Raw genomic sequence first — 66,496 nt, forward strand, 5'->3', positions numbered from 1 at the left:
CCCTATGACAGCCGAGTTGCTTGAAGTCATCGCAACTATAAACTACAGGCTGCAGCGACCAACGTTTGTAGATAAACGTTGGTAGCGACTGTACTCTCGCATTCCCACCCATCACTCCGAACAGCAAGGCGCCAGTTTCGGTTTGAGGTCGGTATTCTTTCTACAACATAGATGGCGGCAGCATCAGTCTTCCGCACTTGGTGCATTTGGCGAATTCGTTTGAGTCCAGTTCTCAGTGCAACACTCTGCGAGTGCGATGCATTCTGGGAGAGAACTCGAACGGTGCCAGTGCGTGTGAAGCGAACTCGCTATAAAATACCGCTACCAGACGCATCGTCTGCTAACATGAGGGAATAATAATGAGTTTGTTTGCTACTAGGTAGGTATCATTCTCTGACAGAAACAAAACGACGAACAGACTGGCAAGTCTGTTCGTCGTTTGACGAACAGACTTGTTCGTCGATTGTCCCTTTTTGGCTCTGCGAACAGAGCCAAAAAGGGACAATCGTCTGCTATGAATTGTGTGCTGAGCAGAGTGAGATCAAAAACTAATTGAAATATGGAACATCGGCTATTTTACGGATGCAATTGTCCTGTGCTTCGTTTGGCTATGCTGATTTGTTTTCTGGCTGTGTGTAACTTGACACCCACTGGTGCTAAAACAAGAGCTTGGGACAAGCACCCACCTTATCACGATATCAATCTCACTATCCGAAAGAGTATTGGATTTAATTACTGAGTGCCTTTTCCATTGACAAGAAGGCCCCAACATTTTCTAAGAACTCCAGTAGGGTTTTGTTGTTGCATCTTTATACTCGCAACTCATTCACTTTGCCAATTTCGTTTTTCTAGCCTGGCTCAGCTGGCAAGCTGAGTGGCGAGTCTGAAACTGTACCAATATTGTTTCCGGTCAGACTGTCCATTATTATTTATTGTTCTTCCCTGCTATTGTGATATGTCTGCACTGTAGTCATGACAGGGGCTTGAATGGTGGCTCCTACTTTCTACACATGGGTCCTAGGAAACATTTTGTAAGTGATGAGGTGCCCACAATCATGGGCGTCAGCAAAGTGGCGGAAAAGGGGGGGGGGGGGGGGGCGGGATTATTCTGAAGGGGTGTAGCTTTCAAACCTATAGACCGACACGCTGTTTACAAACAAGCCCGCGTCTGCCCACACCAGGTGTGGGCACTGCGCACGCGCAGAAACCGAATTCGAGTGAAATGAGGCGTCTGCGCATGCGCAGTGCCGTCAACAGCGCCACCGCAGCTGCGTGACGTCAGGGCCGCGTGTTGGTCTATAACTTTGAAAGAAAACAAGGTTTGCCCCCCTCCCCCTCCTTTTCCTGCAAAACGTACTGCAGATGCCCATGCCCGCAATCTAGGCCAACAGTTCTGGAAAGAGGGTTTGTGGAACCTCTCCGTAAAGGCATTTTAGGAGTCCGCAAAACTCTGCCGGCAATAATTTTTTTTTAAAAATATGATTTGGGGCATTGAGTTGAGCCCAGTCCGGCCATGGCACATTCACAGCTCCGGGAGAAAGAGGAATCTACAGAAGAATACCTCCTTTCACTCTTCCCCCTTTTTATTACTGGTAAACACGTTTGCAGTCCACCCCCTTCCCCTTTTTTTACACTGCCTGGCGTCTCCCATCACCTCTGCCAGTCCAAAAAGGGTTTGCTTGCCACGATTGGCAGTTTCCTTCTTTTCTCTATAGCATCCTTTCTGCTAAAGTGGAAAGAGTGTAGACGGAGCTTCTTCCCCTCACCGTACCGTCTTAACCTGCAACATACTATACTCTCGGGAACAAGATAATAGCCTTGTAACTTTTCTGCCGCCACAAATGCTGTGCTTAGCATGTTTTTGGCAGAGCCTTTTGCTGCCACCACATGCCACGCTATGAAGTGGAGTGCCACGGTGTGTGCGTGCCACCTGTCGCATAAAGCAGTGCACTTTCAAACTGCGTGGATGCAATGACGGCAGAAAAAACACCAGCAGAGCGGACAATACAGACCATGTTATTAACAGCACTGGTTAATTCCCAATAAATCACAATCTGGATCATTACTGTAAAACCATTTATTTTTGCAAATCGGTCACAGAGGACATAATCGCGGCCACTAAATTTTGCGAATTCCAGACGCCTGCATTCAAACTCTTAAAGAGATTATAAAAGCAATTTCGAAATTTTATTTGATGTCTGAAATGGGCGTCGGGCTCATCTCAGACACTGTTGACCAAGTTCCAGCCCGAACAGAAGTTTGTGTGCCGCACCAATCAATAAAACAGTTGTGGTAATATTTGCGCGGGGACAATGCCTGAGACCCCCCCCCCAAGACGGCGGCAGAAACGTGAACTAAAGTGCGCTGTCAAAGCTTGACGACAACGGGCTCCTCGTCAGGCGATTGCTTCAAACGGTTTAAACGAATGATGCGCTCTTGGTTTAGAATTCGGTAGTGAGATGTCATACAAAAAAGTAATTTGAATGTTGGATAATTTTTTTAAAGCTGTAGTTTGGAATTAATAGGTTTCATAGTGTGTATAGGAATAGGTTCCATAGCATGTGTAGCGTGTGGGATGACAAGGAAGATGACTTGTGGAAATAAATGACAGCTGTATGCTGTGCTGGTTTTGAGACGGTGGTGTGTATGTTCCTTTTTGTTTTCCTTGTCTCAAGGAAACAAAATTTTGACAGCAAATTTTGAACCCTGCTAGTGTACACGTTTCTGATCCAAAACTGACTTCGAGACCCAGTAGGTTTCAAAGCCGGTTTCAAATAAGAAAACCAACGCAAAAGTAAACTTCGAAACCTGGGATGTTTTGAAGTGATTTTTGGCATTAGTTCCCGAAAAGATATGTCATCAGTTTGGTGGCCGGGAGCTAAAAGCATTTCATGCTTAAAATCATACTCATCAGTGCGGCCTTTATTATTCTCTGACTGAATCAATTCTGCTTTAATATGCAGGAGGGAACCATTTGGCTTTTCGAAGGCTTTACTGTGGTCATGGCGGCCTACTGGCTTTTCGGCTTCGCCCATGGCCAGAAGACGTACAATACGAGCTGCCTTCTTGAGAGGCTTTGTCTTATTCTAATCTACTCACAGCTACGGCCAGTTGCAATCAAGGTGATTAATACAATCAAGAAAACACCTGTAGCCTGATTGCTGATCACATAGTGCAATCGCCAAAGTCTGTGAAACTCCTGCCAGGATTGTTCCGATTTTCGAAATCATTAAAGGCTTTGTTTGTTTTTCTTGAGATGGCAGCTGCAAGTTGTGTGGCTCACATACCTAAGTATGCTTCAATTCATGACCAGCTTTATTCATTTATATTAATCACATTTCTCTAGTCCTCCGTGTTGCTTCCTAGTCATCAAACTATTAGGCACCTGTATGGAGTAGTTACATTTTGTTTTTACGTTTTTAACAAAACGGTTTGTGTCACCCTGTCTGGAATTCATCACCCTTGCTACGAAATGTCAAATTAATCTCACGTTGAGATACTTTTTAAAAGTGGAGATGACCGGCATTAAATGTTGTGTTTCTTTATCACTCCTGTTCATACTTTGTATATTACTTCAGTCAAAAGACACCACCAGTGTTCAATACGCCCCGTCCGAGCACAAGCTTTTCAGCCTGGATAAGGTGAGCGTGAGTGAGCACGTACTAAGCAGTACCGAAGGTAATGAGCGTGCACTGCTGCATTTTCAAAGTTTCATAAATGCTCTTTTTTAGAAAAAAATAAAAGCCAGGCATTGTTGTGGTATATTCATAACATTGTGGCTTTCTTGAAGAATGCGGGCATTCTGAAGGTGTTGCCGAAGGCTTGCCAGGGTGACAGCGCGGTCGAAGGCGACAAGTGCGAGCTAGTACACGCTCTATCGCAAGCTCTTGTTCTGCGAAAGCACTTCTCAAAGTCGCTCTTGCATGCCTGTAGCCTTTGCTGCCCTACAGTGGTAATGGTAAGCAACTCCGGCTGACACAAGAAATCATCCAATCGCTGCCACACTCCGTTTCCCTTTAAAGGGCTGGTGAACCGAAATTTGGATTTCAGAAAACGATGCAGAAGCCGTAGGCGGGACGCTACAATCCCTAAAACACTACTCGTAATCACAAGGCGATATCTCGAATGGACGGCCGTATTTTTGGAGAAAGAGGTTGAGATTGAACGAGGCCGATGAGGCGCGTGACGTCAAGATATCTCATTTTCTCCTCTCTGCTTCGCCCCCTCAAGGCGGCGAGGCGGAGAAGACGCGAGGTCGTTCCCTTTCCTTCTCGGAGAAACAAGACAAACAAATCTGTCAAATGCGCCTCCTATTTTTAAAAGTAAGGTCATCCATTCGAAATATCGCTGTATGAGTGATGTTTTGGTGTTTGTAGCATCTTGTTACACGCTTTTGCCGCCGTGTTTTATGGAATCCAGATTTCGGTTCAACATCCCTTTAAGTGCAAGTGAAACTGAAATGCCAAGAATGAGCACGTTGTCCTGAACGACAGTTGCACTGCACAAGCGCGCATGCTTAGCAACATTCAAAGCATGGAGCTTGCTCTTAAAGCCTCTGCATCAGGCTTCCTGTTGCAGCTCGTGGTACCGAAGCAAGCTTTTGGGCAGACACTTTTTTATAAGCAGAAACTTCACCTGGCACCGCAGAGCTCCAACCGGTACTCGGAGTACTTAGTTGCGGTACTTTAGATAAAACAGAAGGGCAACAGGTGAAGTAGAAACTTCACCTGCACCGCAGTGCTCCGACCAGTACTCGGAGTACTTAGTTGCGGTATTTTAGATAAAACAGAAGGGCATCGAGCAGTGCAAACTACGATTATTGTCAGGTAAGAAGTATTCAGTTGCAGTAATTGTTTTGCTTTACATACAAAAAGGCTGGAGTATGCTTAAATGCTGGGCTAGCAACCGATTGCTACCAGGGGCCCTATGCTACACGACGGGACCAAGCGGAATCAAGGGACCGGGAGCCATCCAGCGACCTGGATGCAAAGATGGGTTCAGCTTTCACGGGATTGGTGCCACCTGGATCTTGTCCCAAAGGGCCAGCAGCAGCTGGATAGCCTCGCATTGCGATGCGGGGATGGGGATGCCGAGCGAGCTCGGGGCATGCCGCCCACTCAGTGTGAGGGCCAGGTGCTCCCACTGACTGGCTAGGTGCATGTTGATGAGTTCCTGGAAGGTGTTGTTTACACTTAGCAGCCGGAGCTTGGCGTTCGACGCGTACGGCGGCACCCCCAGTGCCAGCTAGTACCCCTTGCGAATAATCACGTCCATCTTGCCCTTACCTCTCGACAGCAGGTCAGGTTGAGATACGGATTTGCGCAGGCGATGTGGCTCACGACGAGTGGTTGGGTCAGCCGGATCAGGTCCGACTCCTAGAGCCCGTGTCTGTGACTCGTTATCCTTCTCACCATGCGCATGACTTGCGTGGTTGTCTTGACGAGTCGGTCGACCGTGTACTTGGCTCCGCCATCCCGCTGGAGGTGAAGGCCCCAGTATCCGAACCCGCTTCACCACCGGCACGGGGGTACCATCCTTTAACGTGAGGCGGATGTCCGCCTTCTTCTTCTTCGGGAATTGGCTTGCCCGCGCGGAGGAGCAACAGCTAAGACTTATCGGGGGCGCGCTGGAGGTTGCCGGCCTCGAGGTAGTTCTGCACCGTCTCAATGACTTCTTCGAGGAAGTCTTGCCTCCCGCTGTCCGATCCCGACGTAGCCCAAATCGTCAGGTCGTCCACATAGAGTGGCATAGAGTGTATGCTTCATCCGGGGAATCCGTTCCAGTAGAGGAGGCGGCTTGCACATCGCCAGGTAACAAGGTGGGTGACAGGACCGAGCCTTGCTGGTTGCCCTTGCTCGATATCGGGATGGTGCTTGTGCGGATGGACTCGATTCCGATGGTGGCCATCCAGTTGCTCAGGAAGTCCCGCACATAATCATACATCCGGGGCCCGCACCCAGTTGAGGCCAAGTTCTCGAACACCAGCGTGTGACTGACGTTGTCAAAGGCGCCCTTTATATCCAGGGCCAGGACCGCCCACGTTGTCGTACAGGAGATTCTGTCAAGGATATCCTCCTTGATCTGAAGCAGGACATCCTGCGTGGAGGTGTGACCAGAACCCGAAAATGGTGTTCATGGTGGCATTGAGTTCAATACAGGATATGGTCCCCTCAAATATCGCTGTAAACAGCTCATCAGGGCATGGGCATTTAAAAAACTGAAATGGAGTGTCCAGGTCTGTGACGCTCGGCGGTATACCTGATAACCTCTATTTCTTTTGGATCCTTTTCAAGGGAGTATATTTTCCACTTCGGGGCACTTTTCTTGTTTCTGGCACTTACTACTGCAGGAACTGTTTCACCCTCACTTTCTTCTTTGCTTTCACAGCACTCATGTGGAAGGGAATTGGCCGGATTCCACTCTTCGTTCCTACGTAAAATGTGCTGGCGTCCAATACCTGCCACAAAAAGGGTACTTAAGATTCCAAAAATGACTAAGAGTGTGTAAACATATGATGCCAGCATTTCTTTTTTTTTATTTCCAATGAGCAACATTATATTATGCCAAAACTCTCCCTAAATGCACACTGCATTTCACAGCGCGCTAAACTCTGCCGGAAAAATCGGCGCCTGCACGCAAAGGGGCGTCGTTTCCTCAGCAGTGTATTTTACCTTGTGAAATTTTAAGGCGCTCCTTTTTTTTGCAGGTAGAACATCCTTAAAAATACTAAAAATGCGTTCGCCACGGACGACCGAGTCTTCCGCTGGCAAACGCTGTCGTTTGCGTACGATACGCCTTGAAATTTTCACCCCATGGTCGATCAGGCGCCGATTTTTCCGGTTGCTTTCCCATACCTTGAGCCACCCAGAAACACCGCGCGCCCCCGTAAATAAAAAAAAAAAAAAAAAAGGAACGGCATTGAGTGTTTTGTTTACTTACCTACTTTGTGCGTGGACCGCGCCACGTTGCGCTGCCTGATGCACCCGCGTTTTGGAACTAATTCAGTTGACAGTTCCCTCCGAAGATGAAGCCGCTGAAGCCACGGCGGTAATCGTACTGGTAGGCTGTTCCCTTTCGAACGGGCGGAAGAAGACTACGAAGAATTCGGCAGCGAACGGGCGGAAACTCGATTACGTACAGCTTCAGTAGTCGACGCTTTGTTTTCTCGATTGCGTTCGCGGCGTTCACCGTGGACTCGCGCACTCGGCCGTAGCCGAACCAGCCGAACGGCCGAACCAGCTGGACGGCTGCCGGCGCGCGTACGGACAGCGTCGCCATAGCAACCACGCCGCGAGTGTGGTTGCCAGACAGAATTCACACGATTTTTTTTTCTCGTCACTCACGTTGAGTTACTAGAAGTTAGGCGCGTATCATTATAATACATTATGCTGTAAGAAGTTATTAAGGGATATGTGTACCTACCTAAGACAAATGCAGAAAAAATATTATTGAAAAATAAAATTGGCGTAATCTTTTCATATCTTGATTAAGACTAGCGTGGTCACTGGGCTTACCGATGCGCGAAATAGGAGGGCATATATACCGCTCGGGGCAGTTGTCGGTTTGTATAAGTAGGTTTTCTCCGGCGCTCGTCGAGTACGGACGTAGGAATGGCTGGCTCCCACGGAGCTGCGACAACGGCCCCCTCGGGCCGCGGTGACTCGGTTATCGGCAATATGGCTGCCATTTCGGACTATCGTATTGTTTTGCCTTCGTTGCCTTCCGGAGAGGCGATGAAGCGTGCAGTGATTCTGCACTGCGACATCGCCGGTCGAACCTACAAGATCGAGGACTTTCGGCAGCCGCTGAACAACGCCGGAGTCATCCAGGACGTGCAACCATAGGTGCGTACCAAATGTCGCACGTGTGGCTCCTCAACATGCGGTCGGACGAGGCGAAAAAGAAGCTTCTCGAAGCCGGGCAGCTCATCATTAAGGGGAAGACGTGCCTTGTCATCGACCCCGTAAGGCACGAGCTTCGCGTGAAACTGCACTGGGTGTCTTTCGACGTTACCAGTGACGCCATACGCCGAGCTTTTGCGGAGTTTGGCGTCGTGAAGGAGGTGACCAGCGAAAAGTGGAGGGTCCCGGGCTTCGAGCACGCCGAGTCGACGACCCGTCTCGTCCGCTTGGTGCTGCGCGATGGTGTCACGATAGACCGCATCCCGCACCAGCTACGCCTCGGCGGCGGCAATGTTCTCGTGGTAGTCCCCGGCCGCCCGCCGATCTGTCTGAGATGCTACACCACGGGGCATATCCGGAAGGACTGCCGAGTCCCCAGGTGCAGCGAATGCCGTGCCTTCGGGCACGTGCAGGCCGATTGCACCCGGTCGTACGCTCGGGCAGTTGGAAAAGGCACCGACGGAGGAGACAACAACGAGCTCCTCATGGACGAGGAAGAAGCGGAACGTGCCGCGGCCTCGGAGGCCACAGAGGTCAAGGCCGAAGTTCCGAGAAAAGCCGTTGCTGTTGCTGTGGAAAGTCGCGAGCCCGAGGAGCTCCCGAAACGGGCGTCCTCCGTTTCGGCTGCCCAACAGGAGCCGGTGACCAAGGCCATCGTCAAGGTCGGGGACCCCGTTCCCGCACGAGGAGAGGACGGCCCTCCCTCGGAGAAGGACCAGATGGACTTTGACGTGGCGGCGGCAAAGCGTCGACATGACGAGGTCAGCGGCGCATCGCAGGAGCAGCAGCTCAGCCAGCTGGACAAGCAGTGGAAGACCGTCGGTGGGAGGGGGAAACGTGTCGCTAGCAAAGCCCGTTCGTCGTCGCTTACACGCGGTGACGGGCAGGCTACGTAACCGACAGCTGAATTGGAACGCTCGGCACGACGCTGGCTGATATGGGTAAGCGTCGTATGTCCACCCTCTACTAGTCGATGGTGACGTTAGAAAGGCCATTGCGATTTGCGACCTTAAACGTACGGGGGCTCTCAGCGAGGCGGAGACAGAACCAACTTTACCGCCTCGTGACGGAGCATGACCTGGACATTGTCGCCGTGCAGGAGACTAAAATAGAGAGCGTGGAGCAGACTGACATTATGGTAAGGCTCTTTACGGCGCGATACGACGTCTGTGTCAGCCATGCGGTGGGTACGTCGGCAGGGTGTTTTTTGCTTATACGTCATTGCTTAGGAGCTACAGTTCAGTCCGTGACTTCGTGCGCGTCGGGCCGTTTTGTAGTGTGTGATTTAAGTTTTTCTTCCTTCGAATGGCGTGTTATCTGTGTGTATGCCCCTACTAGAGTTGAAGAAAGGCGCATCTTTTTTGACGGCATTCGCCATTACTGCAACTGCGATCGGCTTCTTATTTTTCTGGGGGATTTTAATTGTGTTTGTTCTTCGGGCGACAAGACCAGTTCCACTGCCTATAGTGATTCGAGCACCGCGAGTCTGAGTGCCATAGTTAATGAGTGTGGCCTCGACGACGTCGGTGAATGCCTCAGAAGCGGGCGGGAGGTGAAGTTTACCCATTTTCAAGGGTCGAGTCATGCCCGTTTGGATAGACTGTATGTTTCGTTGGAGCTGCTTCCTTTGTGTTGCGAGTACAGTGTACGCGCGGTGTCTTTCAGCGATCATTGTCTGGTTTCTGCTTGCATTAATGGTCACAAGGAAAAGAAAAATTCGTTTAGCTGGGAGTTATGGAAATTCAACTCCAAGCTTTTGGAGGACAAAGTTTTTAGATCAAAAAAAAAAAAAAAAAAAAAAAAACTGCTCCGACTTTACTCAACAAGATTAACAATTTAATCAAACGTTTCGTCTCCCATGCAGGAAACATCGTCAGTGAAACCTACAAGCAGGAATGAGAGAAAAAACTTCAGTCCTATTTAAGCAAGTCCGCGTACACATCGGGGAGGGGGCCGCGGTTCGAGTTGCAAGCTGATGAGTCACTTCGGATGAACCATGATTCCACGAACCTGCGTGGACCCCACCTTTGTTCGCGCGCCAGAGTGGACGCATTCTCAAAGTCGAAACAGTGACCCGTATTCCAACAATGGTCTACGAGTTCCGTCTTCGCTCTTGTCGCATGCGTGGCCTTCGCCACGTCCCTTTTGTGTTCGTTTAAGCGAGTGCAGCGCTTCCGGCCTGTCTCCCCAATGTAGGATGCGTCACAGTCTAGACAATTCACTTTATACACAACACCGCACTGGGACTCTGGGGGGGTGTAATCTTTAGGTTTAGAAATGAGGTCACGTAGTTTACGATGGGGTTTGAAAGCAGTACGGATATTCAAAGGGGCGAGGGCCCTGCGAATAGACTCAGAAACACCTCTCAAATAGGGTATTGTTACTTGCCCTGTCCTAAGTCGTCCATTATCCTGACTTCTTCTTTGCCCCATCTGTTTGCGCGTGTTATCAATAAAACGTTTCGGATAATTCCGCTTCATCAACAGGTCAACAACAACAGCATTGATAACACGCGCAAACAGATGGGGCAAAGAAGAAGTCAGGATAATGGACGACTTAGGACAGGGCAAGTAACAATACCCTATTTGAGAGGTGTTTCTGAGTCTATTCGCAGGGCCCTCGCCCCTTTGAATATCCGTACTGCTTTCAAACCCCATCGTAAACTACGTGACCTCATTTCTAAACCTAAAGATTACACCCCCCCAGAGTCCCAGTGCGGTGTTGTGTATAAAGTGAATTGTCTAGACTGTGACGCATCCTACATTGGGGAGACAGGCCGGAAGCGCTGCACTCGCTTAAACGAACACAAAAGGGACGTGGCGAAGGCCACGCATGCGACAAGAGCGAAGACGGAACTCGTAGACCATTGTTGGAATACGGGTCACTGTTTCGACTTTGAGAATGCGTCCACTCTGGCGCGCGAACAAAGGTGGGGTCCACGCAGGTTCGTGGAATCATGGTTCATCCGAAGTGACTCATCAGCTTGCAACTCGAACCGCGGCCCCCTCCCCGATGTGTACGCGGACTTGCTTAAATAGGACTGAAGTTTTTTCTCTCATTCCTGCTTGTAGGTTTCACTGACGATGTTTCCTGCATGGGAGACGAAACGTTTGATTAAATTGTTAATCTTGTTGAGTAAAGTCGGAGCAGTTTTTTTTTTGATCATTATGATTCCCGGCTTTTGGAATATTTTTGCGAAGTTTTTAGAGCCCAAGTGCAGGCTTCTTTGGATAAAGTAGAGAATGGGAAAAAATCGGAATATGGAACGAAATGGGAACTTTTTAAGCAGGAAATAAAGATAAAAGCACTAGAAAGAGCGAGCGCAATTCAAAATGAAGAGAAAAGAAACGAAACGTTGCTGCGATGCAGCTTGCAAACGCTGATTAGGGAAGATGGCAAAATGCCGGGTACATTCAGAGATGACATCTGTACTTTGAAGGCAAAGCTTGAACTTATAGACAGAGAGCGTTATCGCGGAGCTTTGGTTCGAGCGCGGGCTGGTAGGCTGATGGCTGGGGAGACGCCCACTAAGCGTGCCCTAGGCCTTGAAAAAAGGAACGCGCGCCGAAACGAGATAGTTGAAATAGAATATGGTGGGGTAGTTAGCAGGGAAGGGTCAGAGATAGAGCGTGCCTTTTATGACTATTACAGTACGCTGTTTGCTCATACCTCTGTTCAGACAGAGTGTTTTAAAAATGAATTTTTGTCATGTATGCCCCGTCTTGACGACGGAACAAGGGAAGTATTGGAGGAACCCTTCACAGACGAGGAGGTTAAAATAGCAATCGAGGCACTGAACCCGGGAAAGTCCCCGGGTCCTGACGGGCTAAGCGCCGCATTTTATAAGGCGTTTAAACATGAGATTTCGCCTATCTTAACTAACGTTTTCAACGAATCATTTGAACTAAATGTCCTACCACCTACGTTTTTGTCGTCGCACACTGTGTTGATTCCCAAAACAGAAGACGAAATCAAACTAAGACAGGTCACAGCTTATCGCCCCATAAGTTTAACTAATATCGACTATAAAGTACTAATGAAAATTCTGGCCAGACGACTGCAATCGGTAATAACAGAACTAGTTGGTCCCCACCAAACGTGCGGGATAAAGGGAAGAACTATTTTTACAAATATTCAAAAGGCTCGGAACGTGCTGGAGTGTAGTGATGTCATGAATAGGGGTGTAGCCATGCTACAAATTGACCTCGAAAAAGCTTTCGATCGGGTACCGCATGATCTTATGTTAACTGTTTTAGACCATGTAAATGTCGGTTCAGTTTTACGAGAAGGTGTGCGAATGGCGTACAGCGGTTGTACCACCAGTCTTATAGTAAATCGGTCGGTTGGAAAGCGCATCAAAGTAGAGCGTTCCGTACGCCAAGGATGTCCTCTTTCACCTCTCCTTTTTTGCATTTACATAGAATCGTTTTGCTTGAGCATCATTAGAAGCAACAGTATCCGCGGGTTTAATCTTTTTGCATCTGAAGTACGTATTTTAGCTTACGCTGACGATATCGCTGTGTTTTGCACGAATCAAGAAAGCATAGTTGAAGTTGTGAACATAGTTAAACGTTTTTGTGCTGTTGGTGGAAGTGCTGTGAACTGGGATAAGTGTTTGGGTTTTTGGCATGGTCGCTGGTTTTCCACTCCCAGTGTGTTTCAAAATATAAGGTGGTCAACAACTCCTGTGAACTATTTGGGCGTACCTCTGGAGAATTACAGCGACAGTGAGCCTTATTGGCGCAGGCGGGCGCTAGAACTGCGCGAGAGAGTGGAGGGCTGGAGAGGTTGGGAATTGTCTATTTTTGCCCGTGCCACAGTGTGCAATTTGTTTCTTGTTAGCAAACTGTGGTAAGTGCTACAGGTATTGCATTGCTCCCGAGTTAATGTTCAAAAAATTCACCGCGTCTTTGCTGTTTTTATTTGGGGCTCGTCATTTGAACGGACGAGTCGTATGAACCTCTTTCGGCGCGTCCGCGATGGTGGACTAGGATTGTCACATTTATTTTTGCGCCAAGTTGTGAATCGTTTTATTTACTTTCGGGATGTCAGTGACCCGTTTCTACGAACAGTCTACCAGGTGAGACTGTGCAGACATATGCCTGAGTTTATCGTTTCCTCGGCATGGGTGCCAGGCGGCATCCACGGATATCTCAAGGAAGTTGTCTTTTCAAGTAAATTTTTGGCAGCCAGGTTTTCTTTTGAGTATTTGAGCCAAGTATCCAGGAAAAAGTTGTATAGAGATCTATGTGGCGTTTTCTTTCCCGTACCTTTGTATAGAAGCTTGTATTGTGCGGGCCCGGGACAGGATGTCTTAAAGCGCGTTAAGAGAATGCTCGTCCCGCCTGGTGTTAAGTCATTCTTTTTCAAATTACACACCGGCACCTTAACTGTAAAGACATGGATGAAAGAAAAGGGACTATTCGTCCCGTGGGGCGACCACTGTTTTTTGTGTAAAAAGCCCGAGACAATCGAGCATGTATTCCTGGAGTGCTGGGATGGCGTCTTCTTCTGGGATGTCCTCCAACGCACCCTGAAGAAGGATTTTCCGTTAGACATGCAGGGAATTAGATACCTTCCAGTTGAAAACGAGGACGGCGTGCCCTTTGATATGATTATGTTACTGGGCCTGCATAGTATTTGGCGGTCTCGGATGGCTACGCGCCATGCCGATATCGACGCGCGTGAGGCTCGGGAATATTTCGGCGAGAGTCTTGCCTTGATTGTAGAAGTACACAAGGCACAGAGCTGCGTGCCAGATTGGATTCAATGTGCGGAAACCGTTAGGCATTTGAAATCATTTTAATTTATTCTACTAGCCCAAAGGCCGGCTGGTAGAAAGTAACACTGTCATTTCTGCTGTTTTACTACCTCAGACATGTACGCAGTGAGTGACTTGTAAAAACGGCAATAAAGAAAAAAAAAAAAAAAAAGTAGGTTGTATGTACTATTTGTTGTGTGTTGTGCTATAGACCAGTGCTTGTATGCGCGTGTGTATGTACAGTGTTGTGTGTATGTGGATGTCGTGAGTGAATGTAACCGCGCGGTGGGCAGCAAAAAAACTGCGGTTTTCTTTTTTCAAATGTTTATCACTTTTTGTTTTCGTCGCTAGATGGGGGTTGTCGCCGCCCAATTTGAAAAGTGTGGCGGTTGGTGATCTATAACTATTAGAGGGCTGGATGTCATTAGTCCATCCGTCGTGTTGATCGCTCCGAGTTGTTCGGTTCCGCTGGCAGCTGTGTCGCCGTGTTATGCTGCCTGATTGCAACAAAAGGAGGTTAGGCGGCTTCCCCAGCGCGTGTTCTAGGTGCTGAATGCCGCTGTTCACGCACGAACGTTCATGAGTGGATAACGCACGTAACAGAGGTGAGCACACAGGCAATAGTTAATCGAGAGCCACACGGAGCGCGAGTGCGATACCTCCTAGCCGCTGTCGACAGAGGGTGTCGGAGCGATTTGTTGTCAACTTGTCCACGGCAAGTGGGTGTTTTGATCAATAAAGCCAGCCTGTCAGTGTTTTGTAAAGCTATCCCTTCTTTATAAGCGCTTCTGATGCGATGAAAATGCGACCGGCATTGAGCAGGCCGAGCGAGACTTCGGCGACAGTCTCGGCTGTTCAGTCTCCAGCGGTTTCGGCCTTACTCGTATTATTTGCGGTGTTGGCGCTTGGACATAGAGATGTTTGGAAAGTTTTTTGCGCCTACAGATGACAACAAACGAGCGTGCGAGTCGTATGCTCTTGCTCCGGCGAGAAGCCGCGTACGGCTCGCCAGGCTCGTATCGCCTGTCGCATACTGGCCGCCATATTGTTTTTAGGGTGTTAGCAGTTAACACGATTTTCACCACCTCCGGCGGCTAACACCCTTACACGAATAAAGGCGTTAGCCAGAGGACGAGCCATTTACACGCATAAGGGTGTAAAAATTTTAAGTGTGTAGGTAAGCGCACGGTGCCCGTCTGCTGTCAATTTCTTTTATTTTTTTACTCGCGGATTTGACGGTCCCACAGAAATAAACATCGTGGGCGTGATTGTCGATGGGATCACGAAGCGGGTGACAATTCCACATGTATATGTTGGCCATCATTATTAGTTCAAGAGAACGAAACACCAGATAATAGCCGTACCTCGTTGTCATCGAAACGCCTCGCACCGCTTTCCACGAAGTTCGTGCTTTTCGGGCGCTCCTTGCCACCGCAGCAATCGCCAGTAATCGCGGCGATGGTGGGAAGCTCGTCGTCTCGCCGTCAGAAGACCCGAGGAAATCATCTAGTGCAGCTGCGAGGCGTGTTCGTTTTTGCAAGATCGCCATCTCGATAATCTGCGCGTCTGCTACTCCCGCCATCTTCTCGATTCCCGCTCCTGGCCGCAATGCCTGATGGGACTGCCCCCCGGCGCACCGCCAATTTTCTTGGTGCACGTTGGGGCAACGAAAAGCCGCACCGGGAGGGTGCGCTTCGTTGATCGAGGACGTACGGTGCGCACCGGTGCACTTGATCGAAGATGAAGGGGCGCACCTCAGTGCTCCGATGCGCACCGGTGCGGATGATCGAGGATGCTATCAATTTGGCGAATAGCGGTGCCGCGCGCGCCGCCGCGCATGGAAAACAGGAGAGGAGGAAAAGGAGGCGGAAAGCAGGGAAACATACGCCGGGGCGCAAGAAACGTCGGCGGAGCGACCGTAAAGGTGGCTTTCTTGCACGCCACCGGATGCTTTGCTCCTCACGTGATGGATCTCGGCGAATAGCGGCGTGGCGGCGCGGGGAAAACAAATGCGCAACTCTGGCTAACTCTATTAGCAACTAGAGTTCCTGTATATGCTACCTAGGGTAGCAGAGTTGCGCATTCAGCCTCGGCGCGTGGCCGTAGCGCCGGCTTTTCCGCACGAGCTGGATGCTTTGCTCCTCACGTGACTAAATTTGGCGAATAGCGGCGCCGCGGGCGCCGCCGCGCATGGAAAACAGGAAAGGAGGAAAAGGAGGCGGAAAGCAGGGAAACATACGCCGGGGCGCGAGAAACGTCGGCGGAGCGACCGTAAAGGTGGCTTTCTTGCACGCCACCGGATGCTTTGCTCCTCACGTGATGGATCTCGGCGAATAGCGGCGTGGCGGCGCGGGGAAAACAAATGCGCAACTCTGGCTCCCGTAGGGAGCCTATACAGGAACTCTATTAGCAACGAAAGACACGCGCCATCTATGAACCGAGGTGTCAACTGCGCAGCGATTCAAATATCAGGTGACGTTGGTCACATGACCCACCGGGAAAACACGCGACAATGCATTTCTCGTCACTCGGCGATATATCTGTGTCGTCATCGTGGCAGTGCATTTTGCCGCCTGACAGATGACTCAATAATCCTGAACTATTCCGTCATCCCTGTAGAGCCCTCCGGTGAATGACTCAGCAATTCCGTTACAAAATCCAAGCGTTGCGACAGCTCTAACACGTGATCTGAATTGCGCGCTCGACGTACGAAATACTAGGACGATTTAAGTCGTCCAGGAAGCATTGTGCTCGTAGCTCAGACGGTAGAGTGTTGGACTTCTGAGCAGAAGGTAGCGAGGTCGATTCCCAGCTGGCCGTGGAGCCTTTATTAGCGATTAAATGCATTTACCGCGCAGCGATTCAATTATTGTAACATGACCACTATGTGACCGCAGCGAGCGCCCTCTGTTGGATACAGCACGAACCCTGTGTGACATCACGTGAGCGCCTCTTTCGGACACAGCTCGAACCCTGTGATATTGCGGCGCTCAGGGCGTCTCACACGTGAGACGCCCTGAGCGTCGCAATTGAAGTCCCATAGCGCCCTCTGTCGAACGAAGCTCAGACCCTGTGACATCACGCGGTTGTTACCAAATGATGACCGCAGCTGTCAACACCTGGTCAACCAGACCACGCTTGTGGTTGACCACGTGTGGCTGTGTTCCGCGACCTCAGCAGATACGGATACTAGGAAGAAACCGAGAGACGATTTCGCTCCGAATACGACGGCGTCGCGAGCGAAAGCAAATAAGAAAATAACACAAACCCACCGGCGCAGCAGCCACATACATGGTATCTGTACAGCGGCCTTACACCAATCAGGAATCGGGATAACGCTTATCACGCCCGTTTGCCATGACTATGGTGCCTGGAACGCGTCTCCGACTGGTGTGTTTACCGCGGCCAAAAAAGTGGTCCCTCGATTTCCGCCTGATGACGTCATAAAAGTGTCATGCTGTCGCCGGTCGCGACCCTGGCGGCGTTCCAACAGCTGTGGTGTATGTGGCAGATGCCTGTTCTGCTGCAGGTCGCTTTCCACTGTGACAGTTCGCGGAAGTGAGAGCAGCCGGAGTTGGGACGCCTAAAGGGACTTTGTGACGACAGCGACACTCGCGTTCGCTCGTGCTTTTCGCCAGCATTTCTACGGCCAACCGCCAGGATCGCGACAGGCAACAGCATGACATTCGCGTCATTTGTTGCCACCTTGGGACCACTTTTGATGTATGGGCGGGATAGGACGCTAAACACACCAGTCAAAGACGCGATCCAGGCACCATAGCCATGACGACGGCGCACGTACTTATTTTGTTTATTGCTTGTTTCCGTAGAAACGTAAACCCGCTAGGGGAGATTTGGCGCTGCCGTCTGGAGGTGTACGAAGATTGCGGGGGTTGCTTTGGTTTCGAGAGTGCGCCATAGTTTACAAAAAGACGCGACTCAGGATCAGACTCCTTCAAGACGCTCACGTTTCGGTACGCATCAACGGTAAGTAAGCATTGTTCGAAGCACATCTGCCTGCTTCCTCTGTTTTTAAAGTGGCCGAAACTACAAGGGGTGCAGTGTTGGTGTACCTTGGGTATAGGGTGACCATATTCCTCAAGGTAAAAAACGGGACATCCCAGAGAAAAAAAAAAAAAAAAAAAGGGGGGGGGGGGGTACTAAAATTTGAGATTGGGAGAAAAATTTAATGAAATTCTACATGCGTGCTGTATCTGCATGATTCTACATTTGTGCTATATCCAGTAACTTAAAAAAAAAAGATATTTCTACACACGCGTCTTCGCGAGAAAAAAGGGATTTGTGGGTAAGAACAGTTCTAAATTTTACTTTCTGGGTAAATATTTTAAAGTACCTACGGTTATTTTTGTAAAATATACTTGTAACGAATCGGCATAGTTTCGGTTTGCTTCTACTCGCTTGGTGCCAATTTCGAAACTATGTACTCCTGAGAAAACGGAACACGATTCTATACTGAGACAAAAAGACGGGACGGCAGAAGTGGACCTCAAAAGCGAGACTGTTTTGGCCAAAACGGGACGTCTGGTCACCCTACTTAGGTATACCTAGTTACGGGAGCCCGAGTTGCGCGTTCATCCTCGTAGCGCCAGCTTTCCTCCACGGCATGCCGAGTCTGCTCCTCGCGTGACTGAATTCGGCGAATAGCGGCGGCGCGCTCAAAAGCAGGGAAACTTACGCCGGGGCGCGTGCTACGTCTACTTCCCAGCGCGGCATTTGAGTCTTCTCCTCACGTGATCGGATCTCGGTAAATACATAGTTCTCACGAACGCGCCATTACCAGGTACTGACATAGTTGCGGTTTCAGAATCTACATAGTTTCGGTTTCGGGATCGGCGCCGGCAACGTTCGCCGCTGCTGCGTTTTCTGGTGCGTTCTCTGGTGTGCGGTCGCGGTCTCAGTGGTACAGTCGTCATCGTTCTTCCAGTCGGGCCGCGGCGACGCCCCGACTGGTTTCGGTTTCTCTCCGTAGAGCTAGGTCCCTGGAACGCGTCTCCGATCGATGTGTTTACATGGATAATTGCTGCAGCGTTAGTGCCAAACTGCGCCAAAGGGCTTACCCTGCTACGTTTAGCCAAAATGTGGAGACTCTGTGTCAACGTTGTGCCGAGATTTCACTTTATGAATGCCGAGTAGATGATAGCTGAGGCCCCCTCTACATGTCCGGATCGTCATGGTAGGCTTGTGCAAAATTTTTAGAACTTTCGAATATTGCCACAAAATAGTATTTGCCTTGATATCTCTCTCAAACACTGGCAGTACTCGGAAGTTTCGCAATATCGAGTCATGTCCGCTGCCTGCCCTGGCGGGTAAGTAATTTTGTTGAGTGCGCTTCTCACCGCTCTTCTGTGTACTGCAGTGAAACAATCGCGAAGTAACCGTCGCGATTTTTCTTATCTTGCTTAGCCGCAGTGCGCCCGCGTGCTAAGAGAAAAACTCTCACCCAAAAGCGGGATATGTTAAACTTGCAAGCGACGGGTATATAGTAAAAAAAATAAAGAGAAAAAAAAAAGAGAGAGAACTTGGTGAGTGCTATTGTAACAATTCTACTTTTCAGTAAAAATTTCAAAATAAAACTACAGCTATTATTGATGATAGACTACGATGCTCTGGCGATATTTTTTTTCAACTTCTATGGTTAGCGAGGGTGCTTGCAAGAAGCTTTATATGAACAGCTCTATAGGTTTATTCTTAATTTGAACAATCTTGTTTAGTTACCATCTTAATATGCTTTATATGAACTGCTCTATAGGTTTATTCTTAATTTGAACAATCTTGTTTAGTGACCATCTTAATATGGGTATTACGTGTTTGAGGTACAGTCAGTAAAATAAATTGAAAATAAATCAGTTGAAACAGTGGAAGTAGGCTTGGGGGTACGCTTAACCAGTTTGGCTGAATTGTTTTTAAGCAGTATATTTGTCATTCACTTTCCGATTTTTGTTATCATGGAGTTTATGGCGCACCGTGCATTCACGAGGGCGCCCACCAAACCATTCTGGCATCATTGCCGCGAGGCGGCTATGCAGTTGCCTCGCCTCAGAGACGATCGCATGGTCGTGTCGCCGCGGGGTTGATTGGGATCCCGAATCCGGCTCTCGACGTGTCGTTTTCTCTCCTGGCCACTGGATGGCGCTGCAGGCGCCCCATGGCGCCTGCAGCGCCATGGGGCGCTGCAGGCGATCCAGCTACCGCCCGATCCAAAGGGCTCAGCCGTATTCATCCATCCATCCATCGGCGCTGCAGCTTAAATGGTAAAACAAAATGGCTAGGTGGCGTAAGCTACCGCCCGATCCAAAGGGCTCAGCCGTATTCATCCATCCATCCATCCATCGGCGTCACTTTCTTTGCAGTGCGGAGTGAATATAGATTTCACCAGGGTGTCGAACCGGAACCGAACCGAAAACCGGAACCGAACCGGTATTTTTTCCGGAACTGAACCCGAACCCGAACCGTTATATTGTTATCGCGATGAACCCGAACCGGAACTGAACCGGAAAAAAAAATAACGGTTACCGGCTCATGTCAAAACGGTTCGGCCACGCGCTGTTGACAATGAATGTGCTATCAATGCCATTTGTTTTTTTAAGTGCCGTCAACTGACACACACCTCGCTTACATATTTTTCTTCTCCACTCAGTCTTAGGAATATAAAGGCTGCATCCATGAATCTTGACAAACGCTGCATCCATGAATCTTGACATAGGAACCAGTATTGCGCTGGTCGCGGCTTGCACGGAAGAAAAAAAAATTAAAAAGCTCTGCAAAAAAAAAAAAAAAAAATCGCGTCACGGGATTTTATTTTCCTACAATCTCGTAAATCCTAAATGCTGCTGTGTGCTCATTTCATAACACGTTTCTAGAACGCGCGAGTTCTTGGAAGCTTGCTTCCATCGGAATGAGAAAAGAAAAGGCTGTGGAGTTTGATAATAATGCATCCGGTTTCGTATAGGCACTTAGAAGCTAACATATTTGTGAGACAGCGAACTCTTCTATTTTAATATTTATCCTATTACGTCCTTCTGGCGTTGCGTTCGGTGAAGTGTTTTTCATATTCCGTATCTTGTTTAATGAAAACTTCTTTAAGGGTCTAATTTGAGTTACCGAAGGTGATAGTTAGCGAGTTCTACTTGTAAGTGGGTTTGTAAGGAGGTCGCGGATTTTACAGCTACTGCGTCGGACCCAATTAGATGAAGTCCGAATGCGTAAACGTCGGTGAGGTAATAAAGAAACCATTCCTGGTAGAAATCCCTGAGCCTTACACTACGATGTATCCCGTTTCGTATGTGCTGATTTCAGATTTTTATTTGTAATTTATTTTGATGCTGCAATTTGCCATTTATAATTTCCGAACCGGTTCGCGAACCGGTTCGCGGATCGAATTAATCGAACCGGAACTGAACCGGAACAAAATAAATTTACCTGAACCGTAACCGAACCCGTATTTTTTTCGGTTCGACACACTGGATTTCACATTTAAATATTCTAAGCTTAAATGGTAAAACAAAATGGCTAGGTGGCGTAAGCTACCGCCCGATCCAAAGGGCTCAGCCGGATTCATCCATCCATCCGGCGGGCGAGGAGAAACCTCTAGCCCCGAGAGCGAACACAAGCGTCGCTGCAGTCGCCGCGCCCTGATTGGGTGAGGCGTACCGTGACGTCAGGGAGGGGACTCCGCTCCGCGATCTCGCATCGGCTCGCTTCCCAGCGCCGGTTTCCTGGTTTGGCGTTGTGTGCCGCAAGCTCTTCGAGGAGCTGGACTTGGTTTACCCGGTGTACAAGACGTTGAGTTAGGCCGATATTGACGTGCTTCCTTACATTTTATAAGCCTGCTTGTCCCCTTTATCTTTAAAATTGGGTTACAAATCCCGAAAGCTATGGGCGGAGGCAATTCCGCCGATGAACCTCCCCGCCCGTCCACACGACTCAAGGCAATTTTGCGAAGGATCGCTGGAGCGGTGGCGCAAGTGCTTCAGACGCTGGAATTTTGTCCCTTGCATGTTCATGATTTAGGACGATATTACATCCCGCTTTCAAGGCATTTGAAGTGGCATTTATATCATGGGCCTTTGGGTGGTCGGCAAATTAGCTCGCGATCCCGACTCTGCGCTGCCACTTTGCATACGCTGGTTCGCGGATGTTTTAAAGGCCCTGTGTCTGATTATCTTTGAAGTGCTCGTGGAACAGGGTTGTTTTACATAAGTGTAGCTTCTTCGTAAATCAATTGTATAGTTTATACACGTACGCAGGCATATTTCTTAGAAGATGCACAATTACTGGAAATTAGTTTGTATGGTAGCAGCAAAAACGGCCGAATTGCCCGCAGTTGTCTGTATGATATGTATTGAACTGCCCAAAATATGCACAGCAATAATGCCATAATTTGGAATGTTTATACTTTTTCCTGACATTTTTATTCCAGCTTGGGTGTTCGGAAAATACACCGTTTTAGTCTGAATTGTCATTTTTAATTAAAAGAGACACTGCTGCAGGTCTCCAAAAGCTTCCTCAGCCTACAAACTCCCTGCAGCTGAACTTTCTGACAACAGAGAAAAACAGGAGTAAAAGCAAGCATTTGAACGTCTGTCAAGTGGTAGTTGCAGCACTAGTAGCACAAAATGTTGAACCCTTGAAGGGCGACAGTCTGCGTGAGAAAAGGTTCTGGTATTTTAGTTTCACGACAATTCGATTGAAGTAAAATCTCAATTTTAGGGCTTAAAGGACTAATAACGAGCTAGACACCTTCGCTTACGTTTGTTATAAATTACTTGAGGGTTGATATAAACAAGTCCACAGATATCACCCGTGTAGTCCATTGAAATACTATCTGTATCCAGCAAAGGTCAAATGCGAGCAATGTATATAATAAATGTTCCTTGTTTTTTTTTTTACTTTGCCCCTGCACTTGGGCTGTCTTACTTGTGATTCTCTTCCCATGGCCCAGACTGTATTTAGCATGTTGCCCGAGCAGCATGCAGCTTTTCTGCTTCGGCGATCTTGTTTAAAAACGGAGATACAAAACAAAACAAAAAATAGTATACATAACCTGCCAATTCACTCAGACCATCAGCATCATTTATTGTGCGAGATGTAAATCTATAGTGATGCTCCTGCAATTGTGGCCATATTTCTTTATTTTCATATACCAGCTGCGATTCATGCGTTGCCTGCCCTGTCAACCATGCTTAAAATGTTGGTTGAAGTTTCGCCTGTAGCTACAGGTCATACATCAATAACGGCACATAAAAAAAGAAAATTACACTTCCTACGAAAAACACGCCAAAAAAAATTAAATAGAAACGAGCGCGCCGACAGCTGGCGTCGTCACAGCCTCCACAGGGCGAGCGGGGCGAGCCGGGGAAAAATTCTCTCCTCGCCGTGACGTCACCCCGGTTTGCCGTAAGGGGGCGCCACGCGAACTTCTCGGGGCTAGAGCCACTCTATATGGCAGCGTAGCTGCCAGAGTAGCGACACGACGCAAAATTATCTAGATACACGACGTCAGAAGCGCCTATAGTGATCTCCATTTTGGGCCTGGGAGGTTTCTATGGTAACCGTACTGCTAGCGACGCCGGGCGGCAACCTTTATCTAGTTGATATCTCCATTCGTTAATTGTAAAGTGGTAAAAGACCTAAAAGACGCTTTGCATGGCGGTACGGCACTGGCCTCTGGAGGAGCGGCGCCTGTTTCTTCTGTGAAATGAGACGATTTGCAGCGTGCACGGACAAGGCGAGTGGCTTTCCGCGCCGCCGGGATGGCGGCGGCTTCGTGGGACGAACGTACCGCCCTTGTACTTTCGGACTTCGCTCCTATGAAACAAAATCCGATTACGCCGGTCACGACAGGACGATTGCCTTGGGACATGACTGCTGCTCGACTGCCCCATAGTAAGAGAATGTATGCTTAGCACCATACTTCTTCAAGATGAGATTATCTCACCGACTGGCGGGGACCGACGTCGACGACGGTATCACCCTCGTTTCGGGGCGATGAACAGTCGACGGGGTTAAACCAAGAAGGACAGCACGGTGGTCTACAGAGGACTGTTAACGCCATCAAAAGAGACGGACGCCGGATATGAGGTGTTCTTGCCGACAGGCCAAGTGGTCGTCCGGAAGTTTACCAGCATGCAAAATGTCAATATTTTTATCTGGTGTAGCATGTATACCCGTGTTAAAGGGGCCATGAAATTATTCTTTAACTTCTTCTTCCTTAGCTTTAATCCTCAACTCAAAAGAGAACAGTGGCATCACGCGGTCGTGACATGCTAGGGCACCGGTGGGATGACCCGAAGCTTCCACCGTGCTTTAAGCGCACCATAGAACTTGTCATTCGCAAGTGCACTCATGTGCACTCATTGGCCACGAACGCGAATTCAAATATTCATCGACGAATTGATTGTTGACGAGCGCATACGTCCGAGTGACGCAGTTTTCGTGTCAAATGCGTGAGCTGCTGTAGGCTGGCGTCATTTTGGCTTCTGTAGGCATTGCAAAGAGGATATTTAGGACCATACACACATGATGAAAGCATCATCGCACACGGACATTAATGAGTACAAAACGGGGCCAGCTACAGAAAATAAATATTACACTCGTGAAAAATAATTGTCTGTAACTTGTTAATTACAAAGACGAACACACCTCTGAGCATATAAATTTAATAGTGTGTGTTGATGCATTCTTATAGAGCAGGTCGTTTCATATACGTCATTTGAGCAAACGCCTGCTTGTCATTTGAAAAAAAAAAAAAAAAAAACACTGCGATCAAATGCAAGCTATTGCAAGGAAAGGACGTTTATCAAAGTCTTCAGAACTGTCAATTAGTAAAATCGTCGATTAGTACAAAAGGTTAAAGGTCGCAGGCGCTTCCTCCCTTAAAGTTGCTGTGATTATTCGGTGACCCTGGGCTGAAACAGCTTCCCCTAGGCCCTACACACGACGTATACCTTTCGTTTCGATTCTCAGAAATTCCACCATTCAAAGGAAGCTAGAAAATGCGAAAATGTTATCCTAAAAGCTATATCGTAAGATCGTTGATTAGTACAAGACGTAAAGATCGCAGGAGCTTCCTCGCTAAAAGTTTGTGATTACGCGGTTACCTGGGGCTGAAACAACTTCCCCAAGGTCCAACATGCGACGCATAAAATTCGCATTGATTCTCAGACATTCCAACGTTCAAACAAGGCTAGGCGTATGCGAAAATTGCATGCAAAATGTCTTATCGATCCTCGAACACATCCAGGAATACGAGCACCGCTACGGCGATATGACTGATCCTGTCGCACAGGTGCTAATATCCTGAGCGATCTTGCACAGAAAAGGTATAAAGTCACATTCTTTCAGATGTCCACGTTATACCTGCGTCAGAGAGCATGAAGAAGTCCGAAATCGTCGGCAAGCAGCGGCACATTACGACTACCGCGCACCGAACAAACTCGTATCCACCAGCTCTGGGCGCTGCAATCTTACCGGTGACATCACGGCTCTTGCGAGGTCACGTGACGAGTAGTCACTCGGTTGCTAAGGAAACCGAGCCAGCTCAGCTAGCTCGTTGCTATGGTACCGCGTGTGACCAATCACGGTGAGAGGCGGCACAGGGAAAAGCGTGGCGCTACTCTGGCAGCTACGCTGCCATATCGAGTGGCTCTACTCGGGGCTAATACCAGGGGGCGAAGAACCTCTTAGGACTCCAGCTCGACGCTCGCCCTCCCGCGGCGGAAACGGGAAGCGCTCTAGTGAGGGTCCCCCGATTCTCCTGCTCAGCGGCCATGGCGGAACTGCTCGCGATCACGGCTCGCGAAATGTCGTTTCCGAATGCAAACAACACTCTTCACTGTCCCAACGTAGTGCTGCAACCGGTATGGGATTGTACCTTACTGGAGAGTTTTAGTATTGCGCATAGAAGCAAACGCAAGCGGTGTGCGTTTGCATTAGAGATGCGTGCCCCACGTTGGGTGCGTGCGCCTCATCGCCATGCGCCACCCAAGACCGGGATTTCGGGCTCCGCGCACGCGCAGTGTGGAACGCGCAAAGCTAACGCAAACACACAGGGCTTGAGTTCGCTCGTATATGCAATATTAAAACTCACTACTGTTTCACCGGCCTCCGACGCCAATGAAACGTGCTGCAGTGAGCAGACGTGCAAGCAGGTAGGCGTTCCTTCGAACTGGAAAGGCTGAGATTGGCAAAACGACGGCGAGCAAATACAAAAGTAAATAAATGTTATGAAAAAACTAGTAATTAAAAAAAAGCCTTTTTTTTTTTTTAGCTTTTGGGCATTTGGTCTGGAAGTATATTGGCGGCGATTTTGGACGTTTCGCCGATTGTAAAAAGTCGCGACTTTGATAGCACAATATACTTTACCCACAATTAATGTAATTTTACATGGATTTCTCACCGTTAGCTATAGATGTCTTCATTGATTTTAGACTATTTTTATTTTATTTGTAATTAAAATGCAGCAATTGGAACCAGTTATGGCACAGTTTTCATTGTCATATTTCTTCGTGCGTTTAAAATTAGATCATAAGCAACAAATTATATTAGAGCTTGAAGAATTACTTATTCAAATGTGTGAATTTTAATATTATTATTATTAATACTAATCGCGGCAATGTATATATGCCTCTAATTAATGCCAAGATCACGAGAATACTCTTTTTAACCATAATAGTCTTTCCAGAAAGGTATAATTTTGTTTTCTTTTTAGCATATGAAAAACTCTGACACAGTTATCAAGATAGACAAACAGTTAAACGCTGGATGTCATGAAGTCCTACGCGTCCACGCGGTGCTATAAAAACACACACACACTTCAGCTCGGATTCCGTCTTGGGTTGTTGCAGTAAAAGCAGCGTTCATTAGTTTATGCGTTTCGTGTACATATTGTAAATATTGGAATTATTCATTTATTCTTGTGCTGGGATAATTGTCATTATTGCGAACAACTTTTCTAAGTAAATACGATATGAGACACATCTTGAGTCATGAAAGAATCCGAAATTAAGACCTCTGTCGAGAAATTAAATCCAAAATAGAGGTAAGTTTCGGTTTCGCTCCAGAATTAAAACGCGCATCCTTCCGTAATTATTACGCTAAACACCGTTCTTGTTTTCAGGTTAAAGAGGTGACCTGCGCTCATAAAACATTAGCTTCCTCGTATTACCAGAAATAATTTATGTCGCTCACAGAAGCCAGCACGCTAGACAGGCTCAACAGCGGACCGCATCTCTGACCCTCACTAAACCCGCCATCTTGGAAAATGAGTGGCGCCACCTATAGTTAGCGTGCGACGGAATCTCGGGTAATCGCGGGACAGGAGGCCTGGGGGCCCTCTTTGTGCTTAGCCTTGGCTTTATGTGCGAGTGTGAATCTTTGCGTAATGTCAAGTGTATTTGTTTTGTGAACCAAGTGTTTTGAGCCAACTGTTTTGAGTTTTGTGTTTTATGAGCCAAGGAAAGGGAGCGGAACCCCGCTCCCGTGAAAGAACCATGGCTGGACTCGCGTTGTTGACGGACCACATGGGAACTGGCGTATCGGCGGCGGTTACGCGGATTCCTACAAGTTCTACATATAAAACTTAATTTCTGTTTATAATCGAATGACAAAATGTTTTTTTTTAATGTGAATTAATAAGTTCAATTTTATGACAAACCTTCAGAACCCTAATAAAACATCAATTTGTGTGTTCAAATTTACTCTATTCTAGCATTATTTCGGAAAAACATACTATCTGGTTTACAGTTTATTTTATGCCTACAGTAAGTTCTCACATAAAACTACACTGTTTTTCATCAACCAGCATCTTGTTTCTACGCGTATACCGGGTTTTGTAGCGAAGACTGACAAAAAGTACGAAAATTAGTGTATTCCTATCTCTAGGTTAAAGGGTAATGTTTGCGGGACCATATTACTCGTTGTGGCGGTATATATATATATATAACTTTTTTAACTATAGAAAATAGACATGGTTTTAATTCCATACTGCTGAGCATCATCGAAAACAAATAAATCAGTAAGTTTCCGCGTGAGAAGCGTAGTGCACTAAAGTTACCCCTCGTGGAGCAGGTATACAAGGCTAGCGGTTGGGATATGGCCCCCGCGCAATTTTTTTCCGTCTCTTATCGAGGCCCCAGCCTTGTACAGGTCCCCTGAAAGTAAAACGGAGAGCCGAAGCAAACAGCGAACTAAAGCCCCTCGATGTGTTTGCGCTTGTCTTGCAAGTAGCGTCAAATGTGCGAGTGCACGAGGCCCATGTCTCGAGCGGTTCTTGGAAGCAAATGGCGGCGCAGCACTGAAATGAGCGGGCCTTGGAAGCGAATGGCGGCGGAGCACCCGCTCATGGCACGTGTCCCGCGCGCTTCCACAACAATGGTTGGCGGTACTTGTAAAAAAACGCTTTTATCAAGGGGCTTTACAGCGAACTGCATCGCTGCGCCATCTAGCAGCGCAGGCTGGAACTGATAAGTACCGTCTGCGCATGCGCGCGTGCCGTTCGCGGTGTCCTTCGTCCTTCTTGTTTACTCTCGGCGTCTCGAGCTGCCAAACGCTGCTCCGAATCCGATAAACACCCCTAGGTGTTTGAATCGCACGTGGAGATAACGCTGAGGGCAAGCGGGAGAGAGGGGCGAGCAAGGAATGTTGTCGATGAGCACCGCCCCTTGTGCTATCTAGACTTCCTGTATATACAGTAAAACCTCGTTATAACAAACTTGAAGGAGCGATCGTAATTATTTCGTTATAACCATTAGTTTGTTATAGCCAATGTCCATTTCTTCCCACTATTAGCAAGCAAGGGGAATTATGATTGTTTTGTTATATCCATTAGTTTGTTATATCGCATTTTGTTATAATGAGGTTTTACTGTATCCTACGCTCCCCCTTCGGAGAAGCATATCGAGGAACTCTAGTGCTATCTGGTGGCGTTTTTAGGAAGAGAGTTGCGCCACTCGAGCCACCGATAACGTGTGGGTTGCAAGAAGAGAACGGAGAACCCCACGGAAGGCAGGTTCCCGTACGAAGATGTATACCGTATCAGTTCCTGCCGGCGCTGCTAGATAACTGAGGACAGCGTGTGCTTCCGAAGGCGGTAATCCAGGGAATCCGGACTCAACGGGCGCCTCGCTCGTTCCTTGCGCACCTTGCACCCAGCTTGCAATAATGCTCCATACAAAAAAAAAAAAAAAGAAAAAAAAATATTAACGAACTTTAGTCTCCGCAGCATGCCCATTCCACACTATCTTTTTTGTGTTTATTTATTTGTTTTTTCGAAGTTTTTTTTTTAAAGTTTTTTCGTGAAAATATTTGCGTCGTAAAAGAGCTGGTTGGTCGGTGCTGGTTTGTTGTCGATTCGGTAACTAACAAACACAGGAGACCAAATTAAAGTTCACAATCTTTCCACATCATGACTTTTAGCTGGCTGGATTGGTACCAAGACCCAGCTTATAAGTAAATTTGGCTGTCTCTAAAAGACAGATTTATTTATCTTCTAAATTCCTCTAAATTTATTTACTCTCTAATTTCCTCTGGGTCCTCTAAATTTCCGCTTGCGACACTTCCCTCACTTCCGAAGCCCTTCGATGGTGAAAAATTTTTTGTGAATCGGATTTCTTTAGCTCACGGATGCGGCAGGCTATGCTTCTCGGGACGCGCTGACCCACGTCTTCTGTACAGCCCATTTAGGGCATTCGGACGGCACTCCAATGCGTGCTTAGAGTGCCATCGGACGTGGGCACAGTACCACGGCACTCTAGACACAGGCTTTTCCAAAGGCCATGCTAGATGGAGGAAGCTACCGCTAGTTACAGAACATATAGACATTTTCGCTCATTCATTTTAACTGAGCTTCTGTCGTCCGTGTTTCGTACCTCGGGGACATTGAACATAAGAAGCTTAGCATACTTTTTAACATATCGTATAGGGCGACATAGAGCAGTCTACGTTCTCCCCCAAAATAATTGAGCTATCGCTTGCTGTGTAGAATCAACTGAACGTAAGGTGAACCCTTCAATGGCAGTTTAAATGTGGCTCTGTTGGACAGCGAAAAAAGACTTCTGTAATACACACTAATGTATCCATATTTAAAGCCAGTGAGATCCGTACCACAAATATCGATATCCGGAATGCTACACGGTGCTTCCGCTGTACATTAGGAACTGTTTGATGAACAGCGGAAAAGAGCAGCGATCTTGAATGTTCCCTTATATCGAAAACCTTCCTGTCAAGGGAGCTTCGGAGAGCGAGGTTAAAACAGTTAAAGGATGTAGCAAACTGTGCAGAGTTAAAGGTTTAACCCCCCAGAGCTTTTCTTGAACAGAGCAGAAGACTGATCGACTCCCGCGCTTCGGAAAGTAAAATGTAAATATTGAAAAAAAAGGTAGTAGTCAAGCCAAGTTTATTTAATGACTCAAAACAAAGACCGCGTAACAAGTTGTGAAATCATCGCTAACAACTTTTCCAAACGCTCTGGCTCCGTCGTTTATTTTCTCCACGGCGGTGAAAATAAGGGAGCCCCTAGTGTCACGTACCATAAACCTGGCTTGCCGCCATGTATAGGTTTTTTGAACCTATACATGGCTTCGAAACGAACGCCGTGTTTAGGGCGACGCTTTATGAAATGGTCGTCACGTGGCGTATGCAATAGACCGCGCGAAGCCGACCTCTTCTGTCACGGAGGGAGGTTTCCCTCTTTGCTTGCTTTTAATGCGAATGTGGAAAAAATACTTTTTTTATACATATATCTGTTCCTACGATCAGTGAGGTCGGGCTCAGCAGTAACTTGAAACGACCCCCCCAAAATATAACAATGCCCCAAAAACATCCCTGGGCTACATAACAACCCTAGGCACTTATGTAACGAAACATAATCGCACACGCGCGTCAGCATCCGCTCATACACCCGTTTACACACTGATCTATATGTTTATTGTTTAATATATCTGTGTAGCAAAAACATTAATTGCCTATTGCTTGGATAAAGGAGTGTCCCCCGCTCCAATGATCTTCCTGCCGCAGGTAATAATTAAGTTAATAAATACTGAAATATAAACCCGTCGAGGCAGGCTGTACCAACTCATTTATTAAAACATCCTTGCCCATCTCCCCCCCCCCCCAAAAAAAAAAGAAAAAAAAAAGAAGAAGAAAAAAAGAAAAAAAGAAAAGCGGATAGGAAAAAAAGGTTTCCCCGAGAAAACGAAAAAAATACCTGCGCCGAACAGCGTCGAACTTGCGATGGATGGATGGATGAATACGGCTGAGCCCTTTGGATCGGGCGGTAGCTTACGCCACCTAGCCATTTTGTTTTACCATTTAAGCTTAGATTATTTAAATGTGAAATCTATATTCACTCCGCAGTGCAAAGAAAGTGAGGCTATGAAACCCCCTTGCCATCAGTGAATAAGAAAATACCTAGTTTTCTCTCGATTTCTGCCACCATTCACTTAATCTTTGCTTGGTAATCTCTACAGTCTTGAAATCCACTCTCCCTTCGCTGTCTCTAAAACCCAATGACTTTATTAAATCTATGTTGTCTTCAGTAGGCATAGGGTGAAGCCCTTTACAGTAGAGTATCAAGTGCTCAGCCGTCTCGTCCTCCTCTCCACAAGCAGTGCACACTGTATCAATTTCCTGGTACTTCACTCTGTATGTTCTGGTTCGCAGAACACCCGTTCTTGCCTCAAACAGCAATGAGCTTCCCCTAGAATTGTCATAAATGCTTTCTTTGGCAATAACTCTTTTGTTTAATCTATAGCTTTCCAGAGCCGTCTTTGTCTGCATTCCCTCTAGCCACCGATCTCTTTCTGTGGCCTTAACTTTCTTCTTAACTGAGACTTGCTCTTCCGTATCTTCGCTATAGCCCAAAAACTTTCCTCTTAATTTCCTAGTGCGCTGTCTCCACTTGGTGTCTACACTCCTCATGTATAAATAGCTGAAAACCTTTCGTGCCCATTGCTCCCCGTCCATTAGCCTCAACCTATCCTCAAATTCTACCTTGCTCACCGCTTCCCTGCTCTCAAATGATGCCCATCCCATGTCTCCTTGTACTCCCTGGTTTGGCGTTTTGCAATGTGCCCCCAAAGCCAGTCTACCTACTCCGCGCTGTTTTATTTCTAGTTTCGCATGCACTTCGGATTTCATGCATAGCACTGCGTTTCCAAAAGTCAAGCCAGGCACCATGACCCCTTTCCAAATCTCTCTCACCACCTCATACCTGTTGTAATTCCAAAGTGCTCTATTTTTCATCACAGCTGCATTTCTGTTGCCCTTACCTATTATATACTTTTCATGGTCTCTGAGATATTCTGCACCATCACATATCCATACTCCTAGATACTTGTATTTACTAGCTCTCTCAACTGTAATATTCTGTATCTTCAGCCTCTCAACTTCATCCTCGTTAAAAATCATGACTGCCGATTTTTCGCTACTGAATTCTAAACCTAATTCCTCTCCTTCCCTACCACAGATGCTCATTAATTCCTGCAACTCTGTCCTGTTGTTAGCCATTAGTACAATATCATCCGCATACATCAATCCCGGTAAGGATTGCTGAATTTTTTGGCCTAGCTTACTGTAAGAAAGGTTGAACCCAAGCCCACTCTTCTCTAGCCTATCCTCCAGTCCTCTCAGATACAACATAAACAGCAAAGGCGATAACGGGCACCCCTGCCTAAGGCCTCGTCTTATCTCTATTTTCCCTGTCGCCTTTCCTTCCCATGTTATAATCACCTTGTTATCTTTGTAAATGTTCCTTAATAGTGCTGTTAGTCCTTCATCTAGGTTTAAGTTCTCCATTATGTCCCACAGGTTTCTTTGGTTCACATTGTCATAGGCACCCTTGATATCCAGAAATGCCAGCCAGAGCTGTCTGTTTTCTTTTTGCGCTATTTCTATACACTGTGTTAGAGAAAATAAGTTGTCCTCCAACCTTCTTTGTTTTCGAAACCCGTTCTGTAACTCGCCCAGTATGCCCTCGCAATCTACCCATTCCTCCAGTCTGTTCTTTATAATCTGCATTACCAACCTGTAAATAACCGGTGTCACGGTTATAGGACGATAATTCCTAATGTCAGACTTATCTCCCTTTCCCTTATATATCATACTCATCCTACTAAGCCTCCATTCATCTGGAATATTTCCTTTTGTTATCATGGTACTCACTACCTCCCTTAGTTTTGCCTTAGATTTAGGACCCAAATTCTTCACCAGCTTAATAGGGATACCATCTGTGCCTGTCGACGTGCCACTAGGGACTCTTCGTTCCGCCTTTTCCCATTCTCTTTGTCCAAAATCCGCGATGTCACAAACTGGACTGCTACTTCCTTCGGTTCTCCTATCTTCCACATGTACCCGTTCCCGAAATTTCTCCTCCATCACTGCTCCTATATATTGTATCGCATCATCTCCCTCTAATTGATCTCCCTGATGCGAGAGTATGAACCTCTGTCTAGCTTGCGTCGTTTCACCGAGTGAGTTCAAGTGCTCCCAAAACTTCTTGGCAGCGTTTCTATCTTTCTTACTTACATTACTCATCCATTCCTCACCCTTTCTCTGAATTTTCGCATTGATCAAACTGGATGCCTCTCGGCGACATGTTATAAAATTGTCCCATTTTCTTTTTACTTCCGTTTCGGACTCCCCACTACGCTTGGAATACCTGTGTTCTCTAGAGGCTTCCTGACGTTTTTGTATCGCTTGCTTCACTTCTTTGTCCCACCAACTTTTTGGTCTATGTCCTTGCTTCCCCTTTCGTTTACTCTTAACTTTGTCTAGTTCTAGAGCAAAAAGCCTAGTTAGGCTCTCATAGGTCCAATCTGTATGCCGTTGCCCTGAAACTGCTGCCTCTATTCTTTCAACAACTATTTCCAACTCTTTGTCGCTGCAGAAAGTTTGCTTTGAATTATGTTGTCTAGTTTCAGCATTTACTTCTCTGGCAAAATTCAGCTTAATACGTTTGTGATCACTACCAAGACTTTTGGAACCTTCTTCATCTATTTTCATTACTTGTAACTTACCATATATTTTGTGTGACATGAGTACGTAATCTATAGTTGAATGTAGATTGCCAGTTTCCCAAGTTATGTGCCCGTCACACTTCTGACTGGTATTACATAAAACTAAATCATGCTTTTCCACCAGTTCTAGTAATATGCTTCCAGTTGAGTCCGTATACCCATCCAGACCCTCAATATGGGCATTCATGTCTCCCATAATAATTATTTCGGAGCCTTCCCCTAGTTCACTAATGTCTCTTGATATGCAATCAATCATTTTTCTGTTTTCCTCTTTAGCACCTGTCCCTGTCCATAAGTAAACCACTCCAAGGACTGTTGATTCCCCAGCGACTTTTCCTTTCAGCCACAAGTGTTCGGCGCACTCCTTTCTCAACCTTTGAAAGTTCATATTCTTCTTAATAAATGCTCCAATTCCACCTCCCTTCCTCGTTCCCTCCATTCTGTTGCATTCTTCCCACACATAGTCAGGGTTGCAAGGTGGCTGCTCCATGTCTCTGAGATGTGTTTCCACAAACCCATACACCATTAAATCCTCCTTTCTTAGTTGCTCCTCTACCTCTTCCCATTTTAACCTATTTCTACCACCCTGCATGTTAATATATCCAATGTCTGATTGTGCTGTTTTTTTATACCTGCTCTTACGTTTTCTCCTCTTTTTAACCCTGGGTGCCTCTCCTGACTTTGTTGGGTTTTCAGTTACTTCAGTGCCCCCAGGGCCCTCGGTCCCCCCAAAAAAGCAGTCACCGTGCGGCCCATTCTATCCCCCACCCTGTATCCCGTGGCCTCACTGTAGTGAATGCCATCTGCAAAAGGGCGGGAGCCAGCCTCGTACACTTCTCTGTTTACTTCCATTACGTCGTACCGAAGCTGTCGACTCATACCCTTAATTACTCCGTTGGCTTCGACAACCCTCCTCTCCGTTAACCCGGACTGCCCCCGAACTTCTGGAATGGTGCACACAACCACATGCACATTCTCAGACACGTCCCTCAGCTTACGTATTCCCACGTTTAGCTGCTTTCCGAGGTTCTGGCTCCTACCCTTCAGCACATCATTAAGCCCCGCATGAACTATTACTAGGTTCCTTCCCTCCCGGTTATCCCACACCCCCTCACGTGCTGCGGTCATAGCATCCACCATACACTTCCCTGGCTGGACCTCTACGGTTACCCTCTGGTCTCCCTTCACCCTGTTATGTACACCCCTCCTAACCCGTGCTACGTTAGAGCTCCCCACTACCAGTACCCTAGAACCCCCTGGTGCCTGCGCGCCTTTGTCCTGCGACTTATCTCCTGTCACCTGACTGCCCGACGCCTGCTGCTCGAAGGCGCCATTGAGCTGAGGTTCAATCAGCTCTCCAGCGTCGTCGAGCCCGCCTGCCAACAGGCCGGACTCCCGACCACCAGGGACCCCAGCCTGCAGACTGGTGGCTCGTCCCGCTAGGACTGACACTTCCTCCTTTCTTCCCTCGCTACTCTCACTCGCTCGAATTACCCCTTCCAGGCGCTCTACCCTACTGTCACACTCCCTCTTACGCTCCTCTAAACCCGCCTTCCATACTTCCCCCAGCTCTTCCGCCTGCTTCTCGAGGCCGACCCGCTGCTCCCTCTCATGATTAAGCTGCCTAGTCAGCTCCTCTACCTGGGCCTCGAGACCCACCCGCTTCTCTCCTTCTGCCTTAAGCTGGGCCTCAATCTCCCGAACTCTACCCTCCCATTCCCCAGTTACCTGCTGAAGCTTCACACAAAGCCGACACTCGAAACTCACCTCCGCCGCCACCTCCAGGCTCCCGAAACCCGTCTCCTCCAGGTAACACCACCTCCCACACCCCTCGCACTGCACCAACTCGTCCCCACCCTTGTCATGCCGACCCAAATCTAGACCCATGTCTAGACCGGGAACAAACCGTCCCTTCCCGCCAAAAATTCAAACAGAGCCTACTTTGCGAAACTAACGTTAACTGCTGCTGTTCAAACCTAATACTGCTACCGCATAGTCACTTCCAATCAACTCTCAAAAAAAGAGAGAGAAAAGAAGAAAAACTGGCACTTAGCTTCGGATGCTCGAGGAGAACCAGGAAACACGTCCGCTCACCGCAACTCAGTCGCGTGCGTCTTCGCCGAACCCATAGCGGCGCCATCTATCGACAGCCCGTGATATCGCGAGGAGAAACTAACTCTCCATACAGTTACTCTCGAGGTCGAGGGAGAGTTAAGGGAGAGTATCATCGAAAGAAGCGGTCGGGAAAGAGAGTAACTTTCATGCAGATAGAGTTAAAGGAGAGTAAGTTAGGGCACTTACTCTCCCTTGACACCTTTTTTTTTTAGAGTGTAGCGCGGCGATGCTGCTCGGTCGCCGCTCCGTTTTACTTAGAGGGGACCTGTACCTGCTCCACGAGTGCTCAATGTTTACAAATCCACAGCTCAGCGTGCGATCTCCACAGCTCAGCACGCGCGTGTGCGTCGCTTCGGAAAGCGAGCAAATCACGCGCGATACGCACGAACACTGAAAATGAAACCGGCCAGCAGCCCTTTTCTGGAAAGGTCTATACTCTTCTCACGCACTCAGTCTTTGTGAAAATTGCTGATTTCGTTTTCTTTTTTTTTTTATTTTCATTTGAAACCTGTCTATTTTCACAAATTAAAAAAAGGTAACTTAGTCGTCTTTTTTTATTATTGAGTGAACAAATTAGTGAGCATCGCGCATTTTCTGATGTCCGTCACCACGAGTAATGCGGTCTCAAAAAAATTGCCGAAATTTTAGCAATTTTTGTCAGTTTTCGCTAAAACACCCGGTACAGTGTTTTCGCGTGCAACCAAACGGCCTTTTTTTTTTTTTTTTTAGTTTGTGGGAATTGGATTTGCCGTGCAGCAGATGCTAACAAAAGGTTTCCCAGAAGTGGCCAGGTAAAAGTAAGAACGCATTTTAGTTTAATAGGCCTACACCAGCTTCGTCACATGAAATATTCACGGTAGTACGAATAAAAATGAAGTGTACGCGTGTGCCCCGAAAGGACTTTTTGCTGCTCCAAAATGGAGCTCTGGCTACTCCTAAAAAGGTGCTCCGAAATGACTCGGGGGGCCAATCGCATCATTGCGTCCCACAAAAGAAGACGTCCCGCTGCGGGTCGTCCTCGAGACCGACAGTCCACGGAAGTTTAGGCAGACGAGTTGGGGGCGCCCCGATAATGGCGACTCTCTCGTTTTCTGTTTTTTTTTTTTTTTTTTTTTTTTTTTTTGGAGGGGGGGGGGTTTAACGATTGATTGCGATGATCGCAACATCAGACGGCGTCGCACTCCGGCTTTTCTGCCGTCATTCGTACCCGCTTTGGTACCACTTTCACTCTACGGACGGGATGAGATGGCGTATCGGATTGTGCATCTATCACGACAGAGAGCTGCTCATCGGCGACGGCGAGAGTTCCGTTGAATGTGAGCAACCGCCTTCATCCTGGACGTTGTGTTTGCGAATTTTTCTGTGGTGCCCGAACCGGATTATGCAACTATCACGGATTACATGAGATCGGTGTTTTATTTGTAAGTACTCTGCAAGCATGCTTCTGGTAGTAGTCCTGCTTCCGTCTCAATAGACCATTTTACTGTTTACAAGCATGAACTGCTGCTTACGCCTCAATCAACTCCCGGTCGTTCCGTCTCTGCCAGCCTGTCGAGTTTTGCCTACGTCAGCAGAGCTAGAAAGCATTAAAGTAGGTTTAGGCGAAGGAAAGCCTTATTTAAAGTTTGAGTGCATTTATTTTAAACCTCTAAGAATTTTGTAGCTTTGTCACAAAAACTTAACACTGGGTCACAAATGTTAGCATTTGAGGTTTGACATTGGTTTCTCGCGAATTCGCGAAAGAAGAAGAGGTCCATGCACGTTTTTTCTGGATTCAAAAAATAAAGTGTTCCACATGTTTGAATTTGTTAGCAATCATTTCTCCGTAAATACTTTTTGATGAAGTGCTGTGTTACACATTTAGTATAACTTCTTGTAGCTGAATGAAGTGAGAGTTACTGCGCAGGCGAGCTGGTGAAGGATCATGGTGAAAAAAACCCAAGACTAGGACAAAACATCGGGACAACACAACACGTCTCAAGACATTTTGAGACAGTATTGTGTTTTCCCAATTTTTTTGTCACTAGTCTCGGAGTTTACCCACCATGCTCTTCTAGCTGCAGTACACGTTTTTGGTAGGGTGTGCTGCTGCCATCACACCCTAATGAATAGGTGTAGAGCAGACTCACTCCTTTCTGTGTAGGGTGTAAGGGATTACACCGGTTTTTGAGGGAGTGAGAAATAACACCACTTTTCTAGGGCGTTTTTGTACACCAATAAGGGGGTGAGTTGTGACCCATGCCATTTACACCAATAAGGGCGTGAAAATGTTTAGTGTGTAGGATGCTGAACCCACCGGTCGACAAGCATTCCAAGCACCGTATAGATCCAGTAATCTTAAGATTCATTGCACTTTTTTTTTTTTTAATTCACTTGTAAGGTTTAGTGGTCTTAACATTCACATTCCGTGAATTTTAAGACCACTGGATCTGCGGTGCAAATAAATGCGGTGCTGATTCTTTTTTTTTTTTTTTAATTTCCAGCCGTAGGATCGAGATGTCGTCCACCTCCCAGAAGCACCGCAACTTTGTCTCCGAGCCCATGGGCGAGAAGGTGGTGACGGACCTCGCGGGCGTCGGCGATGTTCTTGGGCAGAGGCTGGTACAGAAAGGCTTCGACAAGGTGGGTCCCGTCGGATTCTTCTAAAGGAAGGAGGGGAGTATCGAATTAGAGTGGAAAAATTCCCAGCACGCCTACAATTGGGCTGGATATAGTCATTGGGTGCATCACGAGTTTCATCATATCAAGAAAAGAAAAGCGGTTGAGTGTCAAAAACTTTCCTATGTTGAGTATTGTAAGATTTGCTTTTCTAACCATTGGTTTATGTCACAGTGGGAAGTGGTGAAACTCCTGATCACGGAATATGGGCATTTGTGGAAATTTACATTTTACTATCGTCCCCTGCGCACTCGATGAGACCAGTTGCCGGCGTGACGAGTCATCCTGTGACGAATGTTCCTATGTGACGAATCGTCCTGTGACGAGTGCGCATGTGACGAATCGTTCTCATCCCATAAATTCCCCCTTCACATCCCCTCACAAAAAAAAAAAACAACAAGCTCTGGCAATGAGCTGGCCAGGCGCACTTGACACACTGTGCGCAGAAAAGGTTCGTTCACACCACGAAGAAAAATAAAGCGGTTTACAACCTGTCGCAAAAACAGGTGAGCCAAGGAGAGTCCCCCAGCGCGCACGCGTCTGAAAAGGTTCGTGCGGCTTGTTTTTTCCCCAGGTGGATCCCCAGATAAAAACCACAAAAACACGATGCAATCTCTGCACGTTGATACGCGAGCAGTGCAAGACCTGAAGCACATATCACAGTTTACAGACAAAGAACAAATTGCACACCGTGGCACGCGCAAACATCGATAAATCCCACCTTTTCCACTTTTCCGTTTTTTTTCTCGAAGATCCACAGCCTGCCCTCGCCAGTATGGGTCACTGTCGCGATAATCTTCTAACGGGATCTCCAAGTATTTGATTGGTGTAGTTATCCACTTCACGTTTTCGAATATACTAGGCTTGGGGCATCCCAATCTTCATGCCAAAATCCTAAACACTTGTGCCAATTAACAGCACTAGCGCTAAATTTGCAAAACTTTTTCACCAGCTTCAATGCCTCGCTTATGCCACCTCTTTCTACACAAAATATTGCTATATCATCGGCGTAAGATAACAATTTTACCTCGCACGATTGCAGTTTAAACCCACTAACACTTTTGCATATAATAATACTTCAACAAAACGACTCTATGTAGATACAAAAAAAAGAACGGGTGATATGGGACAACCTTGGCGAACAGAACGAGACACTTCAATGCGTTCAGTGACAACTTTGTTCATAATGAGACTCGTACGTGAGGCACTTTTTGTACGCCATACGTACACCCTCAAGCAGAACTGTGCCGACATTTACGTGTTCTATGACGTCAAACAAAAGATCGTGTGACACCTGGTCAAACGCTTTTTCCAGATCAATCTGGAGCATTGCAACCACGCGTTGCGTACAGTCACATCACTCAAGAACACTTCTGGTGACATGAATATTCGTTACTAGGGTCCGTCCTCTAATTCCGCATACTATGTCTGTTATCACTGATTGCAAGCGTTTAGCTAAAATTCTCATAAATATTTTATAATCAACGTTTGTTAGACTGATTGGACGGTACGCCGACCCCTGCCTGAGTTTTATTTTGTCCTCGCTTTTGGGAATGAGTATTGTATGGGAACGACAAAAGGACGGCGGTAGTAATTTACCCTCATATATGCTTCAGCGTAAACCCTACATAATACCGGCCTAACCTCATGCTTAGTCGCCTTGTAAAAGGCCGCGGTTAGGCCGTCAGGGCCAGGCGACTTTCCAGGATTCAAATGCTCAATAGCATTTTCTACTTCACCTAGGGTAATCCCAGCCTCTAAAAAAGTAGTTGTTTCACTGTCTAACCGCGGAAATAGGAGCAAAAACTCGCTTTTAAAGTTCGCTAAATCAACGGTTAGGTGAGAAAACAAATTCTTGTAGAATTCACAAAAAACCTTTTCTATTTCTGCGCTATCTCTTGTAACGGCCCCGCGATTTTCAATTTCGGCAATCTCGTTGCGGATAGCGTACCTTTTCTCAGCCCCTAGTGCTCTTTTCGTCGGCGCTTCCCCACAGAACAGCCAGAACAACTTTCCTGCCCGCGCTCTAACGAGTGCTCTGTGGTAGCGCTAGAACTTCCAACTGACATATTAAAGTACTTATGTCATCTTTATGGACAGCATTAGTCTTCGTCAATAAGTAACTCGAGATTAGTGCGCAGAAGGGATTTTAGTTTTCTTTCTCTATACTTTATCGCGCTCGTTTCCATTGCTTTCATTTTAATTTCTTGCTTAAACCGTTCCCATTTTGAAGCGTAGTCATTCACTTCCCCTTTGAAGATACCTCTTAAGCTATCGTTGACAGCGGCCATGAAATCGTCGTCGCTCATGAGTTTACTATTTAATTTCCAAAGCTCCCAACAAAAAGCTTTTCTTTTTTTCCTGGCGCTTGCAAGTGTAAACAAAACTAAACAGTGATCACTAAATGAAACGGGCATCACACGATATTCGCTACACTGAGGAAGAATCTCCAATGAAACATATGCCCTATCTAAGCGGGCATGACTTGATCCTTAAAAGTGAGTATAAGGTACATTTCTACTGTACCCCAAACAGTCCCCAACATCTTCTAACCTCTTTCCACTTAAGCGGAGCGAACGGTGGAGAGGAGGTCGCCTCTTCTCCAGCGTTTGCACTACTAAAGTAAAAATAGGTGGGAGGGGCTTTCACTTCGTTCTTGACCTGTCACCGACTGTAGTAAAGAAACCGTACGCGTGCGTATTCAACTCGATGTACGCACTTCGTGCTTGACGTTTGAGCGAGCGATGTCTTCAGCCACGAGAAGGGAGCGACGGCTCGGCGATGTCTTGCAAGTGCATGGCTTGCTGGTCGGGCGTGTCGTACGGGATGAATATCAGTGCTTTTGATCCGTCCAAAACTTCTCTTTCGAAGGAAGACTGAATTCGCCGGTACCGTGAACGACAGTTTTGAAGTAGAGGTCCCACGCCCGTCGTCCGCTGCCATCCGCTAGTCCCACGAAACGCGAAACGACGCCGTGTTGAGAATTACGCAGTGAACGCACACAATGCTTCCGGTTGTCTGTGCAACCTTTTTTTTTTTTTCAATCAACGTACCGTATTTTCCGGACTATAGTCCGCACCCGGTGTATAGTCCGCAGGGAGAAATTTGGGGTCAAAAATAAAAGATTTTGCTTAGATAGCCCGCACCCGGTGCGTAGTCCGCACCTGGTGCTTAGTCGACACGAAAATCTTCTCATAGACGGCACGCGTTTACAAATGTCTGCTTTTTAGCTCACAACAAAGCCTATAATGTGCATAAATCATCATTAACATACACTTTCGTGCACAAAATTCGTCACGTCATAATAAACGATCTTGAAAAACATAATTCCTGTATAGTCCGCAAGCGTAGATAGTCCGCACAGCCAGAAATTTCAACTTTTAAATATGTATAGTCCGCGGACTATAGCCCGGAAAAACAGCTTTTTGGAAGCCACGAAAAATGGGTTTCATATTTTTTTTTCTATTTTTAGTATTGAGTGTGTGCCTTCAATGACCCACGACTTTGATTAAATTTGGTGGTCGCGTCGAAACCTTAGAAAACGGCCCGTAACCACGGAAAAGAGAGTGAGCGCGACTCAAACCGGCCAGTTCTCGATCGGCTGTTTTCGGGCGGAAAGGGACCGAATTTCGAGCCGCAAATTCTGTCCTGGGTAGTTGGGCTCTCATCTGTCACGTACAACTCAAAATCTCGGCGAGCATAACAACCCTGTCAGTATCCCTTTAAGACGACAGGTTCCCTCTCGTACGTCGAATGGCACGACACGAGGACCCCGCTGAATCCTCAACTCCGCGGCTTTCCAGGGGTTTCGATGTCAACGGGCCAGGAAGACCCGGTGCCGGAACAGAACGACTGAGAGTCTGTTAGGCGCAGAGAAACGGCTTTCTTTTGTAAATGGCAAAAGGGTCTCTGGTCATTGACAAGGTGAAAACGGCGGGGAGTAGCTTCGGATTCCTGCCTCCAGCGCGATGCGTCCTGTCTCTCGAGTGCGCTTGCGCAGCCAAAGCACCAAGGAAGGCGCGAAACGCACGCTGGAAGCCGGGCGTTCGAAGGACTCGCCCAACCGTTCTCACACTGTCGGCGACAATGGCGAGAGCGTCGTAAGGATTGAGATTGCCTCGCGGCTGGTTACAATTGTATTGCCTATACTTTCAGGCCTACGTGGTGCTGGGGAAGTTCTTGATGGTGAAAAAAAAACAAAGACCTCTTCATCGAGTGGATGAAGGAAGTATGCGCCGCCAACAGCAAGCAGGCGTCTGACTGTTACCAGTGCCTCTACGACTGGTGCTCGGAGTTCCTGTGATGCGGTGGCTGCAGTGCCCATACCTTTCTGTATACATACTGACGTTTTTAGTTGTTCTTTTCTTTTACTTTAGCTTTTAACGTAAACTTGATTTAATAAATATTTGAAATATATGTACGTGTGTCTCCTGCGGACTATATGTGTGCGCGACAATGGTGCAACAAACAGGGAGTGCACACAGTTAGCCCGGTGGACACCTGGCGGTTTTATGCGCGGCTGTAGCTTCCCCGGTGCTTCAGCGCTGTCGAAGCTACGTGCGCGTGTGAATGCTATAGAGGAAGTCTCGTGCACAACATGCTCTCGACGCGGTGAGGCGCTTCAGCACTGCAGGGGCTACGCTAGCCTGGACGACGTAGCACAAAATGGCCGGTGACGAGTCGGCGATATGGTGACGCATGCCCCTCGAAAATCTGGATAACTTTGGCAGCCGTTTGCATGTTTTTACAACTTCTCTTACTTTAATACAGAGTCGATTATTATTAGAAATGTCAGTTTTGATCGGAAGGAGTTTCGTAGAAAATGCCTTGGGTTTTTCTTTTTTTTTTTGGGAGGGGGGGGGGGGGAGCACCTTTAGAGCGCTCGACACTAAAGCGCCGACGTTAGAGCGCGCGACACGAGGGCGCTGCGACAGTAGCGCTCTTGACACTAGAGCGCATGTCACGAGACCGCACGACCAATTGAGTGCGCGACACGAATATGTGTGATGTACCCGCGCGGGTCCACACACAGAACAAAATTGTGCGACGCATCGGATCGGAACATTAATAATTTTTTTATTAAATATGCATTTAATAAAAAAAATAAAAATAAACCGGGTACGACTCTTTCTAATAAATTGCTTACTGACATCGGAGAGAAAAGGGGGCATTGGAGTGGGTGGGGCATATAGGTACCGGAGCAGCGAGTCTAAGATCTCTTTATACCTTGCAAGTTCACTCGACATTCATGGAGGGTGGTAAATTCCTTGTTCGGGTAGTTTTGCCAAACTGTCTGTGATCATCATTTTTAATGTCTTTCTGCGTTTGTGCGCAGTTTATTTATTTCTGAAAAAAAAAAAAAAAAAGAAAACAGCAGAGCGTCGCGGGCGTCGATATCGGCGAAACCGCAGGATCGAGCGCTAGGGCGAGACTGACTCGACAAGGTCGCGGGCGGCCTCTTATCTAGAGTGCGCCGCTATCTCGAAGATTCGGCGAAAGCGGTTCGAGCGTCGCGTGATCGGGGCGAGAATGAACACGTACTTTCTAGAAAACAAAAGCAGGGATAAATGATAGAAGTTACGTGCGGTACATGAATAAACGGGAACTTTCTGGAGGACCGTGACCGAGCGTTTCTTTCTCAGCCTTGCGCGCGGCAATATTACACAGTCGTCAGCGAAAAGATTTATTAGTGATCAGACGCAATTAGGTAGGTCATTGATGTAAATGAGAAACAGTATCTCAAATCTTGATCTTAAATGTTTTATTTGCTTGTGGTTTTGTTTCAACTAGACTGCGAGCGAAGGAGACCCCATTGACGCGCTACGAGAGCGGACGCACTTTGAGCTAAGCACACACGCTCGTCGAGTATGAGCGTCGTCACAGAAAACATACTCGTGCTTGTCGCACTGGCCGCACTCGCACTTATGTTGAAACAGAGTATAGGAAGTATTCACTGGACGCCATATTTGAGGGCGATGTTTAGAGCGCATGCTCAGAACAAGCTCACATGAATAGCTTGCTAAGACCGGCAACCTTGATGGTGCTAGATGCACGCTCCAAAAGGACTGCGGAAGCTCGCCGTCAGCACGCGCTCAGCAGCAGCGCACACGGATATATCCGCCAGTGAATACTCCCTATTAGCGGCGAGATATTTTGGTGGCGCCCTCCTAGGTTTCCCCTTTGTGACGTCATTACCTTGCGAACAACAAGTTCGATGGTGTTTGTAAATAGCATGGTGGAAGCCTGAAATCATTGCGCTCACAAAGCAACACTGCCAACACCGTCGAAATTGCAGTTCTTTCATTCCTTTTATTTCCGTCGATGCTATACCCCTTCCGACGTCATAGTCAGCTTTTGGGCCAATCGTGGAAGGCCGACCACAGCGACGCTTTCGGTCGCGCACGTCGCCAATAGATACATTCACATGCTCGGGTCCGCAGCCGCAGCAGCGTTGCAAGCTATGTATGCGAAACAAAGTATTCTACGCGAGCACGTACGCAACACTTGACGAGAGCGCGGACTCCGCGTGCACGCACCCGTAAAGGGAGCGGCGCCGATGCCACATACCACGTCTCCATAGAGTGCCTTCATACACACGCGCGCTTTTGCTACTACGTCTCCAGCTCGGCGCCCGCCCTCCCGCGGCGGAAGCGGGAAACGCTCTAGTGAGGGCATGGCCTCCGAGATCCCGAAGCGCGCGCGCAACTTCGGGATCTCGGAGGCCATGGTGAGGGTCCCCCGATTCTCCTGCTCAGCGGCCATGGCGGAACTGCTCGCGATCACGGCTCGCGAAATGTCGTTTCCGAATGCAAACAACACTCTTCACTGTCCCAACGTAGTGCTGCAACCGGTATGGGATTGTACCTTACTGGAGAGTTTTAGTATTGCGCATAGAAGCAAACGCAAGCGGTGTGCGTTTGCATTAGAGTTGCGTGCCCCACGTTGGGTGCGTGCGCCTCATCGCCATGCGCCACCCAAGACCGGGATTTCGGGCTCCGCGCACGCGCAGTGTGGAACACACAAAGCTAGCGAAACCACACAGTGCTTGCGTTCGCTCGTATACGCAATACTAAAACTCACTACTGTTTCAGCGGCTTGCAACGCCCACGAAACGCGCTGCAGTGAGCAGACGTGCGAGCAGGTAGGCGTTCCTTCGAATTGGAAAGGCTGAGATTCGGAAAACGACGGAGCGTAAAGCGACTAAATGTTATAAAAAAAAATTAGTAATTAAAAAAATGTTTTTTTTTTCGGCATTTGGTTTGGAAGAATATTGGCGGCGTTTTTGGACGTTTTGCCGATTATCAGAAGTCGCGACTTTGATAGCAAAATATACTTTACCCACAATTAATGTAATTTTACATAGATTTCTCCCATCAGCTAGAATATTTTAATTGATTTTAAACTATTTTATTACTTGGTATTTAAAAATGCTGCAATCGGCACCAGTGATGATAATGAACACACTTGATTGTCATATTTGTTCGCGTGTTTGAAATTATATCCCAAGCAACAAATTATATTAGAGCTTAAAAAATTACGTATTAAAATATCTTAATTTTAATATTATTATTATTATGAATACAAATCGCGGCAATGCATGCCCCCAATTAACGCCATCGTTATCAAGATAGACAAACAGTCAAACACTGGATGTAATATAAAGTTTTAAACGTCAGGCGTTGCTATCAAAACACAAACACACACACTTCAGCTGTCTGACTCGGATTGAGTTTTAGGGTTGTTGCAGTGAGAACAGAGTTTATTAATTTATAGGTTTTGTGGACATATCGTAAAAATTGAAATTACTCTAATATCTTGTGCGGGGAATAATGTTAAACCAATTAATCATCTAAATACCCAAACACCCATTAAAGGTTCATTATTTCCCATGATAATTATCTGAGCCAGAAAAGGCAGTGAGAACGCAAAAATATTAGCACTAATTACATGTTTGATCCAAACTGGTATTTGTATGTCACAAAATAAAGTTTCCGCGATCAACTTCTCTAACTAAATAATTACGATGTGATACACATCTTGAGTTATAAAAAAAAGCCGAGAGTAAGACCCATATCGAAAAATTAAATCCCAAAAAGAGGTTAGTTTCGGTTTCGCTCCAGAATTAAAACGCGCATCCTTGCGTAAATATTACGCTAAACACCGCTCTTTTTCTTAGGATAAAGAGATGACCTGCGCTCATAACACCCTAGCTTCCTCGTATTACCAGAAGTAATTTGTGTTGCTCAGTAAAGCCAGCACACTAGACAGGCTCAACAGCGACACGCATCTCCGACCCTCACTAAAACTAGGGGTGTCGCGAACTTTTGTCGAACCAGATTTTTTGGTCGAACTTCCGGGGTTCGACTGAGTCGAACCGGTTCGACGAACCTTCGAACTTTTCACCAGATTCGACCGGTTCGACTTTATGGACAGTGTGGCCAGAGCTTAATACAATCATGTCTAGGTTTGGAGAATTTTTTTTTTATGCAAGGGGATATTTTATTTTGTGAACAGCTGCAATTAAAAGAAACCAATTCTAATCACTGAAGAAGTTAATAACTTAATTTTTAGTACTGTATTGACTGAAATAGCCAATCAGCGCTGCACTTAATTCATCTCTTAGCCATTACCATCCAATCCGAAGCCAAGTGGCCAGCCTGTCGCGCATGCGCACACGAGTCGAACCTCAATACAAGATTCGTCGAACTTTCCACTAAAAGTTCGAAAAAGTCGAACCTGGTCGAACTCGAACCGCGACCGGTTCGCGACACCCCTAACTAAAACCGCCACTTTGGAAAATGAGTGGCGCCACCTGTAGTTAGTTGAAGTCGCGGAGCAGGACCAGGCCGTTTTACGGACAGTTGGCGTTTAACAGCGTTTCACTGTACGCGTCTGTATGAAGGCGCTCTATTTCACTGCGTTGCGACTCCGAGAACGCAGGACATCCATACTTCTTTTGTCGCGTGGCAAGCAATTCATTGAATGGCATACCACTCTTCATACGAAGCACAGACATGCCGGTGGCTCGCTTTCGTTTCTCGACGCAACGCAGTCAAACGCTACTGTGCGTAGGGGCCTTCATTTCCTCGGAACGGGCGTCCGTGCACGCCAAGTTGGCAATGTTGTGCTCGCTATTGCACCGCTCGCGCTTACGGTGGGATGGAGTGCATAACTCGCTCTAAACAGCTGTCTGCTTGCAGGCTGGTGCGCTTTATACAGAGCACCCACCTCGCATAACTTTGCAGCTCCCGTCGGGTTGAAATCTTTTCGACCGATTCGGTGAAGCAAGATCTTCCTCCGACGTTCATTTTCCGTTGCAGAGGGAGCACTGAAAAGCTCTCCGGCCGACTTTTGTACAGGCGCAGCAGCCCGTCAGCTTAGGCGTAGCAACATCTTGGGAAGTTCATGGCGACCGGAAGTCCAAAACCGAAAGCCAGATGTCACGTGACGATTGGCCAATAGTGTGCGCGGCGGCTAGTTACAAGAATGGCGGCGCTTTAGTTTAGCTCGGTCTCGGTCAACGTTACTAAAACACTCAGTTGGGAAACTCCCATAGAGACAGCTCTAAAAATATGGCCCCAATCTGTCTCCGAGCACCGAGCTAATGACGAACACAACGCCACCATTTCTCCCGCAGCGGCCACTCGAGAAACTGCACGTGACTTCTATTTTTGACAGGGGTGAACCCCCATCTCCCCGGCGGACGCGCCGCGCTGAACTACTGAAGTTAAAATGCACCTAGGTCGGGACGCGCAACCTGAAAGTCCCGCTGAGGCATGGTTTTATAAAAACAATATTAATTGTTCCACAAAACCTTGCGAACTAAAGATGATAAAAACATCACGCGCCCATCATTTGGTACTAAACTCCAATAAATTTCATACAAAAAGAGTCTTTTCCGTTTGTTTTTACGCAAAAATCAGGCTCTCAAAAAGCTCGAGGTGAAAATAGTACAGACAAACGAAAAAGAGCGGCGCTGTTGTCGCATTTAGCTCGGTCTCGGTGGACGCCAGCGGCCCAGGTTTCGACGGCGAGTTTCCCAACTGAGTGTTCTAGTAACGTTGGTCTCGGTGGACGCCAGCGACCCAGGTTTCAAGCGTGAGTTTCTCAACTGTGTGTTTTAGTATGGTGCCTGGAGCGCGTCTTCGACTGGTGTGTTTAGCGTCCTATCCCGCCCATACATCAAAAGTGGTCCCAACGTGGCAACAAATGACGTTACAAAAGCCGGAGTGTCATGCTGTTGACTGTCGCGATCCTGGCGGCTGGTCGTAGAAATGCTGGTGAAAAGCTCGAGCGAAAGTGAGTGTCGCTGTCGGCACGGCGTCCTAACTTCCTGCTGTTGTAGCTTCCGTGGACTGTCGAAGTGAAGAGCGACCTGCAGCAGAACAGGCGTCTTCTACATAAACCACAGCTGCTGAGACACCACCAGGGTCGCGACCGGCGACAGCATGACACTTGTATGACGTCATCAGGCGGAAATCGAAGGACCACTTTTTTGGAGGCGGTAAACACACCATTCGGAGACGCGTTCCAGGCACCATAGTTTTAGTAACGTCCGTCGATACATGTACTACAGAGTCGAATATAGAGAGAATTCGGCCATTTATTGGGAATTGTAGGAGGCAAATGAGGAGGTGCTATTGGCCGAAGGCGGGCCTGGTTGTTTTCCAGGGAGTCTTCACAAATTCGAATGTGGCCTCGCGCCAGGCGGTGGTCGCAATAAATGAAAATAATCAGTGCGTAATGAGGCGACATTCTGAACGGGAGTCGTTCTCCGGCGAGAGACCACACCTTTATACCACGGCTGCCACGGCGGCAGGCATTCTAAACTATCGTGACGTCTTTCTGCTGACGGTCGCCGTTCAATGCTTTCGTCTTGCCGCTTGTTTTGGTTCAAAGCGTGGGAATGTCAACGCTTTCAAACTTAGAGTTCATCCTTTCTGTCGTTGACAGAACGAGAATTTATTTATTTATTTATTTTGAAGAGAAGGATGGTGACCAGCTGGAGTAGCTAGAGACGCTGAGGCAAAATTCTTCGAGTGGCGGCACACTGTTACCTTCCGAACGGATGTCTCTTTCCAGCGAGACGGCTGCTCCTTCAGGGTACGGCGACGGTGATTTTAGCACAGGGGACGCTTAGGGGTTGTCGTGGGAATTTTAGAAGTGTCTTCCGAAGGAGTTTTAGATGTCGCCGTTTAGGCATAGCTTTGTTGTGGTTTCTTTGCCACTTTTACGCATGTGCACAGAATAATTTTTTTTTCAAACAATCATTCAGCTATTTTTAATAAAAAGTAACGAGTAACGGGTAACGTAATTTGATAGGAGATACCGTAAAATAATAACGACATTACTTTACTCGTTAGCCATTTGGGACTCTAACGAGTACGTTCGTAAAAAACTAACGCGTTACGAATAACGTCGTTACTTGTGACGCTGTTCGAACACTGGCCAAGAGAGCATATTAAGCCCACTATTTGCACCTGGCGCACGCCCTGGCTTTGCCCGCTCCTACCACTGACCAAACTCTGTATATACACAGCTCTGAATAGCATTCATCCATTGACTCATGGGAAGAACAACATCAACAAGGTTCCAAAATTCAGGTGGAGCAATCGGGCATCTAATGGACCTTTTGTAGAAACATCGATTCCAGAATAAATGGTCTCTCTTCCGTCTGGCCGAGCAGAGAGGGAAGATGGTTTCTTTTCGACTTTGGGGCAGAAGATAACCCACGATGGGGACAAAGGGGAGTTTGGGAGAGCCGTATCTAGGTCACAGCGGCTCAATGGACGAACAGGATGTGGCTGACGTTTTGGGTGTCGAACGGGTGGGAGAGCGCGCGCGTTATTTTTCTAGCCACTCTCGAACACAGTCGCGTGTCTAAGCGGGCGGCAGCACATATTCGTCAAAAGGTGTTGACCGATCCCGAGGCATTCTATCCACGAAGGTGGCGAAACAGAGGAAACACTTCGCTCGCTTCCAGTAAGGTTTCAACGGCATTGAATGCTTGCCCAGTGCTCAGTCACATTGGTCTGTGCTTTTGTGTTGTTCGTTTAGGCCTTGCGTTTGATATCGCCATGAAGGGAGTGCTGGTTGGAGATGACCACCTGTGCCTGATGGACCGAAGTCGCCTTCGGTTCGCGGAAAATGTGGACACCTGCACATTCGGTGTCGAAGGCGCCACCGCTGAATCCCTGCTGGCGAAGGTACGGCAGCTGAACTTCGCGCCCTTGGACTTTGTCGTGGTGTGCGTGGGAGGCCAAGATTTAAGTGACGGTAGGGGCTTCGCAGACATCCGCACCGACATCCTGGTATGTTATCTACTTATTTGTGTATGTATTTTTATATGCCTTCCGTGTAAGAATGTAAGGTGGGTAAATGTCGCAAATTGATCTTCGTTTGTAGGCTCTCCTGGAGTTCCTGAGGACTGTCACTCCGGTGCTGTTTGTGTTCAAAGTACTGCCTCGCGGCGGGGCGACTGCTGAGGCCGAGGCGGCACGCCAGAATCTGAATCGCATGCTGATGAGGGCCATCCGCGGGATGGTGGACGTCGTCATCATCAACGCGGACGTGAGTTTTGCTGCGTAGCACAAATCTGCGATGCACCCAGATGGCACGAAGCGCATCCCGCTGTTATGTGCAAATCTGAGCCTTGGACCCGTATCTTTCCCCTTTTGCTGGAACGAGTGAATAGAACTCTGCTGATTGAACTATCCACACCGCGTTCGTTCAATAATGCATATTTCAACGTTAATCATGTATTTCCTTTTCCTTCCGTCGATCTGTGTGTACGTCACCGAAGTTGCATCCCGGGATGGCTGCAGTCGATCGCCGCAGCCATCTACGCTGACATTGTGGTGGAAGCTACGTGCTCGTTGGCCCAGTCATACGTCGATCAGACGACAAGGCGGCGGTTGAAGTTGTTCTGACGAGAGCGTGGCCTCCCACCGCACTGTGAGCGTAGGAATGAGCAGAGCAATGGCGTCACTAAAGGGGCAATGCAACAATTTGCAAACTCTGGCTAATTAATTGCGGGAATTGATCCCGGCCACATATAAAACGAAGGTCCGAAAACTATTCTTTCCTGCTTGCCCTAGTTTTCATTAAAAAAATAAAAGAAATTGGTATCTCTGGCACCCCTCAACTCAACATTGAAGCGGCACCAGCTTCGCCTGTGACGTCATTCGGAGTGGCGTTGGTTTCCGGTTAGGTGCTTCTGGCTTCCGTTTCCCCAGCGCTCGCCGGCTCGCCAGGCTCGCCGCTCTCCCGCCGATTCCCGACCAACATGGCGGCATGGGCGGACGGACTGAGCGACGTCGAGCGCAAGATGCTTGCGACGCGGCGGGCAGTCGAAGTCGAGACACCAGGAACAATAACGATACCACGATACTACGGACCACGACCTTCCCCCCCCCCCCCCCCCCCACCCCTCTTTCCCCTCTGGAAGCACCTGCACTCGCCCTTGAACGCCGCTATTATTATTATTATTATTAGAGTAAGTTACAGATCAAGAACGTAGCGGCAGATGCCCCTCAAAGGGAATCATATATCCCTCCGCCACCTCCGCATCCAACAGCGTCCAATCGTTTCCGTGACGTCGCGGCCAACGCGGTTGGAGGATCTTGCCTTCCTTTACATAATTGCCTTATCTTTCGACTTTGACTTAGCGTTGTGGAAGCTACGAGAGGGAGATTAGAGTTTTCCTCTCCGATGCAAACAAACACGACTTTCTGGGGCTCGGTTCCCTCTCCGATGAATACTGTAGAGTTGTTGCAGATCGTTCCGATACCAATATTTCGCTAACGCCTTTGCACATGCATCGCAATGAGTGATATCTTGAGTGAAAAAACGGTTAAAGTTGGAAAAAACGGTGGCGAGCTCAAGATATCTTGAGCTCGCCACCGCGCCCCCACGTACTTTAAGTCCGTCTAAAATCCATTGATATAGCGGCTTTCGATAACGCTCAGCAAGTTTCTGATATTAACAGTGTGTTTATTCGCACTGATAAAAAAAAAAGTTACTTAACGCATTTTAGTTAATTATCTGAGTTGACGTGATGATGGCGTCTAGAAATCAAATTACAATAACACCAAACGCTTAACAAATTTTTTTTAATAATTGAAAACGAGCGTGTTGGTGATTAGATACAAATACAAGAAAGGATAAAAACATCGGCGACGGGGACAAAAGCAGGACCTCTTTCATCGAGGAAAACCATAGAATGACATCAACATACTCCCCCCCCCCCCCAAAAAAAAAAAAAAAAAAAAAAAGTTTAAACGTTTTTGAAGAAGGAAAGGGAAATCTACTATAAATTTAAAAAGTTAAAAAAAAAAAAACACTAGCGCCACGGTGATGTATCAGTAACCAAGTCATCTGTGGTGGTGTTAGGAATTCAACCTCTGTTTTTGCCAGGGATAATGAAGGTGCAGAAATATTGTTGTTGACAGTCCCGCTTAGGGCTCAATGAAAGAAGTCATGTTTTCGCTCCCACCCTCAATGTTTTACCACTTCATTTTTTGTTCTATCTTTTTTTATTGTACGGTGCGGGTATGACGGTGCAATGGCGGCGGGGTGTGAATCACCGCGGTGTGATCAGGCGTGGGGAGAAGGGGCAAGCACTAGGAAGGCTGGGGAGGGGGAGAGAAACCTCCTATTCTCTCTAACGTTCGTTGTCTAGGGCTCTTCCTTTCTCCCCTCGCCCTCCATTGCCCTCCTCAAGACGGTAGGGCGAGGGAAAGGAAGATTAGGGAGGAGGAAGCAGACGGAACGCTGGAGAAGAGAGGAGAAAACCGTCTCCTCTCTTCAGCGTTCCGCCTGCTTCCTCCTCCCCGGCCTTCCTTTCCCTTGCCCTACCTTCTTGAGTTGTAACGGATTATAGTGCCTAGTGCTCGCAATTTCTTTCTTCGTCTGACGTTGCCTTCAATTTTCTTTGCAATTTTCTTCACTGCTATCTTTCTTCCTGGTTTGTTGCCATCTTTACTTCAAACCTTGTGTGTACTAGCCCACTCAGCCACCGATCCCCCAAGGCGACCTCCTCTCCAGCGTTTGCTCTTCTAAAGTGGAGAGAGGTGGGAGGAGCTTTTCCAAGCAAGAAAAAAAAAAAAAAAAAAAAAAAAACTCTTTTTGGATTGACAGTTATATCGAAAGCCCCCCGCAAATCAGTCAATTTTAGGACGACCGAAAGCGCGTGAGTGCGCTACAAATACCACTCGTGCAGCAGGCTCAAGGCCGCGGCAACGCGGACGATGAAAACAGCATCCGCGTTCTCGCGCTCCCGAGCGCCCTCCGGATCACGATGCAGCGCGATACGATTGGATCCTAAATCATTTATTTTTGATTGGCTTTAAGTCTCCTACACATTTTTTTGAAAACCGGAGATGACTGACGAAGAAGGGGCCAACACACAAAACGTCTCAATTGAGACGTTTTGTGTGTTGTCCCCTTCTTCGTCCGTCGTCTCCGGTTTTCAGAAATGTGTAAGATCAACTAGCTTGCCTCCTACTTACTTTATCTTTAAGTCTGCGGTGCCCTCGAGGCCGGAGTGGACAAAGATACCTTTATTTTTTAATGTTTTTTTTACATTACCCCGACCTCCAAATCTATCTTCACTTCCTGCAGACCAGGTTCATCGACAAAGAGAAGCGTCCCAAAGAAGCCCACTTCGGTGAGGACGGCTACATCAGCCGCTACGTGGGCGTCCGGGTACTCGCCAACCTGCTGAAGCTGGTCGTGATCAAGCGGCTGGGCGCCCACTGGGCCGGCCCCAGACCCCGCATCGAGATGTGCCAGCTGGTTTTCTGCCGCCACTGCGAGGCTGAGGGCCACCGGACGGGCCAGTGCCGGGCCTTCAGGAGGTGTCCAGAGGATTCCCCAAAGCCTGCACCCTACGTGGACGACGTGTAGCATGAAAGCGTGCGCCCTCCACAAATACTCTGGGCCCGATGACCGATGCTTCGAGTTCGTAATAACGCGCAAAATGTCCCCCGCAAAAAAAAAAAAAAAAAAAAGAAAAAAAAATATATATATATATATATATATTTTTTTTTTTTTCTTGTCGCGGAAATTAATTAGGTTAATTAGGCCTCGAACAGTCCATGAAAACAGCAACATGGCGCATCTCTCAACTTCTGTAGCCGAACACTGCGTCGGCGTTCAGATGGAGGCTCGTGTTCTCCCGTCGTCTGAGGAGTGGCTAGTCACTCCGTCCTGCGTAAACAGTGCAGCATGCACGGTGCATTTGATCAGCACCTGCTCAGCACAAAGACCCAAGTAGGTCAAGCTCTGACGACTGCTTTCACAAAAGATCCGGCTCGCCGCGTCCCGCCAACAACGTCACTCCCTTTATCGACAACCCATTTTAAATTACGCAAACAATCATTTCCGCAGGCCTTGTGTTGAGTAAACGTCGAGCTTTGGGGGAAAGCAGACTTTAAAGGGACAATAAAGACGATTTTATTTAATTTTTTTAAATGGTGTTTTAATGCTTCTCGGGAACATAGCATGCCGCCCAATTTTTTGTAGACATTTATGACGTGTATTTCTGTGCCTACGAAAGAAGTAAAGAAACCGAAACTGAACCATCTCCAGTCTCGTTTCTGGGCCTCCGAAAACGGAGGTGACGTAGGGAGTGACGTCAAGTGTGAATGGTCGGTATCGGTAGCATTTAGGAGATCAAGACTCTGGTTACTGCGGTGGGTTATAGCAGCGCGGTGGCGCGTTCGTTGCGCCGATGGACGAATACCGCTCTCGCGAGCGAGTTCGAGCTTCCGTTCAGTGACCGAACACCAACGGAACGGGAGTACGTGTGCGGCGGCCGCTGCCATCACCCGACGGAGACCGCCCAGCCGGCAACGAGCGGCCTGCATGCCGAAGGACGGACGCGGGGGAGATGCCGAGGGGAAAGCGGCAGCGATCCCGCCGTTCAGGGATCCGGTTCCTCCGCGGACGTCCTCTTTTCGTCGTCAAAGAACACGAACAGCAACCCACACGTGAAAACTAGCGTCGCCCGAACAAATACTGGTCTTCAGTCGACCGTTAGAACAGCCATCTACAGCTACCATTTTGCAAAATATTTCGAGTACCGTGTTCTTTTTTAATTTTATTTTGTTGGCCCATAGTTGCTCGTTGCCGGTTTCGCGTCCAGCGTAGCAAAGAAAAAAACAATGATGCTGCTTTATTTACGGTTTAGTAATCATTTCCGATCCGATTTATACTTTTGATGGTTATTCAAGCGGAAATGAGAACAGTATTTCTAAAAATCGCGAACCAAAACGTGACCGAAGGCACGTTTCTCGTTTCGACCAATCGCTGACGCGTCTCTTGTGACGTCGCGCTCCTTGGCCCCGTTGGCCCCGCATCGGTCACGTGAGCTCCGCTTCTCCTGGCTTCTCCCGCAACTCTTGGGGCGTCGCCCCAGTCGATCCCGGTACGATTATTACCGCGACTGTTTAATTGATTTGCGCGGCACACAAGCGCCGGTTTCGGCTGAAATTTGGGCAACGTGGCCTGAGATGTGCTTGGAACCCAGTTCAATCGCCAAAAAGATCTCCGAAATTGCCTCCATTGTCCCTTTAAAGAGTGCCATTGAAAGGTTCTGAAATCACACTTGGTCCCGCTAGTTCTACGTTTGGGTGGAAACGGCGTTCGGTGAGAATGTGACGCTGGTGGTTGGATTAGAATGCCGGGTGGGATTTCAAACGGACCATCTCAGTACGCTGCCGCGAGATGGGGACGCGATAACTCTTTCTATCATTAGCGCCCCCAGAACTTTTATCTTGAAAGGGGGGAGGGGTATTTTTGCCCTTTTTTCATGGCCTCTTTTTTTTTTACATGCGGAGCATCTCTTGCTCGGGTCTATGTCCCGCGGCGTCGTAGTCCGCACTCACACTACGCATGCGCAACTCTCATCCTTCCCTCTCCCCAACAGCTGCGCGTTACTCTCTTCGCTCTCTCTCTCTCTACCAGCTGCGTGCACTTCGCGACTCAGTGTTGCCAGATGGTCCCACCTAAAACCGCCAAACGGCTGGGAGATATAGCCAAAGCCACAAAAAAACTATAGCCCAAAATAGCCAAGATTAAAAACAATAATTTTTAAGCCTTATATTCACAATTTCCCACACTCATACCATCCACGTTACAAACTCTGTTTCAACCCTCAGGTGCACCAACTTTTGTGTACATTATGTTACTTGTGAATAAAAAAGAAAAAAAAAAGATTCCGAAGGATGAAAATCCGTACAAAACTGGCCCTTCCTTAGGTTTTCAGAAGTACAAATCACAAGTCGACAGCTTTATTGTGAAGCCCGGGAGATATGATCAAACAGAAAAGAACGAAAATACAGAAGCAGAACAGTCAGAACACTGGGTGTTTAAAACCAGAACCCCAATATCTCTGGTCCTTACCAATATTTCACCCATCTCTTTTTCTTTGCGAAGAATATTAGTGTCACCCATTCATGTTCACGTTATTTCTGATTGTGTTGGAGTAGGCAACGACTGGCAGGTAGTCATGTGTTTAGCGCTGAAACTGCGGACTCCTCATTTTTACAAACTTGGGTGCCTAAGGATTCTCACAATGGGCACCAAAGCAGCATTTGGAGAGTTCAGTCTACGTCCGGGCAGAGCCATATGCGTCCGGGTTGAAGGCGCTCTACCTTGACTGTGATAATAGTGCGATCTGTTTGGTTTGCTCCACTACCCTGTATAGGGAAACCGCTTGAACTCTGCAAGCATTGCTTCACTGCTTATTGTGAAAACCCCGAAGTTTGTTGAAGTTTAAAGCTTTTTCTCCTTCCTCTCTCTCCTCTCAACTTGCCAAAAGAGAAACAATTTTTTTTCGAACCTGATTAAAAGTTTGAAAATTAACTAGCCGAACCTGAAAGTTCGGCGTCGAACCTGAGGTTCGACAAAAGTTCGCCACATTCTTAGAAATAGCCCGAATTAGCCACATAGCCAACCACGAAATTTTGACGCCAACTAGAAAAGCGTGTAGCCCAATTTGGCTATATATAGCCCAATCTGGCAACACTGCTTCGCGTGCGTTCGCTTCTACTCACACCGCGCGCGCATGCGCAACTCTCCTCATCTAGTCCCCTCTCCTTCAAGTGTGAGTATAGACCATTCCATTTAGCGCTCTCTGGGCGGCACCATTTTGTTCGACCGCAGCGCCCTCTCCACACATCCGGGAAGTTCAGCGGGTTCGGCGGGGTAAAACGAGAGAGAGGGCACGCGCCCGACTCCGCTAGCAGACGACAAACCGGGAGGTTGCCGTTCTCCATCTTTGGGCTGTATCGGCGGGCTCTACCGAACATCGAACTCTCGCTCGTAGCTACCGTTGTGAAGTGGTTCGCGTTCTTAGAATAGTTGTGGCTACTCCAAAGTCAGCCTATAGTCTCGGTTGTTCTATTTTGCTAAATGATAAACTAGCATATCCTTTTTCCGTTACTTAAATAGCAGTTGAGTCAGCCGGCAGTACTACCCTCAACTACTGCGTGTATTGCGGCAGGAGAGCACGTTTTTATTTATTATTTCAGACTTCGACTCATGGTCGCTAGAGGCCCACACCAATACGAACTTTTGTATAATAAAAAAGGTACAGCAACCGGATTTTCTTTTCGCCAAAAAGACCGGCCAATCTTACACAGTTTTCCCTATTTTTGTGTTTTATTTGCACGCAGGCAATAGTGCAATTGGACCCTGTGAGTTTTTTTTATCTTGCATAATATTACACGAACTAGGATACCAAAATCTGCGCATCTGCGCTTGAAAGTTCCAAAATGACGCGATTTTAAACAGAGTTTGCACGTCAGCCGGACGCTAGCTACAGCCCACTCGGCGGAGCGGACGGCTTGCGGGGGAGAGGGGGAGTGCATTTTTTTTCTGTTTTACCCTCTCTGCTATGACCCTAATGGAACGCCGTTTTACTGAAAGAGGGCGAGAGAGAAAAGGGGAAAGGGCTACCGGCGCTTTCCCCCTTTCTGATTGTGTAGAAAGAGTGAAAGTCCCGGATGAGAGGCTTGGCCGGTGTTGGGTGCCCGCAGTACCCAAACTTCGTTCGCACTTTCTTTTCTGTTTTAAACTCGCAAACTTAAATATAGCTACGGGCTTCGATGGCAACAGTCCCCCGGTCATTGAGACACCATTGCTCGGTCATAGGGTGCACGAATAAAAACAGAAAGCGTTGAATTCTGTCCGAGGACTTATGTAGCTTGCGAGGAATCCAGCAAGGCGAGAGCGGCTGCAATGTCTTGCAATGCAATGTCGGGATCACGTAGAAAGCTCCATCGCTTTCCATATGACCCCGGTTTCAGGCGGCAGTGGATTGCGTCCGTAAACCGAAAAGGCGTTTCCTCAACGCCAACCTCTCGACTGTGCTCGGAACACTTTGTGAATGGAGCGCGCACCGAACGCTGTACCGCTGATGAACATGGGGTACGCTCGCAAGGTGCGTGCGAGTTTTCTCGTGATAACTGCTGTTTGAGATTGTGAAATTTTCTAGCTGAATATATCTTAATATTGATAATTTTCAGTGGTGACTGACTCGATTTTATCATCTACAACACATAGTTAAAAGCTCGTTTCCGCCGCCGGGTGAGGCTGGAAATTTTTGAAATGGTAGTCCTATCGGTTTTCCTGAATCGGCGATCTCCTGCGTGATACCAGAGAACCGGCAAAAGAGCTCCTTGGAGTGGCGCTGGTTTGTTGTTTCCTTTGATTGGGCGATTTGAAACGCCGGACAGTCGCTGCAGGGTACGTCTCGTGTGTTGCGATCTGCGTTTTCGAGCCCAGTGTGGAAGTTTCTTTGTTCGAGTCATGGCATCCGTCAGTGCGGCGACGGGGGGAACAGCGGCAGCGAACGTGCCAGCGATAGAAATTGGAGGTGAGTACTCAAACTATTGCATCAAATAGTAAAATTATTCGTGGCTGCTTTGAGACTTACTGCGGTTTTATATAAGTACATCTAGAACGTCCTCGTCGCTCATCTACAAGGAAATATAAGAACACGGACACGAAGATAAAAGCAGCGCAGCAAAACGATCAGTAGCAGCTCCGGGTGTTTACAAAAGTTAATTGAGGTTCCCGTTTCGTGTATCGCTTGTTGATTACTAAAAATGGCTACGTTGAAATAGGCTCATTGCAACGAAAAATTGATAAATGGTTCACCATTTCCAGTCATGCGGAAAGCGATGGAGCTTAAAAAGCATTCCAGCCGCACTCGCCTTGCCGGATTCCATGCAAGCTACTATAGGTCCTCGGACAGTATTCGACGCTTTCTGTCGTTATTCGTGCACCTTATCACCCGGCAATGGCGTCCCGATGACCGGGGGACTGTCGCCATCGAAGACCATGGCTCTAATTAAGTTTGGGAGTTTGAAACAAAGAAGAAAGCGCAAACGAAGTTGGGGCGCTGCAGACATCCAACACCGGTCAAGCCTCATTCCCGGGACTTTCACTCTTTCTACACAATCAGAAAGGGGGAAAGCGCCGGCAGCCCTTTCCCCTTTTCTCTCTCGCTCTCAAAATGGCGCTACCCACGATAAAACGGTCTATAAGCAGCGGTAGCGCGCTGCGCGCGTTCAAGGGGAGGAAGTAACCGAGTGGGCTTTCGCGTCCCAACTCCGAGCGTGGAGCGAAAGCTTGCGCTGGGAACCTCCTGGGTTCGAGTCCCCGCCGCCCCCGCCCGTTTCGATCTGGATGAGTTTCGTACCGGCACGCGTTCGTGTGATCACTACTGCGTGATGCACGCTAAAAATCCCAGGTTAGCGGTTGCACTGCACTGACTAAATTTCTCATCTACAGCTAAGAGACCGATTACCCGTTGAGGCGGATCCCCATCAAGGCTGTATAAACATTAAGAGCGAACCAATTTCTGCGCGCGTTCAGTTCACCGCTGTTGATTCCACTTCACTCCGTTCTTCCGATGAAGTGTGATGGAACGATGCTCCGCATCACCCCATGGTACACCCTCGGGAAGATAGTGTAATTTTTTTTTCGTTTGTACGCGTTGGTGCGAGATTTTATTTCCACTGCGCGAATTCATTTTAATCTCACCGACACAATTGCATTCCTTGGTATGTACATTTATTTATCAAAAACAGTGGTTTTACATTCATACAATGCAGTAACCTTCGAATTTCTCCATCATCGCACCCGCGCATAATCAGGCTCGGCACTTAAAGGGTTAAGTGTTGTTTTCTGGCATTCTGTCGTAGGCTTTCCTTGCAGCATGCGCAACCCGAAAGCACTACAGAGTCTCCGTTTCGATAAACGAATAACTATTCATTAAAACGTCCACGGACAAGTAACCCAATGCTGGGCATAGCCGTAGCTAGCACAAGTGAGTCCAGAAACGGTCGTCGGTACAGGCTTTAAATGATCGCGCGTCTCGGGTGTGCACCTGGCAGCTGGCAAAGATGCAGCTCAGTAGTGGATATGTGGATTGTTTCAAGATGCTGGTCAGAGGCGGCTTGACGTGACGAGAAGGGAAGTTACTGGGTGCGATCGCCGTCCTTTCCCGTAGCTTGTTGTGGCAGACGGTTTGTGGTTTCGCTCGGCAAACTCTCGCACCGTAAGGGATGGCTTCTCTGGTGTTTCATAGATGCGGTTGATACACATAGTATCTTGACTAGCGGACCTACACCCAGGAAGTCAGCCAGACACATAGTATCTTGACTAGAGGATCAGCACCCAGGAAGTCAGCCAGACACATAGTATCTTGGCTAGCGGATGTGCACCTATGAAATCAGCCACACTCGTAGTATCTCGACTAGCGGATCTGCACCTAGGAAGTCAGCCAGACGCTTGACTCAGCCGGTGGATGCTGGAACCAAACACGATATAGCTTCGCCAATATCAAAAACTCCTCTGAAAACCTATGGGAGCGGCGGCGAACTTGGCAGTGGCACCTCTAGCGGACTCGGAGTCTACGGAAGCAGACGACGGAACTGAAAAGTATAGGCGCCGCGACGTGCTCGAGCTTCACGAGCCCTCTTTCGTCGCCTTCACAGCTGAAACTATTCATTACTCTCCTTCTGCAATATTACAAGTAAACTAAATTGAGTCGTTTTCGAAGAGTTTACGCTAGCTTACATTAATGAGCATTGTGAGATGTAGCTGAAAAACTATGCGACTAACAAAACGATCTCGAAAGAAAGGTTCGTTCTTTTGGCTAACAAAACTGAACCACGACACTTTAACAAAAAAAAAAAAAAGTGACATTGAAAAATACATGTTTTAATATGCTTTTCTTTTTTTTCTTTTTTTTTTTTAATTTAGAGTTTGACGTTTCGGGTGTGCTCGGCAGCTTGAGTTTCGGCATACAGAGTAGGCGTCTAAACAGCAAATTGTCTGACTTTGCTTCCCTCAGTTCACACTTAGCCCGGGTCATGGTAACGGAGTTTCCGTGGCCGTTGCCATCTTGCATGAAAAGTGAGTGGGAAATGGCAGTAAAAGGGGCTTTTATAACAAGCTTACCAAAACGGCCTTGTTGGTTGGAGGTAGATGTTGCATGACAGAGACAACCTGTTCAGTACACGAACATGCTCACAAACAACATACGTCATAGCCACGCCGGTTTTAGTGACGGTCCGATTTAGGAAGCGACAAAAAGAGGGCACCGATCGCTTAATATACCCGGCAATTAAAACAAAAGATGATTATGGGTTATTATAAACGAAGTATAGCGCCGGCCTTATTTTGGTTATAATCACATGCACATTTCTAGTATATCCACGTGTATATACGACAAAAAGGGGTCTTTACCCAAAGTTTCCCTTTCACAACCAAAACCCTTTTTTTTTTTTTTATTTCACGCCGGCAGCAGCAAAGTATGGGCGAAGCAGACGAAAGCCATCAGGTCCGAGCGCGGCCGATGTTATGAGCCGAAGGGCCAATCAAACATCGAAAGAGGCACAACGTCCATGGTGTGCTTTCTGCAGTTGATAGGACCAGCCGGTATTCGCCGTTTCCTGTGCGTGCTCCTCTGCCGGCTAAAGCGCGAAACACATGTAAGACGAAACCTTCCGATCCGACGTGCGGACTGCCGGAATGACCTTGGGGGGAGAGGGTTTGAGCAGCATCGGAGAGCGTTGAAAACCCTCGCCTCCGACCGTCGTATTGCGCAGTCGGACGTCGGATCGGACGGTTTCGTCGTAGTACATGTGTTTCGCGCCGCAGAGAGCACGCCATGACGCTGCGCTTTTTACGCTGTATGATTGGCCCTTCTGCTCATAACATAGGCCACGCTCGGACCTAAGCTGAAACAAAGTATAGAAGAATGGTACAGGTAGCCTTCACGCACAACCAGGAACTGCGAGAAGGAAAAGGTATTTGAATGCCTTGGAGTTGGGGGCATGTTTTCTTGTGGAAGACTGCGGTATTTATGTCTGATGGACTGCGATACAAAGAAGGTGCCACCCGTGGTGGTGACGCAGTCTTTCGCTTTATCTTTGAGGCGCTATGGGAGAAAAGATGCCCAGAGGATTTAGTTGGAGGCGACCTTCTGAACAGGAGTCGTTCTCCGGCGAGAGACCACACCTTTGTACCACGGCGGCAGGCGGCAGGGATTCTGAAGAATGGTGACGGTCGCCGTTCAATGCTGCGATAACCTTGCCACTTGTTTTGGTTCAAAGCGTGGGAACGTCAACGCTTCCAAACTTAGAGTTCTGTCGTTGACAGAACGATAATTTATTTGTTTTGAAGAGAAGGATGTGACCAGCTGGAGTAGCTAGAGACGCTGAGGCAAAATCCTTCGAGTGGCGGCAGACTCTAACCTTCCGAACGGATGTCTCTTTCCAGCGAGACGGCTGCTCCTTCAGGGTACGGCGACGGTGATTTCAGCACAGAGGGGTTCCGCGTAGCGATAATTTCGCGCCTTCTGGGCCGGTCGTGGGAACTTCAGAAGTGTCTTCCGAAAGAGTTTTAAAAGTCGTCGTTTATACATAGCTTTGTTGGGGTTTCCTTGCCACTTTTTGTAGTGCGCAGAAAAAAAAAATATTTTGTTTTCAAACAATCATGCGGCCATTTTTAATAAAAAGTAACAAGTTACGTAATTTGATACGAGATACCGTAAAATAATAACGACATTACTTTACTCGTTTGCCATTTGGCGTTGTAACGAGTATTTTAGTACGTCCGTAAAAAAAAAAAAAAATAACACGTTACGAGTAACGTCGTTACTTGTAACACTTTAGTTCAAACACTGGCCAAGAGAGCACACGCCCTGGCTCTGCCCGCTCCTACCAATGACACGGCTCTGAATAGCATTCATCCATTGACTCATAGGAAGAACAACGTCAACAAGGTTCCGAAATTCAAGTGTAGCAATGGGGCATCTAATGGACCTTTTGTAGAAACATCGATTCCACAGGAAATGGTTCTAGTATACACCTTCCCAAGAAACACTCGACCCCAGGGGCAGCAAACCGTTTTCGAGCCTAGTCACTGGGTTTGAGGCTAGACTGCCATCGGCGTCCCTGCTAACCATAACCGAGTGAACTGTGATTTCGATAGGCGCTGTTCCAAAAAATGGTGGCTGCTAATTTCTCCTCTTTTCCGCTGTATTATGTGTCTCATGGTCCATGCAATCTCCCGAGGAAATTTAAAAAAAAAAAAAAAAACCATTGTACATAATTAAAAAAAAAAAAAAAAAACAATTATTCTTGTTGAGTACGAGCGCGACAGAACGAGTGCGACTGGGATGTTAGTTGTCCTTTTTTTTTGTTTTGCTTTTATGGTAAGTTTCGTCGGCGCCGCCCGACTAGCCGCGTGTCAAACGAAAAAAAAGCGCTTAGCTGTCGAAAATAATTTACAACAGAAGATAGGCGAAAGACACGTGATTTTCACGCTCACAAATAACGTGTTTACCGATGGACAGGACACAAACATACAATGTAGTGAGTGTTAACATTCGAACAATATATTGTAAGTACCACACGATGCAGCGTTATCTGAAAATAAAATTTCGAGAAAGGTCTCAAATAACACAGTCAGTCAGTAACACATCTTGACAATCGGACGGAATCCAAGATCATTATAATGCAATTAAATGCAAAGGGGCAAGCGAGCTGGACAATAATGATGAAAATAAACACTGGAGAAGGGGAACAAGAGGGACAAAGGACAAGCACAAATCTCCAAACACAGCTAGGTGACTGGTGAGCGACCGAAAAAATCCGCCTGGTCCGGGTATCGAACCCGGGACCTCTCCATTACAAGTGGAGCGCTCTACCAACTGAGCTAACCAGGGATTAGACGTCAGTAGAGCAAACGGGTTTTATCAGCCGCCACCAGTATAACACCAACAAGGGTGAAGCTTGCAATTTAATGTTATTATTATAATGCAATTAAATGCAAAGGGGCAAGCGAGCTGGACAATAATGATGAAAGTTTTCATTATTATTTTCGTCATTCTTGTCCAGCTCGCTTGCCCCTTTGCATTTAATTGCATTATAATTATAACCTTAAATTGCAAGCTTCACCCTTGTTGGTGTTATACTGGTGGCGGCTGATAAAACCCGTTTGCTCTACTGACGTCTAACCCTACGAGCAGGCGCGCCGGTGGCCGAGCGAGCGCGACGCAACACAACATGGAAGATGAACGCCAGCGTCCTGGAGAGCGAGGAGTTCGTCGGGAAAACGAGGTGTGCTCTGGAGAGGCTGGTCGAGAGCGGCGCAGATGCGGTCACCTGGGAGAGTTTTAAGGCAAATCTCCGGGAGTCGGCCTGCGCGTTTGGCCGTCGCAGGGCTGCTGAGGCACGTGAGACTCGAATCCACCTGGCCAAGACCCTGCGGATGCTTCTAGAGGAGGAGGAGCAAAACCCTGGAACGTTTGCGGACGACATAAAGAACTGCAAAGAACAGCTGCTCGGTATACTCGAAGAGCGCTACAGGGGAGCTCAAGTCAGGAGCAGAGTGCAGGCTCTTGAGGGGGAAATACAGCCTTGCAAGATCTTCCGCACACATGAGAGACAGAGGGTGAGAGAAAACACCTTAAGGGAAGTGCGTGGCGAGAGGGGCGTAGCAACATCGCAGCAAGATATTGCGGGCGCGTTTGAGGAGGCTTTCGGGAGGTTGTTTCAGGAGGAAAACCTGGACGAGACCGCCTTCGAGTCAATTTTACATGAGTCGCCGACCGTGCCCGAAGAAGCAAGTGACCTTATGAACTGTCCAATTCGACTGTCAGAAGTCAAGCAAGCTATAAAAAGACTGTCACGCAACAAGGCGCCCGGCCCGGACGGCATTGGAGCAGAGTTTTATAAGATCTTCTCGGATGCGCTCTGCCCAATCCTGGTTCAGGTGTTCGAGGACATAAAGAAACGCAAGCTGCTCCCCCCGTCCATGAGGGAAAGTTTTACTGTACTGATTCCGAAGAAGTCAAAGACAAGTCCTGTAGCTGAGGTCACTGACTTCCGCCCGATCAGCCTACTTTGCTGTGACTACAAGATTCTAGCCAAGATACTGGCAAGACGACTCGACATTGGGCTTAGATCCGTCATAGGGCCCCATCAGAGCTACGGGATCCGTGGCCGATCGATAGCGCGGAACCTGCACGCCATGCGCTCCGTCTGCGAGGCGACCGCTGTGGGTCACGAGCCTCTCGCTGTGATTCAGCTGGACCTGCGTCAAGCGTTTGACAGGGTGTCTCATAAATTTCTCCATGCAGCACTCAAACACTTCGGTGTGGGGGAGGAGCTGCGGGGGTGGATAGCCCTCTGCTACCGCGACATCAGCACACGCCTACTCATCAACGGAGACAGGGGAGCGCCCATCCGCATAGGGAGGTTGGTCCGTCAGGGATGCCCCCTTTCGCCAATTCTCTTCGCGCTGCAGCTTGAGCCACTATGTCGCGCGATCAATGAAGACCAAACTATCACGGGACTACAACTAGGAAACGAGAATGTCCGCGTTTTAGCCTTTGCGGATGACGTATCCTTCGTTTGCTCTTCCAAGAGACAGGTGGAGACCATCTTGCGGCATGTGGAGAATTTCACCGTCGCAGCAGGCGCGGAGAAACAGGGAAAAGTCGG

General features: G+C 47.7%; 2 protein-coding genes across 2 annotated transcripts; both read left to right on the plus strand.

The window, feature by feature from the left end:
• The first annotated feature begins 17,505 nt into the window (after positions 1 to 17,505).
• On the plus strand, positions 17,506 to 42,888 carry LOC120840934 (barrier-to-autointegration factor). The gene is given in 4 exon segments (XM_040211728.2): positions 17,506 to 17,649; positions 38,294 to 38,432; positions 42,624 to 42,658; positions 42,660 to 42,888. Coding segments are annotated over 3 exon segments (273 nt in total). The 5' UTR covers positions 17,506 to 17,649; positions 38,294 to 38,306; the 3' UTR covers positions 42,772 to 42,888.
• Positions 42,889 to 50,505: 7,617 nt separating this feature from the next.
• On the plus strand, positions 50,506 to 54,377 carry LOC115319358. Its single transcript, XM_040211718.2, has 3 exons — positions 50,506 to 50,674; positions 50,874 to 51,038; positions 54,090 to 54,377. Exons 1-3 carry the CDS (start codon positions 50,546 to 50,548, stop codon positions 54,372 to 54,374), a joined length of 579 nt encoding a protein of 192 aa, XP_040067652.1. The 5' UTR covers positions 50,506 to 50,545; the 3' UTR covers positions 54,375 to 54,377.
• Positions 54,378 to 66,496: the final 12,119 nt, after the last annotated feature.

Source organism: Ixodes scapularis, unplaced genomic scaffold (genome assembly GCF_016920785.2).
Source record: "Ixodes scapularis isolate PalLabHiFi unplaced genomic scaffold, ASM1692078v2 PGA_scaffold10__122_contigs__length_95168666, whole genome shotgun sequence".
Classification (NCBI taxonomy): Eukaryota; Metazoa; Arthropoda; class Arachnida; order Ixodida; family Ixodidae; genus Ixodes; species Ixodes scapularis.

Coding starts and splice junctions, on each gene's coding strand:
- LOC115319358 (XM_040211718.2), top strand. CDS start 50,546: ATGAAGGGAGTGCTGGTTGGAGATGACCACCTGTGCCTGATGGACCGA. Junction 50,675..50,873: donor CTGAATCCCTGCTGGCGAAG/GTACGGCAGCTG, acceptor CTTCGTTTGTAG/GCTCTCCTGGAGTTCCTGAG. Junction 51,039..54,089: donor TCGTCATCATCAACGCGGAC/GTGAGTTTTGCT, acceptor CACTTCCTGCAG/ACCAGGTTCATCGACAAAGA.